Source organism: Coregonus clupeaformis, chromosome 26 (genome assembly GCF_020615455.1).
Source record: "Coregonus clupeaformis isolate EN_2021a chromosome 26, ASM2061545v1, whole genome shotgun sequence".
NCBI lineage: Eukaryota > Metazoa > Chordata > Actinopteri > Salmoniformes > Salmonidae > Coregonus > Coregonus clupeaformis.
In genome coordinates, this window is record NC_059217.1 from 23,499,126 (window position 1) to 23,561,314 (window position 62,189).

At 46.2% G+C, this 62,189-nt stretch overlaps 3 protein-coding genes across 7 annotated transcripts; 2 read left to right on the top strand and 1 right to left on the bottom strand.

Annotated features, from left to right (window-relative positions):
- Positions 1-44,263: 44,263 nt before the first annotated feature.
- Positions 44,264-45,779, top strand: LOC121539827 (DEP domain-containing protein 1A-like). The gene is made up of 5 exons (XM_041848489.1): positions 44,264-44,576; positions 44,804-44,976; positions 45,093-45,248; positions 45,351-45,563; positions 45,714-45,779. Exons 1-5 carry the CDS (start codon positions 44,264-44,266, stop codon positions 45,777-45,779), a joined length of 921 nt encoding a protein of 306 aa, XP_041704423.1.
- A 1,654-nt stretch (positions 45,780-47,433) lies between these two features.
- LOC121539895 (retinal Mueller cells isomerohydrolase) lies at positions 47,434-52,723 on the top strand. Of its 5 annotated transcripts, none has more exons than XM_041848539.2 (14): positions 47,434-47,555; positions 47,983-48,065; positions 48,201-48,351; positions 49,929-50,036; positions 50,169-50,310; positions 50,404-50,551; positions 50,663-50,744; positions 50,837-50,969; positions 51,122-51,261; positions 51,346-51,475; positions 51,593-51,707; positions 51,863-51,957; positions 52,079-52,190; positions 52,416-52,723. In XM_041848539.2, the coding sequence occupies exons 1-14, from the start codon at positions 47,545-47,547 to the stop codon at positions 52,562-52,564; spliced, it is 1,599 nt and encodes a 532-aa protein (XP_041704473.1). In that variant the 5' UTR covers positions 47,434-47,544; the 3' UTR covers positions 52,565-52,723. The 5 variants fall into 5 exon arrangements, with proteins under 5 accessions (XP_041704473.1, XP_041704475.1, XP_041704474.1 ...); XM_041848540.2 differs by having other exon boundaries at positions 47,440-47,547; XM_041848542.1 differs by having other exon boundaries at positions 47,441-47,547; positions 47,983-48,069.
- Positions 52,724-53,977: 1,254 nt separating this feature from the next.
- Positions 53,978-60,732, bottom strand: LOC121539825 (probable methylcrotonoyl-CoA carboxylase beta chain, mitochondrial; the record flags this gene model as incomplete). Its single annotated transcript, XM_041848488.2, is given in 8 exon segments — positions 53,978-54,801; positions 55,109-55,190; positions 58,164-58,288; positions 58,419-58,486; positions 58,489-58,528; positions 58,910-59,066; positions 60,181-60,355; positions 60,558-60,732. Coding segments are annotated over 8 exon segments (900 nt in total), but the record flags the coding sequence as incomplete, so codon positions are not given.
- Between the last annotated feature and the right edge of the window lie 1,457 nt (positions 60,733-62,189).

Sequence of the window (62,189 nt, forward strand, 5' to 3'; positions counted from 1 at the left end):
CCCCCTTTAGCAGGGAGGTGATGGGAGCTGCTACCTGTCCAAAGCCCCGGATAAACCTCCGGTAGTAATTGGCAAAAACCCAAAAACCGCTGCACCTCCTTCACCGTGGTAGGAGTCTGCCAATTACGCACGGCTGAAACGCGGTCAATCTCCATCTCCACCCCTGACGCGGACAACCGATGTCCCAGGAAGGAGATGGGACTCCTGGAAAAACAGACATTTCTCCGCCTTCACATACAGGTCATGCTCCAACAGTCTACCCAGCACCCGACGCACCAGGGACACAAGCTCGGCTCGTGTAGCCGAGTATATTAGAATGTCATCAATATACACCACTACACCCTGTCCATGCAAATCCCGGAAAATCTCATCCACAAATGATTGGAAGACTGAAGGAGCATTCATTAAACCGTATGGCATGACGAGGTACTCATAGTGACCCGAGGTGGTACTGAATGCTGTCTTCCACTCATCTCCCTCCCTAATGTGTACCAGGTTGTACGCACTCCTGAGATCCAATTTTGTGAAGAATCGCGCCCCGTGTAATGACTCCGTCATACTAGCAATCAGAGGGAGAGGATAGCTGTATTTGATTGTAATCTGATTGAGACCACGGTAATCAATACACGGGCGTAAAGCCCCATCCTTCTTCTCCTCACAAAAAATAATCTTGAGGACACAGGGGAAGTGGACGGCCGTATGTATCCCTGTCTCAGAGATTTGGTGACGTATGTCTCCATAGCTGCCGTCTCCTCCTGAGACAGAGGATACACATGACTATGAGGAAGCGCAGCGCCTACCTGGAGGTCTATCGCACAATCCCCCTGTCGATGAGGTGGTAATTGTGTCGCCTTCTTTTTACAGAAGGCGAGTGCCAAATCGGCATACTCAGGAGGAATGTGCATGGTGGGAATTTGGTTCGGACTTTCCACCGTCGTTGCCCCTACAGAAACACCTACACACCGCCCGACACACTGATCAGACCATCCCTTGAGAGCCCTCTGTTGCCATGAAATGTTGGGGTCATGAGATGTTAACCAGGGAAGCCCCAACACCACGGGAAATGCAGGAGAGTCAATCAAATACAACTGTATAATCTCCTCATGGCCCTCCTGCGTCTTCATCTTAAGTGGCGCTGTGACCTCCCTAATCAATCCCGACCCCAAAGGGCGGCTATCTAGGGCATGGATGGGGAAGGGCACATCAACTGGTACAATAGGAATCCCTAACTTATACGTGAACCGGCGATCGATAAAATTCCCAGCTGCGCCTGAATCTACTAGCACCTTATGCTGGGAGTGAGAAGAAACCTCGGGAAACACAACTTTAATACACATATGCACAACAGAGAGCTCTGGGTGAGTTGGGTGCTTACTCACCTGGAATGACTCATCAGTGCGTTGCCTACTGCCTCGATTCCTAGGAGACCCTCCCCAGCACCGAACCGCAGTGTGTCCTCTGCGGCCACAGTTGGTGCAGGGGACGGCCTCTCTCCTGGTCTCTCTCCTCGTCTCCCTAGCACCAGCACCCCCGAGCTCCATAGGGCTCGGCTCGGAAGTGCTGGGGGATGGAATGGACGGCCCCAACTCCGGACGTCCGCGGGTAGCCAACAGGGTATCTAGGCGAATCGACATGTCCACCAGCTGATCGAAGCTTAGGTTGGTGTCCCTGCAGGCCAACTCCCGACGAACGTCCTCCCTTAGGCTGCACCTGTAGTGGTCGATGAGGGCCCTCTCATTCCATCCCGCATTGGCAGCCAGAGTCCGGAAGTCCAGTGCGAACTCCTGCACGCTCCTCTTCCCCTGTCTGAGGTGGAACAGACGCTCACCCGCCGCCTTCCCCTCTGGGGGATGATCGAACACCGCCCTGAAGCGGCGGGTGAACTCTGCATAGTTGACTGTAGCGGCTTCTATTCCCCCCCACTCGGCGTTCGCCCACTCCAGTGCCTTGCAGGACAGACAGGAGATGAGGGCGGACACGCTCTCGTATCCCGAGGGCACCGGGTGGATGGTTACCAGGTAGAGTTCCACTTGGAGCAGGAAACCCTGACACCCGGCCGCGGTGCCATCATAAGCCCTCGGGAGCGAGAGCCGAATCCCACTGGACTGGAGGTGAAGCGATGGGTATAGCTGATGGTGGTGGTATCGTTGGAGGAGGTGTGGGCAAACCTCCTCTTTCCCATCGCCTCAAGGTATTCATCACCCCTTCCGGCACCGCCGCTCCTGCTGACTCCATGGTGGTGTGTTATTCTGTCATGCGACGTGTATGCGGTAGCGAAGTCAAAAGCAGGACACAGAGCGGCTGGCAACGTTTTTTACTGAACACAGTAAAATCAACGTACAAACAACAAACCTCCAAACAGGGAGGAAAGCACAAAGACCCGTACATACAGAACTGCCGGAATGACAACAAACAATAACACACAAAGTACCAATGAGAGACAGGGGTTAATATAGGGAATACAATCCAACATAATGGGAAACAGGTGTAAACAATAAAGACCAAACAAGACAAACACCGAAACATCAATCGGCAGCAGCTAGTACTCCGGGGACGACGAACGCCGAAGCCTGCCCGAGCAAGGAGGAGGAGCAGCCTCGGCTGAATCCGTGACAGTGTGCTATTCAAAGGCAATACATTATACTACTGTATCATATGCTTGTATTACACATGCCACTTCATTCATCACAGCCAAAAATATAGTTTATTTTTTTATTTTATTTAACCTTTATTTAACCAGGTAAGCCAGTTGAGAACAAGTTCTCATTTACAACTGTGACCTGGCCAAGATAAAGCAAAACAGTGCGATAAAAACAACAACAACACAGAGTTACATATGGGGTAAAACAAAACATAAAGTCAAAAATACAGCAGAAATAATATATACAGTGTGTGCAAATGTGGCAAGTTATGGAGGTAAGGCAATAAATAGGCCATAGTGCAAAATAATTACAATTAGTATTAACACTGGAATGATAGATGTGCAGAAGATTATGTGCAAATAGAGATACTGGGGTGCAAATTAGCAAAATAAATAACAATATGGGGATGAGGTAGTTGGGTGGGCTTTCAGATGGGCTGTGTACAGGTGCAGTGATCGGTAAGGTGCTCTGACAACTGATGCTTAAAGTTAGTGAGGGAGATAATAATAATATAATATGCCATTTAGCAGACGTTTTTATTACAGTCATGTGTGCATACATTTTTATGTATGGGTGGTCCTGCTCTACCAATTGACCTACAGAGGACCAGCTTCAGATAAGAGTCTCCAGCTTCAGAGATTTTTGCAGTTCGTTCCAGTCATTGGCAGCAGAGAACTGGAAGGAATGGCGGCCAAAGGAGGTGTTGACTTTGGGGATGACCAGTGAGATATACCTGCTGGAGTGCATTTTACGGGTGGGTGTTGCTATGGTGACCACTGAGCTAAGATAAGGCGATAAATAATAATAATAATAATAATAATAATAAGATAAAGCTCTCATTCCAACACAATTTATTGGCCACACTTGAGGCTGAAAAGATTTGTCATCCACTCTCAGATCCTCAAAAAGTTATATAGCTGCACCATTGAGAGCATTTTGACTGGCTGCATCACCGCTTGGTATAGCACTGCTTGGCATCCGACCTCAAGACGCTACAGAGGGTAGCGCGTACGGCCCAACACATCACTGGGGCCGAGCTCCCTGCCATCCAGGACCTCTATACCAGGTGGTGTCACAGGAAAGCCCTAGAAATGTTCAAAGAATACAGCCACCCAAGTCATAGACTGTTCTCTCTGCTACAACATGGCAAGCGGTACCGATGCACCAAGTCTGGAACCAACAGGGCCCTGAACAGCTTCTACCCCCAAGCCATAAGACTGCTAAATACAGTGGGGAAAAAATTTATTTAGTCAGCCACCAATTGTGCATGTTCTCCCACTTAAAAAGATGAGAGAGGCCTGTAATTTTCATCATAGGTACACGTCAACTATGACAGACAAAGTGAGAGAAGAAAATCCAGAAAATCACATTGTAGGATTTTTTATGAATTTATTTGCAAATTATGGTGGAATATAAGTATTTGGTCAATAACAAAAGTTTCTCAATACTTTGTTATATACCCTTTGTTGGCAATGACACAGGTCAAACGTTTTCTGTAAGTCTTCACAAGGTTTTCACACACTGTTGCTGGTATTTTGGCCCATTCCTCCATGCAGATCTCCTCTAGAGCAGTGATGTTTTGGGGCTGTTGCTGGGCAACACGAACTTTCAACTCCCTCCAAAGATTTTCTATGGGGTTGAGATCTGGAGACTGGCTAGGCCACTCCAGGACCTTGAAATGCTTCTTACGAAGCCACTCCTTCGTTGCCCGGGCGGTGTGTTTGGGATCATTGTCATGCTGAAAGACCCAGCCACGTTTCATCTTCAATGCCCTTGCTGATGGAAGGAGGTTTTCACTCAAAATCTCACGATACATGGCCCCATTCATTCTTTCCTTTACACGGATCAGTCGTCCTGGTCCCTTTGCAGAAAAACAGCCCCAAAGCATGATGTTTCCTTCCACCCCCATGCTTCACAGTAGGTATGGTGTTCTTTGGATGCAACTCAGCATTCTTTGTCCTCCAAACACGACGAGTTGAGTTTTTACCAAAAAGTTCTATTTTGGTTTCATCTGACCATATGACATTCTCCCAATGCTCTTCTGGGTCATCCAAATGCACTCCAGCAAACTTCAGACGGGCCTGGACATGTACTGGCTTAAGCAGGGGGACACGTCTGGCACTGCAGGATTTGAGTTCCTGGCGGCGTAGTGTGTTACTATGGTAGGCTTTGTTACTTTGGTCCCAGCTCTCTGCAGGTCATTCACTAGGTCCCCCCGTGTGGTTCTGGGATTTTTGCTCACCGTTCTTGTGATCATTTTGACCCCACGGGGTGAGATCTTGCGTGGAGCCCCAGATCGAGGGAGATTATCAGTGGTCTTGTATGTCTTCCATTTCCTAATAATTGCTCCCACAGTTGATTTCTTCAAACCAAGCTGCTTACCTATTGCAGATTCAGTCTTCCCAGCCTGGTGCAGGTCTACAATTTTGTTTCTGGTGTCCTTTGACAGCTCTTTGGTCTTGGCCATAGTGGAGTTTGGAGTGTGACTGTTTGAGGTTGTGGACAGGTGTCTTTTATACTAATAACAAGTTCAAACAGGTGCCATTAATACAGGTAACGAGTGGAGGACAGAGGAGCCTCTTAAAGAATAAGTTACAGGTCTGTGAGAGGCAGAAATCTTGCTTGTTTGTAGGTGACCAAATACTTATTTTCCACCATAATTTGCAAATAAATTCATAAAAAATCCTACAATGTGATTTTCTGGATTTTTTTCTTCTCAATTTGTCTGTCATAGTTGACGTGTACCTATGATGAAAATTACAGGCCTCTCTCATCTTTTTAAGTGGGAGAACTTGCACAATTGGTGGCTGACTAAATACTTTTTTCCCCCACTGTAGTTAGTTAAATAGTTAACCAAATAGATACCCGGACTATCTGTATTGACCCTTTTTGCACTAACTTTTTTTGACTCATCACACGCTTCTCCTACTGTTTATTATCTACCCTGTTGCCTAGTCACTTTATTCCTAGTTCCCCTGCTATTACTATTCTATAATTTCTAATGTTTTATTTCTCTCTACATTGTTGGGAAGGGCCCGTAAGGATTTCACTGTTAGTCTACACTTGTTGTTTACAAAACATATGACAATTTTTTAAAATTTCATTTAATATGAGACCGAAATCGCCCACTGCTGTCGAACAGTGATCCTCAATTAAATGATCGGTATCACAGACTCATGCCCTTTCTCCTCTGCCTTTACATCACATTCACTCAGTGGCGGACTTATCATTAGGTAACTAAAGCAATTGCCTGGGGCCTCACACCATCAGGGGGCCTCCTGAACTAATAATTAGTTGAATAATACATTGTTTATGTTATCCTACCTTCCTCCTCTGCTTGAGGCCCTCCTCCGCTCTTGAGTAAACTCTGATGTGCGCTATTTAGCAAAATGATCGGTTTCTGTTTTCTACTTCTGAATTTGGCTCTAGCTTTTGAATGGTTGGGGCTATTAGCTATTTACGACCCCATGCCTGAAAGCTATGACTCTCAGGAAAACGTACATGTCTTATGTACTATTTCCTTTTACAATGCTCACAAACCGCACAGGACACGCTAGAAGGGACTGTGACAAAACCGCAATTGTTCTACACACATAATTATTACCTGATGATCTTCCCTGATGATTTCCAAAACTTTCCAATACCTTTTTGATTCATTTCACTTTCCCATTATCAAGTAATTTAACATTATTTTCTTATTAGCTTTATGAACATAGAAACTTGGTTGCAGTTTGTATTTGTGCTAGAAAAATAAGTATATAAAATGGGGCCTACCGAGTGGCGCAGCGGTCTAAGGCACTGCATCACAATGCTTGAGGCGTCACTACAGACCCGGGTTCAATCCCGGGCTGTGTCGCAGCCGGCCGCGACTGGGAGACCCATGAGGCGGCGCACAGTTGGTCGTCCGCGTTAGGGGAGGGTTTGGCCGGCCGCGATGTCCTTGTCCCATCGCCAGTTGTATAGTGTTTCCTCTGACACATTGGTGCGGCTGGCTTCCAGGTTAAGTGAGCTGTGTAGCAGTGCGGCTTGGCAGGGCTGTGTTTCGGAGGATGCATGGCTCTTGACCTTCGCCTCTCCCAAGTCCGTACGGGAGTTGTAGCGATGGGACAAGACTGTAACTACCAATTGGGAAGAAAAAGGGGTAAAAAAATGACGAAAACTATTGACCGGTATTGAAAATATCAGATATTGGTATTGGCTTGGAATTTACACATCATGAATCCCTAACTTGAAAGTGTTATAAACAGAGAGAATATGTAGAAATGATAATGGACCCACAGTGCCTAGTGAAAGTCTGAAAAGGGATTACATTCTATATTTTTCCTTTAGATATACACAACCTATACTCTGTATTTTCAAAGTGAAAGAAAATTATAGAAACATTTCCAAATTAATTGTATTCCTTTGTTCCATGGTCTACCAAAACACAGCAGGCGTAGACACGGGAGATGAGGTGGAGTCCTGGTGAAATTGAGGCAAAGAGAAAACCGAGCGCTCCCCTCCATTCTATAGGCAAATGCCCAGTCACTCGAGAATAAGATGGATGGGCTTCGTTTGAGAGTCTCCTATCGAGAGACTTGAAAAGCTGCAATATATATATCTTCCTGAAACGTGGGTGGATGATGATGCTATGCATGTAGTACTCGGCGGATACTCCATGCAGTGGCAGGATCATACAGCGGCTTTGGGGAAGTCAAAAGGAGGTGGAGTGTCTTTTTTCATAAGTAACAACTGGTGTGCTGCTTCAAGTGTGAAGGAAATGTCTATCTTTTACTCACCTGATATAGAATATTAATGGTAAGCTGCAGACCCTTTTATCTACCAAGAGAGTTCTCATCCGTAACCATCACGGCTGTCTACATCCCTCCACAAGCCAACACCACTCTGGCAGTCAACGAACTGTATGGGGCCATAAACAAACAAGAAACCACTTACCTAGAAGGAATACCAGGGTGTGTTCTCAAAACATGCGCAGACCAGCTGGCAAGTGTCTTCACAGACATTTTCAATCTCTCCTTGTCCCAGTCTGTAATCCCAACATATTTCAAGCTGACCACCATTGTCCCTGTTATCAAGATCTCCAAGGTAACCTGCCTAAATGACTATCGCCCTGTAGCACTCACATCTGTAATTATGAAGTGCTTTGAAAGGCTGGTCATGACACCCTAGACCCACTCCAACCCACTCCAATTTGAATACAGATCCAAGATGACGCAATCGCAATTGTACTTCACACTGCCCTCTCCCACCTGTGAGAATGCTGTTCATAGACTACAGCTCAGCGTTCAACACCATAGTCCCCTCCAAGCTCAACACCAAGCTAGGGACCCTGGGACTGAACCCCTCCCTCTGCAACTGTATCCTGAACTTCCTGATGGGTCGGCCCCAGGTGAGGGTAGGCAATAACACCTCTGCCATGCTGACCCTCAACATGGGGGTCCCTCAGGGGTGTGTGCTTAGTCCCCTCCTGTACTCCCTGTTCATCCACAACTACGTGGCCATGCACGACTCCAACACCATCATCAAGTTTGCTGACGACATGACGGTGGTAGGCCTGATCACCGACAGCGATGAGTCAGCCTACAGGGAGGAGGTCAAAGACTTAGCAGTGTGGTGCCAGGACAACAACCTCTCCCTCAACGTCACTAAGACCAAGGAGCTGATTGTGGACTATAGGAGAAAGAGGGGAGAGCACACCCCCATCCACATCGACAGGGCTGTTGTTGAGCGGGTCGAGAGCTTCAAGTTCCTTGGCGTCCACATCACTAAGGACTTAACATGGTCCACACACACCCGCACAGTCATGCAGAGGGCACGGCAGCACCTCTTCCCCCTCAGGAGGCTGAAAAGATTTGGCATGGGCCCTCGGATCTTCAAAAGGTTTGACAGCTGCACCATCCAGAGTATGTTGACTGGCTGCATCACCGCTTGGTATGGCAAATGCACCGCCCTTGACCACAAAGCGCTTGAGAGGGTGGTGCGGACAGCCCAGTACATCACTGGGACCGAGCTCCCTGCCATCCAGGACCTCTATGTCAGGCGGTGTCAGAGGAAGGCCCAAAAATTGCCAAAGACATCCAAGCCATAGACTGTTCACTCTGCTATCGTCCGGCAAATATCGTACCAGAGCATCGGCTCTCGGACCAAAATGCTCCTAGACAGCTTCTACCCCCAAGACATAAGACTGATATGTAGCAAGACTGCTAAATAGTCAATTAATGGTACCCAAACTATCTGCACTGACTCTATCTTGCACTCCCGAACTATCTGCACTGACTCTATCTTGCACTGACCCTATGCACACTCACTAGACTATACAGTTGAAGTCGGAAGTTTACATACACTTAGGTTGGAGTCATTAAAACTTGTTTTTCAACCACTCCACAAATTTCTTGTTAACAAACTATAGTTTTGGCAAGTCGGTTAGGACATCTACTTTGTGCATGACACAAGTAATTTTTCCAACAATTGTTTACAGACAGATTATTCCACTTATAATTCACTGTATCACAATTCCAGTGGGTCAGAAGTTTACATACACTAAGTTGACTGTGCCTTTAAACAGCTTGGAAAATTCAAGAAAATGATGTCATGGCTTTAGAAGCTTCTGATAAGCTAATTGACATCAATTGGAGGTGTACCTGTGGATGTATTTCAAGGCCTTCCTTTCAAACTCACTGCCTCTTTGCTTGACATCATGGGAAAATCAAAAAATTGTAAACCTCCACAAGTCTGGTTCATCCTTGGGAGCAATTTCAAAACGCCTGAAGGTACCACGTTCATCTGTACAAACAATAGCACGCAAGTATAAACACCATGGGACCACGCAGCCGTCATACCGCTCAGGAAGGAGCCGCGTTCTGTCTCCTAGAGATGAATGTACTTTGGTGCAAATCAATCCCAGAACAACAGCAAAGGACCTTGTGAAGATGCTGGAGGAAACAGGTACAAAAGTATCTATATCCACAGTAAAACGAGTCCTATATCAACATAACCTGAAAGGCCGTTCAGCAAGGAAGAAGCCACTGCTCCAAAATCGCCATAATAAAGCCAGACTACGGTTTGCAACTGCACATGGGGACATAGATCATACTTTTTGGAGAAATGTTGAATTGTTTAATGAAACAAAAATAGAACTGTTTGGCCATAATGACCATCGTTATGTTTGGAGGAAAAAGGGGGTTGCTTGCAAGCCGAAGAACACCATCCCAACCGTGAAGCACGGGGGTGGCAGCATCATGCTGTGGGGGTGATTTGCTGCAGGAGGGACTGGTGCACTTCACAAAATAGATGGCATCATGAGGAAGGAAAATTATGTGGATATATTGAAGCAACATCTCAAGACATCAGTCAGGAAGTTAAAGCTTGGTCGCAAATGGGTCTTCCTGTCACGGTATACTACGCCAGAACCCAGAAGCAGACCAGGACAAGGTACTTAGAGGAAAAGGTGAGTGTTTATTAATTGACTCCCGAGTGAGGCTGAATAATCCAGGGACAGAGCGGGTGGCGTGGATGGGTTGTTGAGGGTGCAGTGGTAGGTCCAGACATGGCTCGGCAGCCGCCGACCATCAGGCAGAGGTTGGGTGAAGGTTCCGGGTGAGAGACTGCAGACAGAACAAAACGGAGGTGAGTACACAGCAATTCAACAAGGTGCAAAACAACAAAAACTAACGCTAGAACTCAAGGCTGATACGCTGACAAACATACTGTTCATGGCTAACGATCCGGCAGGAACTGGATGTTTGGCCAGAGCCTAAGAAGGGTGATGATCAGGACCAGGTGTGCAGATTGCTGATGGGATGCAGGTGCGGAAAACAAGAGAGCTCCCCGGAGCGTTCCCGAACCCTCGGGAAACTGGAGATCACGAACAGGAAAAACTAGTCACCAGACAGGACCCGACTCAGACTGCCGGGATCGTTACAGTACCCCCCCTCCGCCGAAACGCCACCGGGCGGACCTCCCGGAGCGCCAGGATGGAGGCGGTAGAAATCACTGATGAGGTCAGCATCTAGGACCTGTCGCCGCGGAATCCAACTCCTCTCTTCAGGACCATACCCCTCCCAGTCCACGAGATACTGGAAACCCCGGCCCCGCCGTCTGGAATCCATGATGCGACGCACCGTGTAGGCAGGACCACCTCCGATCATCCGAGGAGGAGGAGGAGGAGGCGGAGGAGGCAACAGAGGACTGAGGAAGACAGGCTTGAGGCAGGAGACATGAAAGGTGGGATGGACTCTGAGCGTCCTCGGTAGTTTGAGTCGAACTGCCACTGGATTGATCACCTTCTCCACCACAAACGGACCAATGAACTTCGGTAACAACTTCCTAGACTCAGTCCGTAAAGGAAGATCCCGTGTGGCCAACCAGACCCTATCTCCGATGGTGTAGGTGGGAGCGGGGATCCGGCGACGATTCGCCTGGAGCTGATACCGGTCCGAAACTCTAAGGAGTGCCTTTCTGGCCCGATGCCAGGTCCGGTGGCAACGCGAATATGGGCCTGAACAGAAGGCACTGAGAGCTCCTTCTCCTGAGAAGGGAACAAGGGAGGTTGGTAGCCATACAGGCACTGGAAGGGAGACATCCCAGTGGCAGATGTAGGGAGAGTATTGTGGGCATACTCAACCCAAGGCAACTGAGAGACCCAGGAGGTGGGGTTGGAAGAGACCAGACAGCGTAGCGTGGATTCCATCTTCTGGTTGGCTCTCTCCGCCTGACCATTGGATTGGGGGTGAAAACCAGATGTGAGACTGACTGTAGCTCCAATGGCCAAACAGAAGGACTTCCAGACAGCAGAGGTAAACTGAGGGCCACGGTCGGAAACGATATCACTGGGCAACCCGTGGACCCTGAAAACCTCCCCTAACCAGGATCTCGGACGTCTCCGAGGCAGAGGGAAGCTTGGCAATAGGCACAAAGTGGGCGAACTTGCTGAATCTGTCCACGATCGTCAGAACGACCGTGTTCCCCTCAGAAGCGGGCAACCCAGTGACGAAGTCCAGGGCCAGATGCGACCATGGTCGCCGGGGAATAGGAAGGGGGTGAAGTAGTCCAGAGCTGGGCCGATTGGTACTCTTATTCTGCGCACACACTGGACAGGCAGCAACAAAACCCCGAGTATCCTCGGCCATGGCAGGCCACCAAAAACGTCTGCGAAGAAACGCCATTGTCCGAGCCACGCCAGGGTGACAAGCCATCTTGCTGGCGTGGGACCATTTGAGGACAGCAGGACGAACCGACTCAGGCACAAACAACCGACCCGGGTGGACCGTTACCGGGACCGGGCTGAGTCCGAAGGGCCGCCAGCACCTCCTCCTCAATCTTCCACATAACTGCTCCCACGACGCAGTTCCGGGGGAGGATTGTCTCGGTCTTGGACCCACTCTCCTCCGTCTTGGAGAACATCCGGGACAAGGCGTCCGCCTTGCCGTTCTTAGATCCAGGTCGGAACGTCAGGGCAAACTTGAATCGTCCGAAAAACAACGCCCACCTGGCCTGGACGGGAGTTGAGACGTTTAGCCGATTGCACGTAAGCAAGATTCTTGTGGTCAGTCCAGACAATAAACGGTTGCTCCGCCCCCTCCAACCAGTGGCGCCACTCCTCCAAGGCAAGTTTCACCGCGAGAAGCTCCCGGTTACCCACATCGTAATTCCTCTCCGCAGGCGAAAGGCGACGAGAGTAGTAGGCGCAGGGATGGAGTTTACTGTCCGTGGAGCATCGCTGCGACAGGATGGCGCCAACTCCCACATCAGACGCGTCCACTTCAACGACGAACTGACGGGCCGTGTCCGGTTGAGAGAGAATCGGTGCGTTGGTGAATCGCCTCTTCAAATCCAGAAACGCTCGATCCGCCTCCGGATTCCACTTGAAGGTCCTGATACTGGAAGTCAAGGCAGTTAACGGAGCGGCCACACGGCTGTAATCCCGGATGAATCTGCGGTAGAAATTCGCAAACCCCAAAAATCTCTGGAGCTGCAATCTCGTACCGGGCTGGACCCATTCCAGAACCGCTCTAACCTTCTCCTGGTCCATCCTAATCTCTCCCCTGGAGATGATGTACCCGAGAAAGGATGTCGTGTGGGCGTGAAACTCGCACTTCTCGGCCTTCACGAACAGGCGATTCTCCAACAATCGCTGCAGCACCTGCCGGACATGCTGGACGTGGTCGGAAGGTTCCTTCGAGAAGATCAGAATGTCATCCAGGTAAACAAACACAAAGAGACCGATCATATCTCTCAGGACGTCGTTCACCATACTCTGGAATACCGCTGGAGCATTGGTCAGTCCAAACGGCATCACCTGATACTCGAAGTGACCCATCGGTGTATTGAAACCCGTCAACCACTCGTCCCCCTCTCTGATCCGGACCAGGTGATACGCATTGCGTAGGTCTAGCTTGGTGAACACCGTAGCACCCTGTAAGGAGTCGAAGGCAGAACTCATCAAGGGCAGGGGATACTTGTTCTTGATCGTGATGTCATTCAACCCCCGATAATCAATACACGGTCGAAGAGAGCCATCCTTCTTACCCACAAAGAAGAATCCTGCCCCCAGGGGTGATGACGAGGGCGAACGAGACCAGCAGCTAGGGACTCCTTGATGTAGGTCTCCAACGCCTCACGTTCAGGTCGGGAGATACTGTATAACCTTCCCTTGGGGTAGACAGCTCCAGGGACCAGGTTGATGGCACAATCATATGGTCGGTGGGGAGGGAGTGACAGAGCCTTCTGCTTACTGAAAACTTCCCCCAAATCGTGATATGTCTCGGGAACCAGGGACAAATCTGGGGGTTTAGCCTCAATCACCTGACTGGGAACCGAATGGGGGCAGGCAGTCTTGAGACAGTTAGCATGACAATCAAGGCTCCAACTCGTTACCTTGCCCGTCACCCAATCGAACGTGGGATTGTGTTCCTTCAGCCAGGGGTATCCAAGGACCAGAGGAACATGGGAAGACGGCAGAATGAAGAATGAAATCATCTCAGAATGATTCCCCGACAACCGCATCTTAACCGGTTCAGTCCTCATCGTGATACGTGCCAGACTACTGCCGTTCAGAGTGGTCGCTTCAATGGCTTCCGGCAATTGCTCCTTGGAAAGCCCCAGCTGTTCCACCAACTCGGCATCAAGAAAGCTTCCATCGGCACCTGAATCGATAAAAGCGTTAAGCGCTAAGCTCTGATTCCTGTTCACAAGGGTAGCCGGGAAACGGGGTCTGACAGAGGTACTGAGAGGTTGAAACTGGCTCGCTAAAAGTCCTCCCAACTTTAGCGAGCCGGGCAGTTTGACGACCGCCGGGAACAGGTGGAGATGTAATGTCCCGAGCTACCACAGTAGAGGCAGCAGTTGGTCTGACGTCTATGTTGACGCTCCTCCTTGGTTAACCCGTGCCGCCCCACTTGCATGGGTTCAGAATCGGGAGAGAGGACCTCTCCACTAATCCATTGTGGAGGAGAATGATCGACGTGTTCTGGTCCACCACCCGACCCGACTGGGAACTGAGAAGCTGATCGATTGGACGGACCCCATTGCTTCTCCCTCCTTCGCTCTCTGACTCGATTATCCACCCGAATAGACAAGGCTACCAAGCTGTCCAGGTCACTAGGCTCCGGATAGGAGATCAACTCATCCTTGAGCTGCTCCGACAGACCCTGGTAAAAGGCCGCTTGCAGAGACTCCTCGTTCCACCCACTCTCCACAGCCAACGTCTTGAACTCGATCACGAAGTCGGCCACGCTGCGAGTTCCTTGGTGAAGCGAAAACAGGCGCCTAGCTGCGTCCCTCCCTCGGACGGAATGGTCGAAGAGCTTCCTCATCTCGGCCGTGAACCCCTGGTATGAAGCCATGCAGGGGTCTTGTCGTTCCCAAACGGCTGAAGCCCACTCAGCGCTCGACCACGCAGCAACGCAATCACAAAGGCTATCCTAGCCTTGTCTGTGGCATAAGAGTAGGGCTGTAGATCGAACACTAATCCACACTGCATAAGGAAGGAACGGCATCTTCCCAGCTCCCCCTCATATCTATCCGGCGTCGGAACCTCGGGCTCACGGAAGGACACAGCTCCCGAAGCGGCAGGCGAGATGGGGGAAACCGGTAGTGGATCCTCCACCGGAAACTTGCGTTGGTTCTGGACCTCCGTCAGACCGGTAGAAAGGTTCCGAACTGACAACGCGATCTCCTGTAGTACCGTGCTATGATGGCCCAACATCTTCTCCTGATGGGTAATGGCATGGCGAACAGAGTCCAGGTCCGCTGGGTTCATTACGGGCCGGATCGTTCTGTCACGGTATACTACGCCAGAACCCAGAAGCAGACCAGGACAAGGTACTTAGAGGAAAAGGTGAGTGTTTATTAATTGACTCCCGAGTGAGGCTGAATAATCCAGGGACAGAGCGGGTGGCGTGGATGGGTTGTTGAGGGTGCAGTGGTAGGTCCAGACATGGCTCGGCAGCCGCCGACCATCAGGCAGAGGTTGGGTGAAGGTTCCGGGTGAGAGACTGCAGACAGAACAAAACGGAGGTGAGTACACAGCAATTCAACAAGGTGCAAAACAACAAAAACTAACGCTAGAACTCAAGGCTGATACGCTGACAAACATACTGTTCATGGCTAACGATCCGGCAGGAACTGGATGTTTGGCCAGAGCCTAAGAAGGGTGATGATCAGGACCAGGTGTGCAGATTGCTGATGGGATGCAGGTGCGGAAAACAAGAGAGCTCCCCGGAGCGTTCCCGAACCCTCGGGAAACTGGAGATCACGAACAGGAAAAACTAGTCACCAGACAGGACCCGACTCAGACTGCCGGGATCGTTACACTTCCAAATGGACAATGACCCCAAGAATACTTCCAAAGTTGTGGCAAAATGGCTTAAGGACAACAAAGTCAAGGTATTGTAGTGGCCATCACAAAGCCCTGACCTCAATCCTATAGAATATTTGTGGGCAGAACTGAAAAAGTGTGTGCGAGCAAGGAGGCCTACAAACCTGACTCAGTTACACCAGCTCTGTTAGAAGGAATGGGCCAAAATTCACCCAACTTATTGTGGGAAGCTTGTGGAAGGCTACCCGAAATGTTTGACCCAAGTTAAACAATTTAAAGGCAATGCTACCAAATACTAATTGAGTGTATGTAAACTTCTGACCCCCTGGGAATGTGATAAATAAATGTGATAATAAATCATTCTATCTACTATTATTCTGACATTTCCCATTCTTAAAATAAAGTGGTGATCCTAACTGACCTAAGACAGGGAATACACACTGTCGTGACGTGCCTTTCAGTGTTGTGATGACTATTATTTATCGAATAATTACCTACTATGTTGAATTGTTACTAAATTAAATGAATCATGTAACAATTAACTCATTAGCAATTTGGGACACCACGGGAAAAGTTGTTTAACGAGTTACCATTTCCCAAATTAACTCTGAAGATATCTAGATATCTCTTATAATTTAACAGTCATTTATTAATCATTTACCTCATATCAGTCTCATTCTGAAAATCGTAGGCTCTTTAAGTCTGCACGAACCCGGGTCTTACTGATCATTCCGTACCACACAAATTGATTTAATTATTTATTTACTAACTAATTAAAAATGTAAACACAAGATACAAACACATACACGGTATAGGTAGGGATTAGAAACTTAATACAATGAAAATGGGTCCCTAGCGGACCAACACAATATGACACTTGTTACAAAAGATGGCGAGTTAAGGAGAGAGAGAGAGAGAAAAAAACTTGGATACACATGGACCTAAGCTCATAGTAATCCTAATACTTTGCCAGAATTGCCGCCCGTTTGGTAAGAAGTAATGCATGTATTTACGTGTTTGTCTTCGTCGTCTCTGTTGGACACAGGCCTTCGTGGGAAGGGTCGATTTGGCCTTATCTTTTCGATTGGCCTTTTAGATGTAAGGTTCATATGTAAGGCTCAGATTGTCCACAAGAGGTCACAATGTCCTTCTTCTTAGTTGTCTGTTTACTTTCACTCGTTCTGGAAGTGGTCTTCTGAGGATGGCTAATCAGCCGTGTCGATGATCCCCTGTGGGGTGATGAGAGCAGTGTAGTAGACGATGGTTTGAAGAGAGTAACAGGATGGTCCCACTTAAATTCACCTTATTAGATACAGTACTTACAACAGCTACTCAGCCGTAACATTGATTGTTAGTGAAGGCAACTTTGTATCTTCACCTCGTGTTGATTGACAGGGTCGGGACCAATATGGACAACAGCTGCAGCTTAAGGTTAGTCTAATCTGATCTGATAATTCTTATCTCAGTCTTTTATGCACTCTGGTAAAGAGGGGCATTTCCGTCATACTGACACGCTCTCTGAGCTCCCTCGGGCGTGGCTAGTTACGAGGTAAAAGTATTATTATCACTATGATTTTGTTAGAGAGCTAAAATCACATTCCGATCTTCACGGAAACATTGTCTTCCTCCTTGATATTTTCTACACAAGGTAAAGGATGTAAGCCTGATATCCACAGTGTAAAAGCTCTTCACGTCACAATGTTTTCATTATAACGCCTTTACACGATTTTTAATGACATCACAAAATAGACATTCATTTTCCATATTCCATTTCTCATCATGTTCATTGTTGGATGTTGAAGATTTTGGGCGGCAAAAGTCTGTCAGGATGTCAGTGTGATGCGGTAGGACGAAGTCAGGCGCAGGACACAGAGCTAATCGAAAACGTACTTTACTCGTAGGTAACGTAAATAACATAACCTCCACGCAGGGAGGAACAAACCCGCTCACCAGATGACAACCAAACATGAACAAACACGCAAAACATACAGTGGGAGCCAGAGGGTTAAATAGGGAAGTGATCAATACTAATGGGAACCAGGTGGGAACAATCAAGACAAGACAAGTAGAACACAGAAACATAGATCGGTAGCAGCTAGTACTCCGTTGACGACGAACGCCGAAGCCTGCCCGAACAAGGAGGAGGAGCAGCCTCGGCTGAATCCGTGACAGTACCCCCCCGCTCCCCACCTTGACGTGTGGCTCCAGCCGTGCGCCGACACCGGCCTCGGGGACAGCCAGGAGGACGCGGCACAGGGCGAGTCGGATGATGACGGTGGAAATCCCTCAACATGGAGGGATCGAGGATGTCCCTCCTAGGGACCCAGCACCGTTCCTCCGGACCATACCCCTCCCACTCCACGAGATACTGCAGGCCCCCCACCCGACGCCTCAAATCCAGGATGGAACGGACCGAGTACGCCGGTGCCCCCTCGATGTCCAGTGGGAGCGGAGGAGCCTCCCGTACCTCAGACTCCTGGAGTGGACCAGCTACCACCGGCCTGAGGAGAGACACATGTAACGAGGGGTTAATACGGTAATTCAGAGGAAGCTGTAACCTATAACAAACCTCGTTCAATCTCCTCAGGACTTTAAATGGCCCCACAAACCGCCGACTCAGCTTCTGGCAGGGCAGGCGAAGAGGCAGGTTTCGGGTCGAGAGCCAGACCAGGTCCCCCAGTGCATACACCGGAGCTCACTGCGGTGGTGGTCGGCGCTCGCCTTTTGTCGCCTGATGGCCCGCTGCAGGCGTACATGGGCAGCGTTCCAGGTCTCTTCCGAGCGCCGAAACCACTCATCCACCGCAGGAGCCTCGATCTGGCTCTGATGCCAAGGTGCCAGGACCGGCTGATAACCTAACACACACTGAAGGGGAGAAAGGTTAGTGGAAGAGTGGCGGAGTGAGTTTTGGGCCATTTCTGCCCAGGGGATAAAACCCGACCACTCCCCCGGCCGGTCCTGGCAATAGGACCGCAGAAACCTACCCACATCCTGGTTAACTCTCTCCACCTGCCCATTACTCTCGGGGTGAAAACCTGAGGTCAGGATGATCGATACTCCCAGACATTCCATGAACGCCCTCCAGACCCTTGAGGTGAACTGGGGACCTCGATCCGATACAATATCCTCAGGCACCCCGTAGTGCCGGAAGACGTGTGTAAATAGGGCCTCAGCAGTTTGTAGGGCCGTAGGGAGACCTGGCATAGGAATGAGACGGCAGGACTTAGAATACCGATCAGGATCGTGGTGTTCCCTTGTGAGGGGGGAAGGTCCGTAACAAAATCAACCGAAAGATGGGACCACGGCCGTTGTGGAACGGGTAGGGGTTGTAATTTCCCTCTGGGTGTGACAGGTTAAAGGAAAAATATTCATAGCCTGTTATACACTAAAATGTATTAGTAAGTTCATGGTATGTGAGGATCTTAAAATATCTAAGGTTAAAAAGATCATGCATTCAGTACTAGTCATAGAGATTGATAAAATTCATAATTGTGTTAAAAGGTTAAAATCCGTCAAGTGTACAAAGGGTAAAAATTGTAAGAGGAATGTGTAAACGTTATATTGACTACTTTATTTTGTGGTGTCTAATTTAAGGGTAAAGGTGTTAATCTGTGATCTACTAAATGTTCTTAATCTATGAGCCTGAGATCGATTGCTCTGGTCTCCACCCAAGTTCCCGGGGAAGTCGCGGTCTTTTTCCTCATTATACTAAAGTTTTCATTAAGGAAACATAACTGCATCACTCTCGTGATTATTTTTCCCCTTTTTCAGGTACGTTATTGATATAAAGCGAGTTAATTTGAATGTAATAACTTGCTAACATGTCAAGAGTGTTTAAGGTGTGTTTTAGTAACATCTTGAGTAAGTTAGAGTTAAGTTGCAGAGAGTAATATGTGCGTGTGTGAGTGAAACCCTGCTCGGTTGCAGCGAAGAATAGCTTCGTACTGAGAGTAGCTGCCATTTTATGTTAATTGTGAATGAACATGTGCGTTGTTAATAATATATTTTGGGGTTATTTGTATAATGTGTTTCTAATACTTTGTTGACATGGTTGTTAAATGTAGTTATGGGTTACTGAGCTAAAGCTACTTTGTGTTTGACAGTTATATTGAAACATTTGTACAGTGGGGAAAAAAAGTATTTAGTCAGCCACCAATTGTGCATGTTCTCCCACTTAAAAAGATGAGAGAGGCCTGTAATTTTCATCATAGGTACACGTCAACTATGACAGACAAATTGAGAAAAAAAAATCCAGAAAATCCCATTGTAGGATTTTTAATGAATTTATTTGCAAATTATGGTGGAAAATAAGTATTTGGTCACCTACAAACAAGCAAGATTTCTGGCTCTCACAGACCTGTAACTTCTTCTTTAAGAGGCTCCTCTGTCCTCCACTCGTTACCTGTATTAATGGCACCTGTTTGAACTTGTTATCAGTATAAAAGACACCTGTCCACAACCTCAAACAGTCACACTCCAAACTTCACAATGGCCAAGACCAAAGAGCTGTCAAAGGACACCAAAAACAAAATTGTAGACCTGCACCAGGCTGGGAAGACTGAATCTGCAATAGGTAAGCAGCTTGGTTTGAAGAAATCAACTGTGGGAGCAATTATTAGGAAATGGAAGACATACAAGACCACTGATAATCTCCCTCGATCTGGGGCTCCACGCAAGATCTCACCCCGTGGGGTCAAAATGATCACAAGAACGGTGAGCAAAAATCCCAGAACCACACGGGGGGACCTAGTGAATGACCTGCAGAGAGCTGGGACCAAAGTAACAAAGCCAACCATCAGTAACACACTACGCCGCCAGGGACTCAAATCCTGCAGTGCAAGACGTGTCCCCCTGCTTAAGCCAGTACATGTCCAGGCCCGTCTGAAGTGCATTTGGATGATCCAGAAGAGGATTGGGAGAATGTCATATGGTCAGATGAAACCAAAATATAACTTTTTGGTAAAAACTCAACTCGTCATGTTTGGAGGACAAAGAATGCTGAGTTGCATCCAAAGAACACCATACCTACTGTGAAGCATGGGGTTGGAAACATCATGCTTTGGGGCTGTTTTTCTGCAAAGGGACCAGGACGACTGATCCGTGTAAAGGAAAGAATGAATGGGGCCATGTATCGTGAGATTTTGAGTGAAACCCTCCTTCCATCAGCAAGGGCATTGAAGATGAAACGTGGCTGGGTCTTTCAGCATGACAATGATCCCAAACACACCGCCCGGGCAACGAAGGAGTGGCTTCGTAAAAAGCATTTCAAGGTCCTGGAGTGGCCTAGCCAGTCTCCAGATCTCAACCCCATAGAAAATCTTTGGAGGGAGTTGAAAGTCCGTGTTGCCCAGCGACAGCCCCAAAACATCACTGCTCTAGAGGAGATCTGCATGGAGGAATGGGCCAAAATACCAGCAACAATGTGTGAAAACCTTGTGAAGACTTACAGAAAACGTTTGACCTGTGTCATTGCCAACAAAGGGTTTATAACAAAGTATTGAGAAACTTTTGTTATTGGCCAAATACTTATTTTCCACCATCATATGCCAATAAATTCATAACAAATCCTACAATGTGATTTTCTGGATTTTTTTTCCTCATTTTGTCTGTCATAGTTGACGTGTACATATGATGAAAATTACAGGCCTCTCTCATCTTTTTAAGTGGGAGAACTTGCACAATTGGTGGCTGACTAAATACTTTTTTCCCCCACTGTATATGTTTTAGTGAATTACAGTTTATGCTGTTGTGACTTGAATAAGCTTTGTACCCTACAAAACTATCTAGTTCCCGTAGATCTGTTGTTCTGTAAAATGTGGTATTTTTGTAAAAGGATTATACTAAAGTTTTCATTGAGGAAACATAACTGCATCAATCTCGTGATTATTTCTCCCCCTTTTCAGGGGCGTAACATGGACAGGTGTCTAGGTGCCTTACACTGGGCACACAGAGCAGGAAGAAACGTAAACCCTCACGTCCTTGGCTAAAGTGGGACACCAGTACTTCCCACTAAGACAGTGCACTGTCCGACCGATGTCAGGATGACCAGAGGAGGGTGACGTGTGAGCCCAATAGATTGATCGATCGCAAACCTCGAGCGGCACGTACACACGACCCTCTGGACACTGGGGGGGGAGTGGGCTCGGTACGTAAAGCCCGCTCGATGTCCGAGTCAACTTCCCACACCACCGGTGTCACCAAACACGACGCCGGAAGTATGGGAGTGGGCTCAATGGACCTGGTCTGTAAGTAAGCGTAAACACAAAACGAGTAAAGAACATGGCCCACCTTGCCTGGCGAGGGTTCAATCTCCTCGCCGCCCGGATGTACTCCAGATTGCGACGGTCAGTCAAAATGAGAAAAGGGTGTTTAGCCACCTCAAGCCAATGCCTCCACACTTTCAGGGCCTTAACCACAGCTAACAGCTTCCGGTCCCCCACATCATAGTTGCGCTCTGCCGGACTGAGCTTCTTAGAAAAGAAAAGCACAGGGGCGGGAGCTTTGGTGGCGTACCCAAGCTCTGAGACAGTACAGCTCCTATCCCAGCCTCGGACGCGTCCACCTCAACCTGGAATGTTAAGGAGGGATCCGGATGAGCCAGCACTGGAGCCGAGGTAAACAGGTCCTTCAGTTGACCAAAAGCCCTGTTCGCCTCAGCTGACCATTGCAGTCGCACCGGTCCCCCCTTCAGCAAGGAGGTAATGGGAGCCGCCACCTGATCAAAGCCCCGGATAAACCTCCGGTAGTAGTTGGCAAAACCCCCAAAACGCTGCGCCTCCTTCACCGAGTCGGCCAATTACGCACGGTCGAAATGTGGTAAATCTCCATCTCCACCCCTTACGCGGACAGGCGTTGCCCTAAGAAGGAGATGGACTCTTGGAAGAACAGACATTTCTCTGCCTTTACATACAGATCATGCTCCAACAGTCGACCAAGCACTTGACGCACCAGGGACACATGCCCGTGTAGCGGAGTATATGAGAATGTCATCAATATACACCACTACACCCTGTCCGTGCAGGTCCCTAAAAATCTCATCAACAAAGGATTGGAAGACTGATGGAGCATTCATCAACCCGTATGGCATGACGAGGTACTCATAGTGCCCCGAGGTGGTACTGAATGCTGTCTTCCACTCATCTCCCTCCCGGATACGCACCAGGTTGTACGCGCTCCTGAGATCCAATTTTGTGAAGAAGCGCGCCCCGTGCAATGACTCCGTCATACTAGCAATGAGCGGTAGTGGATAACTGTACTTGATAGTAATCTGATTGAGACCCCGGTAGTCAATGTACGGGCGTAAACCTCCATCCTTCTTCTTCACAAAAAAGAAACTCGAGGAGACAGGTGAAGTGGATGGCCGAATGTATCCCTGCCCCAGAGATTCGGACACATGTCTCCATAGCCGCCGTCTCTTCCTGTGACAGGGGATACACGTGACTCCTGGGAAGTGCAGCGCCTACTTGGAGGTTTATCGCACAATCCCCCTGTCGATGGGATGGTAATTGAGCCGCCTTCTTTTTACAGAAGGCGAGAGACAGATCGGCATATTCGGGGGGAATGTGCATGGTGGAGACCTGGTTTGGACTTTCCACCGTAGTTGCCCCTATGGAAACACCTACACACCTCCCCGAGCACTGACTTGACCATCCCTTGAGAGCCCTCTGTTGCCATGAAATAGTGGGGTCATGAGAAGTTAACCAGGGAAGCCCCAACACCACTGGAAACGCAGGAGAATCAATCAGATAGAGACTAATTTTCTCCTCATGACCCCCCTGCATTTTCATCCAGATTGGAGCTGTGATCTCCCTAATCAGGCCTGACCCTAAAGGGCGACTATCTAAGGCGTGTACAGGGAAGGGCACATCTACAGGAACAATAGGAATCCCTAAACTACGGGAAAACTGACGATCAATAAAGTTCCCAGCTGCGCCTGACTCTACGAGCGCCTTATGCTGGGAATGAGGGGAAAACTCTGGAAATACAATATCAATACACATATGCGCAACAGGGAGCTCTGGGTGAGTCGGGGGTCTACTCACCTGAGACGGTCCACCAGTGCTCTGCCTACCGCCTCGACTCCTGAAGGACCCTCCCCAGCACCGACCAGCAGTATGTCCTCCGAGGCCACAGTTGGTGCAGGAGATGGCCCTCCTTCCGTTCTCCCTAAGTGCAGCACCTCTGAGCTCCATAGGGGTAGGGTCGGAGGTGCTGGGGGATGGAATGGACGGCCCCTGATCCGGATGTCCGCGGGTTGCCAACAGGTTATCCAGCCTGATCGACATGTCCACCAGTTGGTCCAGGTTAAGGGTGGTGTCCCTGCAGGCCAGTTCCTGACGAACGTCCTACCGGAGGCTGCATCGGTAGTGATCGATCAGGGCCCTCTCATTCCATCCTGCGCTGGCAGCCAGATTCCTGAAGTCCAGGTTAAAGTCCTGTGCGCTCCTCCTCCCCTGTCTGAGGTGGAATAGACGTTCCCCCGCCACTCTCCCCTCCGGTGGATGATCTAATACCGCCCGAAAGCATCGGGTGAAATCCTCATAGCGTACTGACTCTGTGTCTATTCCTCCCCACTCTGCATTGGCCCACTCGAGCGCTCTTCCAGACAGACAGGAGATGAGGGCGGACACGCTCTCGTATCCCGAGGGAGCCGGGTGGATGGTAGCCAGGTAGAGCTCTACCTGGAGCAGAAAACCCTGGCACCCGGCAGCTGTACCATCGTACACCCTCGGGAGCGAGAGCCGAATCCCACTGGACCCAGGTGACGAAGGGGTGGATAGCGGTGTGGGTGGTTGTGCAGTTGAAGGAGGTGTAGGACCACCACCTCTCTCCCATCGTTCCATAGTGTTCAACACGCGCTCCATAGCGGTACCGAGAGTCTGGATCATGGTCGCCTGCTGTTGGACACGTTCCTCCATTGATCCGGACTAAATGAATGCACCTGCTGACTCCATATTTTGGTGCGTGTTTCTGTCAGGATGTCAGTGTGATGTGGTAGGACGAAGTCAGGCGCAGGACACAGAGCTAATCGAAAACGTACTTTACTCGTAGGTAACGTAAATAACATAACCTCCACGCATGGAGGAACAAACCCGCTCACCAGACGACAACCAAACATGAACAAACACGCACAACATACAGTGGGAGCCAGAGGGTTAAATAGGGAAGTGATCAATATTAATGGGAACCAGGTGGGAACAATCAAGACAAGACAAGTAGAACACAGAAACATAGATCGGTAGCAGCTAGTACTCCGGTGACGACGAACGCCGAAGCCTTCCCAAACAAGGAGGAGGAGCAGCCTCGGCTGAATCCGTGACAAAGTCTCTGAAACAAAGGACATTCCTTTCACCATATTACAGGGCCAAAGATATATTCTCCTATCTCTAATTTATGGCAGTATTGAGGTGTCAAGACCGGCACACCCCATGGGTAAGAGGGTCTGGTTGTTGTCGGCCATTGTCTTGGCTGATATGAGGCCTTTGATCCTCACAGAGGGAGAGTAATGACAACACCATATACACACTCACTCACACACACTACATTGATACTCCCACACAAAACCCACACATATAACACACACACACGCATATCGACACAACACAAACACACATGCATACACATTACACACACACACACTTTTACACTCATCATTTGCTGCTGCTACTCTGTTCTTTATTGCACTCTTATTATTATCTATCCTGATGTCTAGTCACTTTACCCTGCCTTAATGTACATATCTTCCTCAAATACCTCGTACCTCTGCACATTGATCTGGTTGTCACAACCTCCGCCCCCCCTCCTGGTTCGGGCAGGCTTCGGCGTTCGTCGTCACCGGAGTACTAGCTACTGTCGATCCCATTCTCATCACTCCACTTGTCATGGCTTGTCAATCACACACACCTGGTGCTCATTCCCCTAATTAGTATGTGTATAAGTGTTCCCTCTGTTCCCCTTGTCTTTGTGAGTGATTGTTTTGTTGTGAGAGCGTGTAGCTCGGTTGAGCTACATTTCACTGTGTTATTGCCAAGGTGGATGTTTTCCCTTGTACAGTTTCGTTTTGACGCTTGGGGCGTTGGATTTATGCAAACAGATTAAACTCTGGACTTCGGTATTTTACCTGCTGCGCCTGACTCCTTCATTCACACCTTGTCACACTGATACTGGTACTCCCTGTATATAGCTCCATTCTTGTGTAGTTTATTTTATTCCTCTTGTGTTACTATTTTAAACACTGCATTGTTGGGAAGGGCTCGTAAGCAAGCATTTCACAGCAAAGTCTTAACCAGTTGTATTCGTCGCATGTGACAAATAAAATGTCCTGACATCAGCAAATCTAAAGTACTACCCTAACCTTTTTTGACCATGTGTATCTAATCTCCTTCCACTTTACTTTTCATATTTTGTGTCACAGCAACGCCTAACTGGATAACATACAGCAGGAGGTGGTTGTTAAAAGCCTAGAGAAAACCATTTATATAATATCACTGTTTTCTCTGTGCTACTTTGCAAAAAATACGGAAAATAAAAAACAAGTAATAATTGCTATATGCATTGGTTTATTAGTTAATTAGAAAATGTAAGAAGCAAAGTGCAGAAACATTCTTAAAGAGACAAAAGGAGAGGGCCTCATTAGATGATTTACACAGTGTTGCTATCCAGCTGTGTCCCACTGTAATTCAACTCACCCAGGCCTTTTATTATACAAAGTAGAGCCACTTGCTTTATTCTCCTACCCATCTGTCAAACTCTCCCCACCTTCAACATGAGCCCTCATCATATTGTTTTTCAAAGGTTTTACAAAGATCTATGCAACAACAAATTTTTACCATAATACCCAAATAACATATTGGTATACTGATATTACACAGGGGTAAGGACATTCTATGGTTATATACACACGATTACAGCTGTTATTCCCACACGACAGTTCTCTGCTGTGTTACTACCTTTCACATGTCCTGAGGAAAGGTGCACCAATAATTCAATAATGCAGAATATGATTAGAATCCAGAGTTAAGTTACGGAATAATATTACTATTTTTTTTAAATAAGGGAGGACTTGTCTACGGGAACCAGGCAGTAACCCTGGATAGTGGAGGCCCTTGGTGATGAGATGATAGTATTGGAGCTTCATGTCCTGCACAACTCAGGAGGAGGGACTGTGTGTAGTACTGAAGCTGCCTCCTCCGAAGATCAGAGAGAACCACACTAGTTTGCTTTCAGCTCAGCAGATCTGTTCCCCAAAACCCATTTCTTAAAGTTCCAATACAGCCGATTTTATCTCTATATCAAATCATTTCTGGGTAACAATTAAGTACCTTACTGGGATTGTTTTCAATTAAAATTTCTCAAGCAAGAATTTTGCTAGCACTGTCTGGGAGTGGTCTAAGTGAGGGGACTAATTGGTCGAGCCTAATGGGAGGGATATGTAACCTGAAAACTAACTGTTATTGGCATAGAGGTTTGAAACTCTCTTTGTTATTGGTCTATTAACTTATACTGCCTGGTGAACTCTATCCCACGAAAACAGGCTGAAATTTCAGGTGGTCTTTTCCAACAGCTTTAACACTAAAAGGTTATTATCAACATTTTCACAATTTCACATGAATTATTCCAACCAGACCTGGGTTAAAATACTATTTCAAATATCTCAATTACCTTCACATATATTTCGAAGTAAGTATTCAGATACATTTTATTTGAAAAGACGAAAAAAGTAGAAAATGTTCATGTACACTACCGGTCAAAAGTTTTAGAACACCTACTCATTCAAAGGTTTTTCTTTATTTCTACTATTTTCTACATTGTAGAATAATAGTGAAGACATCAACATTATGAAATAACACATATGGAATCATGTAGTAACCAAAAAAGTGTTAAACAAATCCAAATATATTTTATATTTGAGATTCTTCCAATAGCCACCCTTTGCCTTGATGACAGCTTTGCACACTCTTGGCATTCTCTCAACCAGCTTCATGAGGTAGTCACCTGGAATGCATTTCAATTAACAGGTGTGCCTTCTTAAAAGTTAATTTGTGGAATTTCTTTCCTTCTTAATGCGTTTGAGCCAATCAGTTGAGTTGTGACAAGGTGGGGGGATAGCCCTATTTGGTAAAAGACCAAGAACATATTATGGCAAGAACAGCTCAAATAAGCAAAGAGAAATAACAGTCCATCATTACTTTAAGACATGGTCAGTCAATCCGGACAATTCCAAGAACTTTGAAAGTTTCTTCAATTGCAGTTGCAAAAACCATCAAGTGCTATGATGAAACTGGCTCTCATGAATGCTTCACCTGGAATGCTTTTCAAACAGTCTTGAAGGAGTTCCCACATATGCTGAGCACTTGTTGGCTGCTTTTCCTTCACTCTGCCGTCCGACTCTACCCAAACCATCTCAATTGGGTTGAGGTCGGGGAATTGTGGCCAGGTAATCTGATGCAGCACGCCATCACTCTCCTTCTTGGTCAAATAGCCCTTATACAGCCTGGAGGTGTGTTGGGTCATTGTCCTGTTGAAAAACAAATGATAGTGGGACTAAGCCCAAACAAGATGGGATGGCGTATCGCTGCAGAATGCTGTGGTAGCCATGCTGGTTAAGTATGCCTTGAATTCTACGTAAATCACAGACTGTGTCACCAGCAAAGCACCCCCACACCACAACACCTCCTCCTCCATGCTTTACGGTGGGAAGTACACATCCGGAGTTCATCCATTCACCCACACCACAGTTGAAACCAAAAATCTCCAATTTGGTCTAATGTCCATTGATTGTGTTTCTTGGCACAAGCAGGTCTCTTCTTTTTATTGGTGTCCATTAGTAGTGGTTTATTTGCAGCAATTCGACCATGAAGGCCTGATTCACACAGTCCCCTTTGAATGGTAGAGCATGGTGTTTGCAACGCCAGGGTTGTGGGTTCGATAAAATAATGTATGCGCTAACTGTAAGTCGCTCTGGATAAGAGCGTCTGCTAAATGACTAAAATGTAAATGTAAACAATTGATGTTGAGATGTGTATGTGACTTGAAATCTGTGAAGCATTTATTTGGGCTGCAATTTCTGAGGCTGGTAACTCTAATGAACTTATCCTCTGCAGCAGAGGTAACTCTGGGTCTTCCATTCCTGTGGTGGTCCTCATGAGAGCCAGTTTCATCATAGCGCTTGATGGTTTTTGCAACTGCACTTGAAGAAACTTTCAAAGTTCTTGAAATGTTCCGTATTGACTGACCTTCATGTCTTAAAGTAATGATGGACTGTCGTTTCTTTTTGCTTATTTAAGCTGTTCTTGCCATAATATGGACTTGGTCTTTTACCAAATAGGGCTATCTCCAAGATTTGACGGTACATGGCACCGTCCATCGTCCCTTTGATGCGGTGAAGTTGTCCTGTCCCCTTAGCAGAAAAACACCCCCAAAGCATAATGTTTCCACCTCCATGTTTGACGGTGGGGATGGTGTTCTTGGGGTCATAGGCAGCATTCCTCCTCCTCCAAACACGGAGAGTTGAGTTGATGCCAAAGAGCTCGATTTTGGTCTCATCTGACCACAACACTTTCACCCAGTTCTCCTCTGAATCATTTAGATGTTCATTGGCAAACGTCAGACGGGCCTGTATATGTGCTTTCTTGAGCAGGGGGACCTTGCGGGCGCTGCAGGATTTCAGTCCTTCACGGCGTAGTGTGTTACCAATTGTTTTCTTGGTGACTATGGTCCCAGCTGCCTTGAGATCATTGACAAGATCCTACCGTGTAGTTCTGGGCTGATTCCTCACCGTTCTCATGATCATTGCAACTCCACGAGGTGAGATCTTGCATGGAGCCCCAGGCCGAGGGAGATTGACAGTTATTTTGTGTTTCTTCCATTTGCGAATAATCACACCAACTGTTGTCACCTTCTCACCAAGCTGCTTGGCGATGGTCTTGTAGCCCATTCCAGCCTTGTGTAGGTCTACAATCTTGTCCCTGACATCCTTGGAGAGCTCTTTGGTCTTGGCCATGGTGGAGAGTTTGGAATCTGATTGATTGATTGCTTCTATGGACAGGTGTCTTTTGTACAGGTAAGAAGCTGAGATTAGCAGCACTCCCTTCAAGAGTGTGCTCCTAATCTCAGCTCGTTACCTGTATAAAAGACACCTGGGAGCCAGAAATCTTTCTGATTGAGAGGGGGTCAAATACTTATTTCCATCATTAAAATGCAAATCAATTTATAACATTTTTGACATGCGTTCTTCTGGATTTTTGTTGTTGTTATTCTGTCTCTCACTGTTCAAATAAACCTACCATTAAAATTATAGACTATCATTTCTTTGTCAGTGGGCAAATGTACAAAATCAGCAGGGGATCAAATACTTTTTTCCCTCACTGTATATATATTAATATTTTTTTTTACACTAGGAGGTTGGAATAATACTGTGAACATGCTAATGCCATTTTAGTGTAAGAGCTGTTTGAAAATACTGACATTTCAGCCTGTTTTGGTGGGATATGGAGTTTTGGCCTGGCTGGTGACATCATACATTAGTTAATAGCCCAATAAGAAAGACAGTTCCAAAACTCTGCCTATAGGACTCCAAAAGGCCATGCCCCTCTTTCCACGGTTATGTTTCCGGAACTGACACACCCACACATTTTTTGCATACAAATTTCAAAATGCTGGTCGCGTGGTTCCAAAAGTTGAATGGGTACAAAAATCTCTGGGGTGAAACATTAAGAAAAAGCGTTACAAAAACTGATATATGAAAGAAAAGTAAAGGGTACAAGACTGTGTACATACCAGAGTTAGTTGGCAAACAAACTACTCATCCCATACAGCATTGTGGTCTGAATCATCCAATCACAGAGTAGATAAAGTAATGTGGTATGTCAGCGAACACATGATCAAATCAAATTGTATTTGTCACATGAGCTGAATACAACAGGTTAATACATATACCTTACATATACCATATACCTTACAGTGAAACGCTTACTTACAAGCCCTTAACCAACAATGCAGTTTAAAAAAAATAAGTGTTATGTAAAAAATAGATAACTAAAAAATAAAAATAATTAAAGAGCAGCAGTAAAATAACAGTGGCGAGGCTATAAACAGGGGGTACCGGTACAGAGTCAATGTGCGGGGGCACAGGTTAGTCGACGTAATATGTACATGTAGGTAGAGTGCCACATGATGGCACTAGATAGCTGCTGTATTGTCCAATCACAGCAGATACAAGTCACGTGACCTGTTAGCTAAAAAAATTTAACCTCTACGTTGCACAGTAATCTCGCTAATATTTGATATCACCACGGGTTGAGGATTGAGAATCCATGTCCTTGTTGCAGCCCTATAACAGCTAGTTTTCCGTTATCCCCTCCCCACTCAGACCACTCCAAGACAGTAATAGCAAAATCCTTACTGGAGAAATTGGTCTTTGCTAAGAAGCCATTTCTTTATTGTTGACCATTTTAATTGAAAACAAATCACAGTAAGGTAATCAATGTTACCCAGAAATGATTTGATATCGAGATAAAAACTGCTACATTAGACCTTTAAGCTACAGTAGAAGTCAGAAGTTTACATACACCTCAGCCAAATACATTTAAACTCAGTTTTTCACAATTCCTGACATTTAATCCTAGCCATATCTACATGTAAATTACCTATTTGTGTTTATCATTTGAAGAACTATAGCTGCAGATACAATGTAACTTATCTGTAAACAGGCAATATCAAAACAAACAACTTGATATTTGTCTGGTGACTGTATTCCTTACTGTGTATATGATTGACAATACATTTTGGTTTTCATAATTTATTTAAATGATTACACCTTGAATGTCCTAGGTTTTCTTTAACATCTCCTTTGAAGCGAATTTCCCATCGCCCACCTGCTTTGGGGTCTGCATCAGTAAAGAAGAGTTTCTCAATGAGGGAAAGGGAAGGCTTCTTCAAATTTAGGAGTTCCAAGAAACCTGACAGACTCTAGTAAGTACTCTTGATGTTGTTGAAAATGTACCGCTATTATTGTCACGGATTCAGCCTAGGCTGCTCCTCCTCCTTGTTCAGGCAGGCTTCGGCGTTCGTCATCACAAGAGTACTAGCTGCTACCGATCTATGTTTCTGTGTTCTACTTGTCTTGTCTTGATTGTTCACACCTGGTTCCCATTAGTATTGATCACTTCCCTATTTAACCCTCTGGCTCCCAATGTATGTTGTGCGTGTTTATTCATGTTTGGTTGCCGTCTGGTGAGCGGGTTTGTTTCCTCCCTGCGTGGAGGTTATGTTATTTTACGTTACCTACGAGTAAAGTATGTTTTCGATTAGCTCTGTGTCCTGCGCCTGACTTCGTCCTACCGCATCACACTGACATCCTGACAGAAACACGCACCAAAATATGGAGTCAGCAGGTACATTCATTTTGTCCGGATCAATGGAGGAACATGTCCAACAGCAGGCGACCATGATCCAGACTCTCGGTACCGCTATGGAGCGCGTGTTGAACACTATGGAACGATGGGAAAGAGGTGGTGGTCCTACACCTCCTCCAACTACACAACCACCCATACCGCTGTCCACCCCTCCGTCACCTGGGTCCAGTGGGATTCGGCTCTCGCTCCCGAGGGCGTACGATGGTACAGCTGCCGGGTGCCAGGGTTTTCTGCTCCATGTAGAGCTCTACCTGGCTACCATCCACCCGGCTCCCTCGGGATACGAGAGCGTGTCTGCCCTCATCTCCTGTCTGTCTGGAAGAGCGCTCGAGTGGGCCAATGCCGAGTGGGGAGGAATAGATGCAGCGTCAGTACGCTATGAGGATTTCATCCCGCCGCTTTCGGGCGGTATTCGATCATCCACTGGAGGGGAGAGCGGCGGGGGAACGTCTATTCCACCTCAGACAGGGGAGGAGGAGCGCACAGGACTTGCCCCAGAGACATTGACCTGGACTTCAGGAATCTGGCTGCCAGCGCAGGATGGAATGAGAGGGCCCTGATCGATCACTACCGATGCAGCCTCCGGGAGGACGTTCGTCGGGAACTGGCCTGCAGGGACACCACCCTTAACCTGGACCAACTGGTGGACATGTCGATCAGGCTGGATAACCTGTTGGCAACCCGTGGACGTCCGGATCAGGGGCCGTCCATTCCATCCCCCAGCACCTCCGACCCTACCCCTATGGAGCTCGGAGGTGCTGCACTTAGGGAGACCGGAAGGAGGGCCATCTCCTGCACCAACTGTGGCCGTGGAGGACACACTGCTGGTCGGTGCTGGGGAGGGTCCTTCAGGAGTCAAGGCTGTAGGCAGAGCACTGGTGGACCGTCTCAGGTGAGTAGGCCCCCGACTCACCCAGAGCTCCCTGTTGCGCATATGTGTATTGATATTGTATTTCCAGAGTTTTCCCCTAATTCCCAGCATAAGGCGCTCATAGATTCAGGCGCAGCTGGGAACTTTATTGATCATCAGTTTTCCCGTAGTTTAGGGATTCCTATTGTTCCTGTAGATGTGCCCTTCCCTGTACACACCTTAGATAGTCGCCCTTTAGGGTCAGGCCTGATTAGGGAGGTCACAGCTCCAATCTGGATGAAAACGCAGGGGGGTCATGAGGAGAAAATTAGTCTCTATCTGATTGATTCTCCTGCGTTTCCAGTGGTGTTGGGGCTTCCCTGGTTAACTTCTCATGACCCCACTATTTCATGGCAACAGAGGGCTCTCAAGGGATGGTCAAGTCAGTGCTCGGGGAGGTGTGTAGATGTTTCCATAGGGGCAACTACGGTGGAAAGTCCAAACCAGGTCTCCACCATGCACATTCCCCCCGACTATGCCGATCTGTCTCTCGCCTTCTGAAGGCCACTCAATTACCATCCCATCGACAGGGGGATTGTGCGATAAATCTCCAGGTAGGCGCTGCACTTCCCAGGAGTCACGTGTATCCCCTGTCACAGGAAGAGACGGCGGCTATGGAGACATATGTGTCCGAATCTCTGGGGCAGGGATACATTCGGCCATCCACTTCACCTGTCTCCTCAAGTGTCTTTTTTGTGAAGAAGAAGGATGGAGGTTTACGCCCGTGCATTGACTACCGGGGTCTCAATCAGATTACTATCAAGTACAGTTATCCACTACCGCTCATTGCTAGTATGATAGAGTCATTGCACGGCGCGCGCTTCTTCACAAAATTGGATCTCAGGAGCGCGTACAACCTGGTGCGTATCCGGGAGGGAGATGAGTGGAAGACAGCATTCAGTACCACCTCGGGGCACTATGAGTACCTCGTCATGCCATACGGGTTGATGAATGCTCCATCAGTCTTCCAATCCTTTGTTGATGTGATTTTTAGGGACCTGCACGGACAGGGTGTAGTGGTGTATATTGATGACATTCTCATATACTCCGCTACACGGGCCGAGCATGTGTCCCTGGTGCGTCAAGTGCTTGGTCGACTGTTGGAGCATAATCTGTATGTAAAGGCAGAGGAATGTCTGTTCTTCCAAGAGTCCATCTCCTTCCTAGGGCACCGCCTGTCCGCGTCAGGGGTGGAGATGGAGATTGACCACATTTCGGCCTTCGCGTAATTGGCCGACTCCAACCACGGTGAAGGAGGCGCAGCGCTTTTTGGGTTTTGCCAACTACTACCGGAGGTTTATCCGGGGCTTTGGTCAGGTGGCGGCTCCCATTACCTCCTTGCTAAAGGGGGTCCGGTGCGACTGCAATGGTCAGCTGAGGCGGACAGGGCTTTTGGTCATCTGAAGGACCTGTTTACCTTGCCTCCAGTGCTGGCTCATCCGGATCCCTCCTTAGCATTCCAGGTTGAGGTGGACGCGTCCGAGGCTGGGATAGGAGCTGTACTGTCTCAGAGCTCGGGTACGCCACCAAAGCTCCGCCCCTGTGCTTTCTTTTCTAAGAAGCTTAGTCCGGCTATGATGTGTGGGACCGGGAGCTGTTAGCTGTGGTTAAGGCCTTGAAAGTGTGGAGGCATTGGCTTGAGGGGGCTAAACACCCTTTTCTCATTTTGACTGACCATCGCAATCTGGAGTACATCCGGGCGGCGAGGAGATTGAACCCTCGCCAGGCAAGGTGGGCCATGTTCTTTACTCGTTTTGTGTTTACGCTTACTTACAGACCAGGTTCCCAGAACGCTAAGGCAGACGCCCTGTCCCGACTGTATGACACAGAGGAGAGGTCAATTGAGCCCACTCCCATACTTCCGCCGTCGTGTTTGGTGGCACCGGTGGTGTGGGAGGTTGACGCGGACATCGAGCGGGCATTACGTACCGAGCACACTCCCTCCCAGTGTCCAGAGGGTCATGTGTACGTGCCGCTCGAGGTTTGCGATCGATTAATCTATTGGGCTCACACGTCACCCTCCTCTGGTCATCCTGGCATCGGTCGGACAGTGCACTGTGTGGGAAGTACTGGTGGCCCACTTTAGCCAAGGACGTGAGGGTTTACGTTTCCTCCTGCTCGGTGTGCGCCCAGTGTAAGGCACCTAGACACCTGCCCAGAGGGAAATTACAACCCCTACCCGTTCCACAACGGCCCGTGGTCCTATCTTTCGGTAGATTTTGTTACGGACCTTCCCCCCTCACAAGGGAACACTACGATCCTGGTCGTTGTGGATCGGTTTTCTAAGTCCTGCCGTCTCATTCTTATGCCAGGTCTCCCTACGGCCCTACAAACTGCTGAGGGCCTATTTAAACACGTCTTCCGGCACTACGGTGCCTGAGGATATTGTATCGGATCGAGGTCCCCAGTTCACCTCAAGTGTCTGGAGGGCGTTCATGGAACGTCTGGGGGTCTCGATCAGGCTGACCTCAGGTTTTCACCCCGAGAGTAATGGGCAGGTGGAGAGAGTTAACTAGGATGTGGGTAGGTTTCTGCGGGCCTATTGCCAGGACCGGCCGGGGGAGTGGTCGGGTTTTATCCCCTGGGCAGAAATGGCCCAAAACTCACTCCGCCACTCTTCCACTAACCTTTCTCCCTTTCAGTGTGTGTTAGGTTATCAGCCGGTCCTGGCACCTTGGCATCAGAGCCAGATCGAGGCTCCTGCAGTGGATGAGTGGTTTCGGCACTCGGGAAGAGACCTGGAACGCTGCCCATGTACGCCTGCAGCGGGCCATCAGGCAACAAAAGGCGAGCGCCGACCGCCACCGCAGTGAGGCTCCGGTGTATGCACCGGGGGACCGGGTCTGGCTCTCGACCCGAAACTTGCCCCTTCACCTGCCCTGCCGGAAGCTGGGTTGGCGGTTTGTGGGGCCATTTCAAGTCCTGAGGAGATTTAACGAGGTTTGTTATAGGTTACAGCTTCCTCTGAATTAACGTATTAACCTCTCGTTCCATGTGTCTCTCCTCAGTCCGGTGGTAGCTGCTCCACTCCAGGAGTCTGAGGTACGGGAGGTTCCTCCGCCCCCACTGGACATCGAGGGGGCACCGGCGTACTCGGTCCGTTCCATCCTGGATTCGAGGCGTCGGGTGGGGGGCCTGCAGTATCTCGTGGAGTGGGAGGGGTACGGTCCGGAAGAATGGTGCTGGGTCCCTAGGAGGGACATCCTCGATCCCTCCATGTTGAGGGATTTCCACCGTCGTCATCCGACTCGCCCTGCGCTGCGTCCTCCTGGCCGTCCCCAAGGCCGGTGTCAGCGAGGGTACTGTCACGGATTCAGCAGAGGCTGCTCCTCCTCCTTGTTCGGGCAGGCTTCGGCGTTCGTCGTCACCGGAGTACTAGCTGCTACCGATCTATGTGTCTGTGTTCTACTTGTCTTGTCTTGATTGTTCACACCTGGTTCCCATTAGTATTGATCACTTCCCTATTTAACCCTCTGGCTCCCACTGTATGTTTTGCGTGTTTATTCATGTTTGGTTGCGATCTGGTGAGCGGGTTTGTTTCCTCCCTGCGTGGAGGTTATGTTATTTTACGTTACCTACAAGTAAAGTACGTTTTCGATTAGCTCTGTGTCCTGCGCCTGACTTCATCCTACCGCATCACACTGACATCCTGACAATTATTGCCTGACTCATCCGGAATTTTAATTCTCTCTCTCTCTCTCTCTCTCTCTCTCTCTCTCTCTCTCTCTCTCTCTCTCTCTCTCTCTCTCTCTCTCTCTCTCTCTCTCTCTCTCTCTCTCTCTCTCTCTCTCTCTCTCTCTCTCTCTCTCTCTCTCTCTCTCTCTCTCTCTCTCTCTCTCTCTCTCTCTCTCTCTCTCTCTCTCTCTCTCTCTCTCTCTCTCTCTCTCTCTCTCTCTCTCTCTCTCTCTCTCTATATATATATATATACTGCTCAAAAAAATAAAGGGAACACTTAAACAACACATCCTAGATCTGAATGAATGAAATAATCTAATTAAATACTTTTTTCTTTACATAGTTGAATGTGCTGACAACAAAATCACACAAAAATTATCAATGGAAATCAAATTTATCAACCCATGGAGGTCTGGATTTGGAGTCACCCTCAAAATTAAAGTGGAAAATAACACTACAGGCTGATCCAACTTTGATGTAATGTCCTTAAAACAAGTCAAAATGAGGCTCAGTAGTGTGTGTGGCCTCCACGTGCCTGTATGACCTCCCTACAATGCCTGGGCATGCTCCTGATGAGGTGGCGGATGGTCTCCTGAGGGATCTCCTCCCAGACCTGGACTAAAGCATCCGCCAACTCCTGGACAGTCTGTGGTGCAACGTGGCGTTGGTGGATGGAGCGAGACATGATGTCCCATATGTGCTCAATTGGATTCAGGTCTGGGGAACGGGCGGGCCAGTCCATAGCATCAATACCTTCCTCTTGCAGGAACTGCTGACACACTCCAGCCACATGAGGTCTAGCATTGTCTTGCATTAGGAGGAACCCAGGGCCAACCGCACCAGCATATGGTCTCACAAGGGGTCTGAGGATCTCATCTCGGTACCTAATGGCAGTCAGGCTACCTCTGGCGAGCACATGGAGGGCTGTGCGGCCCCCCAAAGAAATGCCACCCCACACCATGACTTACCCACCGCCAAACCGGTCATGCTGGAGGATGTTGCAGGCAGCAGAACGTTCTCCACGGCGTCTCCAGACTCTGTCACGTCTGTCACGTGCTCAGTGTGAACCTGCTTTCATCTGTGAAGAGCACAGGGCGCCAGTGGCGAATTTGCCAATCTTGGTGTTCTCTGGCAAATGCCAAACGTCCTGCACGATGTTGGGCTGTAAGCACAACCCCCACCTGTGGACGTCGGGCCCTCATACCACCCTCATGGAGTCTGTTTCTGACCGTTTGAGCAGACACATGCACATTTGTGGCCTGCTGGAGGTCATTTTGCAGGGCTCTGGCAGTGCTCCTCCTGCTCCTCCTTGCACAAAGGCGGAGGTAGCGGTCCTGCTGCTGGGTTGTTGCCCTCCTACGGCCTCCTCCACGTCTCCTGATGTACTGGCCTGTCTCCTGGTAGCGCCTCCATGCTCTGGACACTACGCTGACAGACACAGCAAACCTTCTTGCCACAGCTCGCATTGATGTGACATCCTGGATGAGCTGCACTACCTGAGCCACTTGTGTGGGTTGTAGACTCCGTCTCATGCTACCACTAGAGTGAAAGCACCGCCAGCATTCAAAAGTGACCAAAACATCAGCCAGGAAGCATAGGATCTGAGAAGTGGTCTGTGGTCACCACCTGCAGAACCACTTCTTTATTGGGGGTGTCTTGCTAATTGCCTATAATTTCCACCTGTTGTCTATTCCATTTGCACAACAGCATGTGACATTTATTGTCAATCAGTGTTGCTTCCTAAGTGGACAGTTTGATTTCACAGAAGTGTGATTGACTTGGAGTTACATTGTGTTGTTTAAGTGTTCCCTTTATTTTTTTGAGCAGTGTATATACAAAAGTGCACAACCCTTCAAATTAGTGGATTTGGCTATTTCAGCCACACCTGTTGCTGACGTGTGTCTTAAATCGAGCACACAGCCATGCAATCTCCATAGACAAACATTGGCAGTACAATGGCCTTACTGAAGCGCTCAGTGACTTTCAACGTGGCACTGTCATAGGATGCCACCTTTCCAACAAGTCAGTTCATAAAATGTCTGCCCTGCTAGAGCTGCCCTGGTCAACTGTAAGTGCTGTTATTGTGAAGTGGAAACGTCTAGGAGCAACAACGGCTCAGCCGCAAAGTGGTAGGCCATATAAGCTCACAGAACGGGACCGCTGAGTGCTGAAGCGCGTAAAAATCGTCTGTCCTCGGTTGCAACACTCACTACAGTTCCAAACTGCCTCTGTAAGCAACGTCAGCACAATAACTGTTTGTCGAGAGCTTCATGAAATTGGTTTCCATGGCCGAGCAGCCGAACAAGCCAAAGATCACCATGCGCAATGCCAAGCATCGGCTGGAGTGGCGTAAAGCTCGCCGCCATTGGAGTCTGGAGCAGTGGAAACGCGTTCTCTGGAGTGACTAATCACGCTTCACCATCTGGCAGTCCGACGGACGAATCTGGGTTTGGCGGATGCCAGGAGAACGCTACCTGCCCCAATGCATAGTGCCAACTGTAAAGTTTGGTGGAGGAGGAATAATTGTCTGGGGCTATTTTTCATGGTTCGGGCTAGGCCTCTTAGTTCCAGTGAAGGGAAATCTTAACGCTACAGCATACAATGACATTCTAGACGATTCTGTGCTTCCAACCTTGTGGCAACAGTTTGGGGAAGGCCCTTTCCTGTTTCAGCATGACCATGCACAAAGCAAGGTCCATACAGAAATGGTTTGTCGATCGATGAGGAAGAACTTGACTGGCCTGCACAGTGCCCTAACCTCAACCCCATCGAATACCTTTGGGACGAATTGGAACGCCGACTGCGAGCCAGGCCTAATCGCCCAACATCAGTGCCCGACATCACTAATGCTCTTGTGGCTGAATAGAAGCAAGTCCCCACAGCAATGTTCCAACATCTAGTGGAAAGCCTTCCCAGAAGTGTGGAGGCTGTTATAGCAGCAAAGGGGGACCAACTCCATATTAATGCCCATGATTTTGGAATGATATGTTCGACAAGCAGGTGTCCATATACTTTTGGTAATGTACATGCAGTCACTCTCCATCCTAGAAGTCGTTTGTGTGAAGTCAAAATGAGGGCCGTTGTAGAAAACTAATTAGCTATTGGATCATCTCTAACATCTGCATATGAGTATCAAAGTTGATAATGTCATCATGTAGGCCAATTATGGCCCAACCCATCGGTTTCTGGGACCAATCAGAACGGTCACGTGTTCGCATTCCAGAAGTTGTCGGGGAGGGAGGCAAATCCAGACCATTGAGAATGATAATGACTCTAAATTGTATCTGTCCCATTATGGAGTCTGTGAGCGCACGGGCAGCGCCATTGAGGCCATCTCCATTTTGCAGTTGTCCATTTTCTTCTACTACTTCTATGACTTGGTAAACAAACTGAAAGGGTGCATACTACCACCTGGAGTGTGGTTTGAACAGGTATAAAGCAAATGTTGGCAATTTACTGCCACCTGCAGATATGGACTGTTTTCTCATGAGTGTAATTCATTTGCTGATCCCTCCTGATGACCTGGATGGAATTGTCCGACGCATAGGAAGTCTCACCCAGTCGACTACTTTAAAATGGTTTTAGTCCTCAATGGTGCTTATCCTGCTAAAACACGCTTTTTAGCACTAGAGTCCTCTCTCTCTATGATCCATTTGGCTGGCGCGACGTGGATGGGTAGCCAGGCAATGTGTCGGATTAAACACCGTCTAGCTTGAGACTGAAGTCAGCTTGCTGGCGCCCGGTCTGCAACAAGGAGTCGCTAGAGCGCGATGGGACCAGGAAATCCCGGCCGGCCAAACCCTCCCTGCCTGCAGAAAACATTGGGATTGACCGCAGTTGAGGATGTTTTGGATCCAAGACACGTCAACCCTCAAAACATTGTGTACAATATGACCAATGTGAACAAGCATGGGGTTGTTACACTTGAGGATAAGACGGGTAGGTCTCTGATTTTATATCTGCACTCTGTGCCTTGGCCAGAACTGTCTTTTATTGATCGCGGTTATAATATCGTTTAGGACCTTGAGCGTGGCTGAGGTGCACCCATTACCAGCTCGGAAACCAGATTGCATAGCAGAGAAGGTACGGTGGGATTCGAAATGGTCGGTGATCTGTTTATTAACTTGGCTTTCAAATACTTTCGAAAGGCAGGGCAGGATGGATATAGGTCTGTAACAGTTTGGATCTAGAGTGTCACCCCCTTTGAAGAGGGGGATGACTGCAGTAGCTTTCCAATCACTGTGGATCTCAGATGACACGAAAGACAGGTTGAACAGGCTAGTAACAGGGGTTGCTACAATTTTGGCTGCTAATTTTTTAGAAAGAAAGGGTCCAGATTGTCTAGCCCAGCTGATTTGTAGGGGTCCAGATTTTGCAGCTCTTTCAGAACATCAGCTATCTGAATTTGGGTGAAGGAGAAGCGGGAGGGGGGAGCATGGGCAAGTTGCAGCGGAGGGTGCAGAGCTGGTGGCCGGGGTAGGGGTAGCCAGGTGGAAAGCATGGCCAGCCGTAGCAAAATGCTTATTGAAATTCACGATTATCGTAGATTTATCGGTGGTGACAGTGTTTCATAGCCTCAGTGCAGTGGGCAGCTGGGAGGAGATGCTCTTATTCTCCATGGACTTTACGGTGTCCCAAAACCTTTTGGAGTTAGTGCTACAGGATGCAAATTTCTGTTTGAAAAAGCTAGCCTCTGCTTTCCTAACTGATTGTGTATATTTGTTCCTGACTTCCCTGAAAAGTTGGATATCGCGGGGGCTGTTCGATGCTAATGCAATACGCCACAGGATGTTTTTGTGCTGGTCAAGGGCAGTGAAGTCTGCGGTGAACCGGGGCTATATCTGTTCTTAGTTCAGAATTTTTTGAATGGGGCATGCTTATTTAAGATGGAGAGGAAAGCACTTTTGAAGAACAACCAGGCATCCTCTACTGACGGAATGAGGTCAATATCCATCCAGGATACCCGGGCCAGGTCAATTAGAAAGGCCTGCTCGCTGAAGTGTTTTAGGTAGCGTTTGACAGTGATGAGGGGTGGTCATTTGACCGCAGACCCATTACGGACGCAGGCATTGAGGCAGTGATCGCTGAGATCCTGGTTGAAGACAGCGGAGGTGTATTTAGAGGGTAAATTAGTCAGGATGATATCTTATGAGGGTGCCCATGTTTACGGATTTAGGGTTGTACCTGGTAGGTTCCTTGATAATTTGTGTGAGATTGAGGGCATCTAGTTTAGATTGTAGGATGGCCGGTGTGTTAAGCATATCCCAGTTTAGGTCACCAAGCAACTATCCTCCAACTCTGAGGATAAATGGGGGGCAATCAATTCACATATGGTGTCCAGGGCACAGCTGGGGGCTGAGGGGGGTCTGTAGCAAGCAGCAACAGTGAGAGACTTATTTCTGGAAAGGTGGATTTTTAGAAGTAGACGCTCAAACTGTTTGGGCACAGACCTGGATAGTATGATAGCCTGCAGAGCTCTATCTCTACAGTAGATTGCAACTCCGCCCCCTTTGGCAGTTCTATCTAGACGGAAAATGTTGTAGTTGGGGATGGAAATTTCAGAGTTTTTGGTGGCCTTCCTAAGCCAGGATTCAGACACTGCTAGAACATCAGGGCTGGTGGAGTGTGCTAACGCAGTGAATAACTCAAAGTTAGGGAAGAGGCTTCTGATGTTAACATGCAAGAAACCAAGGCTTTTACGGTTACAGAAGTCAACAAATGATAGCGCCTGGGGAGTCGGAGTGATACTGGGGGCTACAGGGCCTGGGTTAACCTCTATATCACCAGAGGAACAGAGGAGGAGTAGAATAAGGATACGACTAAAGGCTTTAAGAACTGGTCTTCTAGTGCGTTGGGTACAGAGAATAAATGGGGCAGATTTCCGGGCGTTGTAGAATAGATTCAGGGCATTATGTACAGACAAGGATATGGAAGGATATGAGTACAGTGGAGGTAAACCTAAGCGTTGGGTAACGATGAAAGAGATAGCATCACAGGAGGCACCGGCTGAGCTGGTCTCCGGGACTGGGGGCTCTACAGTGAAATTGTATAATAAGAACTAACTGAAACAGCAATAGGCAAGGCATATTGACATGGGAGAGAGGCATAAAGCAATCACAGGTGTTATTCGAGAGAGCTAAGACAACAACTGGTAATGGCGACGAAAGTTTGGGCTGAGGCTAAACAGATAAACAGGATGGGTACCGTGTAAAGGAACAGTCCAGCAGGCATCAGCTGTGTAGCTGAGTGATCATAAGGTCCAGTGAACAGCAATAGCTGAGTCCGGGAGTAGTTTGATGGCTGCTACGGCACAGGCGAGCAGGAGGCACGGCTGTTGATTGCGTGTGCTAGCGGGCCGGGGCTAGCAGATGGATCTTCGTGGTCATCGCAACGGGAAGCCTGTTGAAACCACATCAGGCGATTACGTCAGCAGACCAGTTGTGATGGATCGGCGGGGCTCCGTGTCGACACTAGGAGGTCCCGTCCGGTTGACAGAGAGGTAGATAGCCGGGAGATGGGCCTGGCTCGAGGCTAGCTCAAGGCTAACTGGGCTCAAGGCTAAAAGTGACATTGAGAAATATATACGAAAAAGACAAAAATAAATAAAAAACTGGCTATTTACACGAGCACACTACAGAATACACGACCGCACTGCTACGCTATCTTGGATCTAACTAGCTAGAGCTCTCAAATCATATCCTGATGTTGACAGCAGATGGGAGTTGTATTCATGACATGGCTAACTTCGCTAGCTAACATGCATTTAGAGAACAAGTTATATGACGTGGCTAGCTAGCATTGGCAATGTTTGGTTGGTTTGGTGGCCAATGAGACTGGGCTAGCTATCCAGCTGAGCTAGCAAACAATGTAATGAAAGTATAATTTCAGAGTAGAAAAATACTCAACAGGCTCTGCATTTCAGGAATCACAGTAGCAAGTGCTCCTGGTGCACTCTTCAATGATTTAGCCATTTTAAACTACTGCCCTCACTGGTAATTGAAACATAAGCTTGTCCGAGGTGTCGTACTCGACAACAGTTGCTATCCATTGGAGCGCTGCGATTGGTTGCCCAATATTCTGGGGTGGGGCTTAGCAAAGGGTCAATTCACCTGTAATGTCATTGGCCCTCCATCTTTTGCAACTTGGCTTTTAACATTTGCAGTCATTTGTAAATTAGAGGACTCATCTCAGGTGTGGTTAATGTATTCAGTTTACATTACTCACATTTACACATTTTCAACCTTCTCTATGAAATGCCTCTGTAAATGGAGAACTTCTTTTGGATGATATTTTGTTTGATACATGTCTCCACTCCAGCTGAACAATAAGATTGACCAGATCTAATACAAGCAGCATGAAACTGCAACTGGCTTGTGTTATTTGCCTCATAACGGAGGATGTGACTCGACTGCTCAATATGTCTGACTTTTGTTATTACTAACTCATGTGTGTCCAATTTAGCTCCCCCCCCAACGTGCCCACTCTCTTGTTTATGTCCTGCCGGCTTCACAAGTTTTTTGTTTTTATCTGGTCCCTTGCTAGTTTTTTGTGGCTACATTGTGGCTCCTAAAACTCAGACAGGAAAGTGAAAAAACCAAGAGTAGCCAAGCTACCCCCAGCCTGCAAAAAACCCTCACATGAATGGTGCTGTTAACCAATTCATATCTACTGAATGGCTGCTGTTGAGCTTAATTCGGAAGGAGACTTTTGAAGAGGGCGACTCACCAATGAGAGAAGTGTTCAGCTCGAAGGCCCAGTCCACGTTTGCAGCTTTGAAGACGGCTGTGCCAGGACGGTCCGCCAGATGGGCCTGCCAGGCCGAAGGTCCAGTTCTGGGGATGTCCTGGGAGGCAGCAATGGAGCCTCGTCCGTTAGGCTCAGACCCAGGAGCTGCTCCCTGGAGAGAATCCTGGATGTATCGCCAGAGTCCGACTCATGCTCCCGACTCAAGTTGTACCAGTCTACCGAGAGTCTGGCGTCCTGCAAAAGTAACAATGGCAGCAAGTACAGCACCCCACCTCAGAATAAAACAGACTCTCAGCCAGACAGCTGCCCTAACTCTGAATCCCAAGGCTTTGTCACCATGGCAACTCCTCCCAGTTGTGACACCAGTTCAGGTGCGACGTCTTGTACAAGTAATTATTGCTGTAGTAGTGAGAAGCAATGGGTTTTCTGCCATTGAGATATAACATGGATTTCATCTTCCAGTTAAAATCACATCCAATGCTTCATTCACTTTAATGCATTTCATTAGCCTCAAGTCCTAGTGGTGTGTGTATGCGTCATTATCATCTGATGTATACAAAGGGCCAAGTACATACCCATCCTGTGTGTGTGTGTGAAGGTCTCCTCCAGCCTCAGTTGGAGCAGGTGGCCATTGAGGCTCTGCAGCTCTGCACCCTGTTGCTGCCCCCTGCCAGCTGGAGGAAGCTCCAGCTGCTGATGAGAATGATCTCCCGGATGAGTCAGAACGTGGACCTGCCTCGGCTCCATGATGCCATAGCAACACACACACTGGTGAGGAGAAACACAGGTTTTACAATTCTGCGTGATGATCTGGACTTAGTAAGTCTAAAAAGAGAATGAAATGAACATGTCCTCAACTCCATTATTCAATCCCATGGTGTTTCCAGATGGTGCATACGTTCTCTCACTGCATGCTGGGCTGTGAGGAAGAGATGGACCTGGATGAGCTGCTGGCCACCAGACTGGTCTCCTTCCTCATGGACCATCACCAGGAGATCCTCCAGGTGCCCGTCTATCTGCAGAACGCAGTCCAGGACCACATCGTCTACCTCAGGAAAGTACAGGTACAGTACTGCTGTCGCATGTTTTTTTTTCCATTATCAATTTTCTTTGATTTTCAACTGCTTTACATTGATGTGTATGAGAATTATGAGCCTGTTCTCTTTCCTCTCCTAGATAAAATACCAGGCAGTGTTGGTGCCCCAGTGCCCGTCTACTCCTTTTGTAGACGGATCAGCACCAAAGAGTTTGAGGAGCAGAAGCTGAGTGTCTCCCAGGCTGCCATCGCTGACCTGCTGGAGAGCCTGGTCAAAGACAAGAACATGTCTATGAAGGACAGGAAGAAGAATCTTAAGCAGGTAACAAGTTAGATGGAATGTTGTCTGAACGCTTTCATATTTTTCTCTAATCATCGCACTACAACTTTGTTTACAATTGATGATTTCGAAATTCTAACTGAAAAGTTGTAAAAAATAGAAATAAAGTCTAATACATTTTTCTATGATTAGTTTCAGAGGCAGTATCCAGACATTTACGCACGCAATTTTCCCACTACTGTTCTTGCAGCTAAATGAAGGTGGGAGGGCTATACAGGGGAGACCACCTCCCAATTTAGACTGCAACTATGTAACAATTGGCTTTAGGGTTGAATTATGCATATTTTATATTGAGTAATGTGTTTTTGTGTATGTTATTTTGAAATACTGCAGTAGGTATCTTTAGTGCACCAATTAAGTTACTTTGGGATCGATAATGACCTCTTATGGAGTATAATAAGAGACTAAAGAGAAACTAAAGCAAATCAAAACAATTTGTGAGTAAAATTTCTGATTTGGTGTTTTTCTGTCAATGTTGCAATTGATCTACATTCATACACCACCATTGATAAGAGTACAGTATTTAAACTTTCAAACGTTTGAGCATTTTTAGGGATTACATTTGTTATTAAGTGTGATTTGTCTACCTAGTTCATTAGGGTTGTCCGAAGTGCTCATAACATTTTGTCCATGTTTCACTTTTTTCTGTGTATGTTTTGGAATTGCACTTTTCTGTTGTTCTTTCATCTCATAATGTATTTTTTTTATTACATAACATTCTCTTAAAGTTAAGCTCAAACTGCTTTATTCTATATATTGGGCGTGGGATTTGTCTATTTTCTTCCCTGGCAAGTTATGTTCAGCCATTTGGGATACAGAAAAGTTTTGCACAATTTTCTGTCATTTTAAATGAATGGTAACTTTGATCAATCAATACAATTGTTAATATATACTTGCCATATTATGTATTGTTACTGCCATCGATGAAGTATTAATAAACCTTCTGTAGGGGGGACTTTTGGACTCCATTTGACGCATTTTTCGAATACCTCTGTGGCTGTATACTTACCTCAAAGAAAGAGCCAATGACAACAGTTATAACCTTTTGTGTATTATTTCCTTGCCAAAAATTATGTTTACTATGCAACATTCTTAGGAAAATGTCCAACTGTAAAACAAAATGTTTACTCTTGACTAATTATGCAAATGTATCCGGTTTATTAGTGTTCTATAAAGGATGTGGTTTATTTCATCATATTTGTTGTTTACCCTATAGTGTGGCACAGGAAGGGAGAGTAAATGTTGCTACTCACACAGAATAACTGCCTTGCATCACTAATTACTTTTAAAATGCACAAATTCCACATATCTCTGGTGGATGTGGCAGAGCAATCTATTGTTAGAATTCCAAGTGCATTGCAACCCAAGATGATGAATCACATGTCCCTCTGAGGCGGACCTCAACTGACAGCTTCATTCATCTAGATCCGTAGGAAGAAAAGGAAGACACCGTTAATCATACACGTCCATAACAAACACCCTCAGTGTGGGTGACTACAGAGAATATTGATTAAATAAACTTGTTTTAATCTGGAATCCATCAAATTAGTTAACTAGTGTGGGAACATCTTTCTCTGACATAACAACATGTAGAACAAACATTTTGAAACAAAGATATTGCATAATGAACTGCATTACTTTCCAAGTGTTTGTTGTGCAGACCCTTTTGTATCCTTTTGGGGCTCTCAGGTTAGCAAATGTGGTTCTGGTTCTGGTCTTAATTAGGCAGAGAAATTCCTTGAAGGGGTACAATTGTGTGGTGGCGGTGGGCTAAACGTCAATGGAAACTGAATGGTCTGGACACAAAGGAACTTTTGTTTCAGAGACCACTGGTTTGGGGGTAGGTTCTCAGACTCCCGGCGCTCTGTATGGGAATGGAACTGTGTCTATAAAGGCTACTTGATTACTCCGCAGTTCAGACTGGGCTTCCTGCACACAAACTGTGTTTATTCTCTAAAGGAAAATGGTTAGTCGGTGAGTAAATCCTTTTTGTACATTTTCCTTAGCTTCGCATAACATTTTCCCATACAAGAATATAGTAAGTTGGTGAGCAAACCAACATTTTGCAGACTTTCCGCATTGCATAACTTTGACAGGAGTATGTAAATTGTTGAGTAACTGTCTCCTTGTGCTAACTTTGCAAAGCTTTTTGATTTTTAGAATTTTTTTCTCCTCGCATTACTGTTTTACTGCACGCTATTGTCAAGCAGTTGAACATATTTTTCTGGTCTCAGATTGTAGTTTTTGGTTTTGATGAACAAGTAAAACTTTTAATTTAGGCCAGAATGAGGTACCTAATTTGGGTTTTTAGGTCAGGGCAGAAAACGTTTGTCAGTTCAGCAGCCTATTCTTTTTTGTAAATAGATGTTATATTTGATAACTTATTTGTTTTGATTTTCAGAATTCAGCATCCGGCTGGTGGGTACAAGAAAATCTTTGAGACGTGTGAAGAATTGAATGAGCCTATTCCTGCTATGGTTGTAGGTAGGTGAGGAAAAGGTCTCTTAGACTCCACTCCCCTTTGGTTTACAAGCGAGAAGGTTTGGTTTTTATCATGGTTGAGGTTGAGTGAGCATTGAGCACAACAGGGTAACATGGATCATTTCATGCTGTGTTCAGGTGTGATTCCAGAATGGCTGAGTGGCAGTCTATTGCGTCTGGGACCCGGCCTGTTCGAGGTGGGGGCTGAGCCTTTCTACCACCTCTTTGATGGCCAGGCCCTCATGCACAAGTTTGACCTAAAGAATGGCCATGTGACCTACTATCGGAAGTAAGCCCCTGTGTGTTGATGTTGACTTCAGTGATAATGCATAACACGTTTACACACTGAAGGTGGTGAAATATATATGAGGAGGGCTTGCAATTTTACAGTAACACACTGGTAGTAGTTGTGCAGTTATGTGAAATGTTCCCCTCTGCCTATAAATTTGACTGGAATGTTTTGGGGAACCTCAGTGTGGGCTGTTTCTAATTTAAAACAGTGAATACCAAAGCACAGAGACCTGCTACATCTGCTCTCAAAAGCTTCTGAAAGCTGAAACAAGTGGGCCTATCAATTCCCAATCTGTATGTTCCAAACTACATGTTGTTTAAATGATGGTTTTAATTGTTTTTAAAGGTCCAATGCAGCTGTTTTTATCTCAATATCAAATCATTTCTAGCTAACAATTAAGTACCTTACTGTGATTGTTTTCAATTAAAATGGTCAAAAAGAAACAAAGTAATTATTCAAGCAAGAATTTAGCTAGGACTGTCTGGGAGTGGTCTGAGTGAGGGACCTAATTGGAGGAGCCTAATGGGGGAGCGACAGTATGTATCCTGAAAATGAACTGTTATTGGCAGAGCAGTTTAAGTCTTTGTTATTGGTCAATTAACTTATACCACCTGGTGATGTCGCCAGGCAAGCCAAAACTACATCCCTCCAAAACAGGCTGAAATTCCAAGCATATATTTTTTGATTTTTTCAAACTGCTCTTACACTAAAAGGGTATTATCATAATTTTCACAATTTCACAGTATTTCAACTTCAGAGTGGAAATACCAAAGAGAACACAGGAAACTCTGGTTTTTGACTGCACTGCCCCTTGAACTATTTCCTTTAAAAAAAAACGTAGTCGATGTCCGCGCCCAGCGCAAATTGAATTAGCATAATAAAAAAATTCCCATTAAAATCAGTCCGTTTTAGCTAGAGCTATATATTGTTTTGCATTGGATGAGTCTCAATCCACCGCATCCGCCGATGTCCCACTTCCACATCTGCTGTAAAAGGTGACCGAGCTAGAGCGGTGTTTGTCAGACCATGAGACATCCCGAAAATCGGTGTTCTCACAAAATCGCCTGTAGCGTCTGAAGATGGGACTCTCACGAACACAATGGTGTTCTCTGTTTTGCTTTACGACCCCCACAAGCGTCTTGGGACTTGTCTGTAGTGGGTCCAGCTGATCTGCCAACTTCTGTCTGTAGCGTCCGAACAGTTTGGGCTACACACTAATATGACCCCTCTGTGGAACACGTACATGTCATACATGTTGTTTTGCTCTAGGACGCCCACAGGCCTCAAGACTTGTCTGAAGATCCCACAGTACCAGTTGAAAAAAAATTAATGAAAGTACAGTATATATGGAGACTGTTTAGTGCCAAAAATAAGGGCTTAAATACATGTCCAAAAAATATTTTTTTCCTGAACTAATATCTCTGATATAGGACGGACACTTCAGAACAAACTTTATTTAGATTTTTTTGGGGGACTATCTGTTCAATGTAGTGAATCTGTTATTCAATGCGTTTGTATGGGCTAATAATTAACAGGGCTTAGACTGTTATGGGTTAACTTATGTTCCTCTGTAGATTTGTCAAAACGGATGCCTATGTGCGAGCCATGACAGAGAAAAGAGTGGTCATCACTGAGTTTGGAACAGCAGCCTACCCAGACCCCTGCAAAAATATATTCTCAAGGTCTGATTTGCTCTAATGTTATGATAAAGTAAAACAAATGTCGTCATGATTCAGTTATTAGGCATTACATACAAATGATCCATGCTTTCCTCATTTCATGAACCCTTTTCTCCTTCTCTGTTGTCTTTGTAGGTTTTTCACCTACTTCAAAGGGATTGAGGTGACAGATAATTGCTTAGTGAACGTGTACCCTGTTGGTGAGGATTTCTATGCCTGCACAGAAACCAACTACATCACCAAAGTGGACCCAGACACACTGGAGACTCTGAAAAGGGTATGTGCTGCTCACCCTGGCTAACATCAGATTGATTGAACATAAGAACTGTCATACGCCACAAAGGAAAAGTCTCACAAACTGTTTCTCCAGGTGGACCTTTGTGATTACCTCTCGGTCAATGGGGTGACAGCTCATCCACACATTGAAAGTGATGGAACGGTGTACAACCTTGGGAACTGTTTTGGGAAGAACATGTCACTGGCCTACAACATTGTAAAAATTCCTCCCACACAGAAAGGTTAGTTCTGCATACAGCATTGAGACTATTTTCTTGAAGTGAGATGTCCCTAAATTAAATGCATTGGGTCTTACCGGTACTTGTCTGTCTTTTTCTGATGCTTGTTTTCAGACAAGTCAGATCCCATTGAAAAGTCCAAGGTTCTTGTGCAGCTCCCCAGCAGTGAGAGATTCAAGCCCTCATATGTTCACAGGTTAGTGACATCGTTGATTGAGTTCACATTCTATATTGAAACATTTGTGCTTATTACATTTATTTCAATGCTTTTTCTGTGTCCTCCATCAGCTTTGGAATGACAGAAAACTACTTTGTCTTTGTTGAGACTCCAATAAAGATCAACCTTCTAAAATTCTTGACTGCTTGGAGCATCTGGGGCACAAATTACATGGATTGCTTTGAGTCAAACGAAACCATGGGTGTAAGTAAAGGAACTTGTAGACCACTATTCTCTAATTGTATACAAAGCCTGTTAGCATTTCAATACTGATTATTGATATATTGGCACTAAATTAAGCACACTATTATAAATGTTTTCATCACCATATAATAGTATATTTTTTTCTTATCTAGACATGGTTCCATCTGGCTATGAAGGACCCAGCTAAATACATAGAGCATAAATTCAGGACCTCTGCCTTCAATCTCTTCCATCACATCAACAGCTATGAGGACGATGGCTTCATCGTTGTTGACCTGTGTACTTGGAAAGGGTGAATACTGACCGGTTGTTATAATGACGAGAATAACAGATGTACAAGACACTTATCCAGTGCCCCTTTCTCGTTTGGTTTCAGTCATGAGTTTGTCTACAACTACCTATATCTGGCCAACCTGAGGGAGAACTGGGAGGAAGTGAAGAAAGCTGCTATGATGGCACCTCAGCCGGAGGTCCGGCGATACGTTCTGCCCATGGACATTCACAGAGTAAGTTTTATGCCCTTAATCTTGTCATTTCTGGAATAAGGACTTATCACTGCTTTGATGCTATCCTCTCAGGATAGAGGACTACATCGGTGAAGTCTTTCCCTTTTTTACTTGCAGGAGAAACAGGGGAAGAATCTGATATCCCTTCCATACACCACAGCCACTGCAGTGATGCGCAGTGATGGAACCATCTGGCTGGAGCCTGAGGTTCTGTTTTCTGGACCACGACAAGGTAACCCACACACAGCTTGTTTCATTAAACCTTGATGGTTCCCCTATTCTTATAGCATTTAATGCCACTAAATATCTGTTCATTTGTCATATCATCAGTCGTAAGATTTTTCTCATTCGATTGAATCAGTCATCTGAATTCCTTTATCATTGCAGCATTCGAGTTCCCTCAGATCAACTACAGTAAGTTCTCTGGGAAGAACTACAGCTATGCCTATGGACTGGGTCTGAACCACTTCATCCCTGACAGGGTGAGTCTAGCACACAGACGAGAACTAGTGGTACATTATCCAAGTCTGATGATTAGGTTTATGATTAAACTAACCTGCTGATAGTCATTCAGGGAGTAAGTTTGATTGTGTCCTGCTCCAGATCTGCAAACTGAACGTGAAGACCAAGGAGACGTGGGTGTGGCAGGAGCCAGACTCTTACCCCTCAGAGCCCATCTTTGTGCAGACCCCAGACTCTGTGGAGGAAGATGACGGTAAACAGAAGGGTTTTAGGGGATTCTATAATATCACAATCTGTTGTCTAACATTTCAACTGGATCAGGTGGCATGAATTCCCATACCTAAGCCGGATTCACCTTACTGTGATATAAAATGCTGACATACCGGTAGTATACAACTTGAAATACAAATGTAGGTATGCCTCTCTCGCACACTTCTGGTTTTGTGATTGTGATACTGCTCTCTTTTCCTCCTGCTAGGGGTGTTGTTGAGTATCGTGGTGAACCCTGGAGCAGACCAGAGGCCAGGATACCTCCTCATCCTCAATGCCAGAGACCTGACAGAGATCGCACGGGCTGAGGTGGAGGTCATCATCCCTGTCACCTTCCATGGAATGTACAAGCCTTAGGACTACTTTCTCAACACATCTACAGGACAATCAATCATGATACTAAAACCTTTGTTGGATTATACTTTATATAAGACACCTACTTATAGTGCATTCGGAAGGTATTCAGACCTCTTCCCACATTTTGTTACATTACAGCCTTATTCTAAAATTGATTTAATCAAAAAAAGAATCTCAATCTACACACAATACCCCATAATGACAGTGAAAACAGGTTCAGACATTTAAAAAAAATGTATTAACAATAAAAAACATACCTTATTTACATAAGTATTCAGACCCTTTGCTATGAGACTCGAAATTGAGCTCAGGTGCATCCTGTTTACATTGATCATCCTTGAGATGTTTCTACAACATGATTGGAATCCACCTGTGGTAAATTCAGTTGATTGGACATGATCTGGAAAGGCACACACCTACCTGTCTATATAAGGTCCCACAGTTGACAGTGCATGTCAGAGCAAAAACCAAGCCATCAGGTCGAAGGAATTGTTCGTAGAGCTCCAAGACAGGATTGTGTCGAGGCACAGATCTGGAGAAGGGTACCAAAAAATGTCTGCAGCATTGAAGGTCCCCAAGAACACAGTGTCCTCCATCATTCTATAATGGAAGAAGTTTGGAACCACCAAAACTCTTCCTAGAGCTGGCCCCCGGCCAAACTGAGCAATCGGGGGAGAAGGGCCTTGGTCAGGGAGGTGACCAAGAACCCGATGGTCACTCTATGACAGAGCTCCAGAGTTCCTCTGTGGCGATGGGAGAACCTTCCAGAAGGACAACCATCTCTACAGCACTCCACCAATCAGGCCTTTATGGTAGAGCGGCCAGACGGAAGCCACTACTCAGTAAAAGGCACATGACAGCCCGCTTGGCGTTTGCCAAAAGGCACCTTGCCATGAGAAAAAATATGCTCTGGTCTGATGAAACCAAGATTGAACTCTTTGGCCTGAATGCCAAGCGTCACGTCTGGAGGAAACCTGGCACCATCCCTATGGTGAAGCATGGTGGTGGCAGCATCCTGCTCTGGGGATGTTTTTCAGCGGCAGGGACTGGGAGACTAGTCAGGAATGAGGGAAAGATGAACGGAGCAAAGTACAGAGAGAGATTATTGATGAAAACCTGCTCCAGAGCGCTCAGGACCTCAGACTGGGGCAAAGGTTCACCTTACAACAGGACAACGACCCTAAGCACACAGCCAAGACAACGCAGGTGTGGCTTTGGGACAAATCTCAATGACCTTGAGTGGCCCAGCCAGAGCCCAGACTTGAACCCGATCTAACATCTCTGGAGAGACCTGAAAATAGCTGTGCAGCGACACTCCCCATCCAACCTGACAGAGCTTGAGATTATCTGCAGAGAAGAATGGGAGAAACCTCCCAAATACACGTGTGCCAAGCTTGTAGCGTCATACCCAAGAAGACTCGAGGCTGTAATCGCTGCCAAAGGTGCTTCAACAAAATACTGAGTAAAGGGTCTGAATACTTATGTAAAACTGATTTTTCAGTTTATTTGTGCAAAAATGTATACATCTGTTTTTGCTTTGTCATTATGGGGTATTGTGTGTAGATTGATTGGGGGGGAAACAATTTAAAAATTGTAGAATAAGGCTGTATCATAACAAAATGTGGAAAAAGTCAAGGGGTCTGAATACTTTCAACAATACACTGTATATCATTTGAGTATCTATTTGTTGAGGCATCGCTGGTGTTGCCTATGGAATATGTATGTACTGTGTGATCATGTAGCCTGTTCATTTGCTTAGTTTCAAAGTCCACATAGTAATGAATGTCTTAACCGTGACCCTGAACTGTGTTGCACTCTCTGACCTAGAGGCCTAGTGCTCATTAGCTATAATGGAACCATGTAATGTATGCACAGCATAGTAAGAATTAAGACACACAACTTATTTGAGATTTCTATGGTACATGTTTCAAGTTGTATTTACAAATGTGTTCTGCTACTTTTATACAAATAAACAAATTTGCATTGATAGTGTTATTACATTACAAATCTCAAATGTTAATTTTTTCTCCTCTGATCAGTACATCAGTTATGGTAATTAGTTCCTCCTATAAAAGGTGTTTTGTCAAAAAGATTTAACATGATACTTTTTCTGATAAAGGCAATTGTTTAAAATAAAAACCAGTGAGGCAGTTTCACATTCAGAGTAATGGAGTCCTTAGTTTGTTTTTGGAGAGCTGGTATTCCTGTTGTTTGATTTTCAGACTATCACTCAAAACCTGAGGAGAAAGGGAAAAAAAAAAAAACATGTAATGGGCATGTGCAAACTGATTACGATTTCCACTACGAAATTATTTGCAACACTAGGTAGGTTATTAATGAAAAAATACTAAGTAGCATTCATTAATCCTGTATCTTTTAAAAGGCAAATCCTAACCAACATAACGTCTTGTGACGGCCAGAGCCAACTAAACTATGCCATTATGTAAGTGTTTTGGTATTTCCATGGAAAACCTCAACAGCTGCTTCCAGCCAGGACTCTGTGAACCTATATATAAGTGTCAGGTATGATTCTCAGAGATTTACCTTCCACGTGTCCTGGGGAAGAATCACTCCATCATCCCAGAGTCTGCCAGACGAGAAGAACGCAGAACTCTCCTTCTCCAACCTAAAAGGATAAATACTCCTGGTAGTCCTTTACACTCGTAACCGTTATACGGGTTGAAAATGGCAGATTTGGACACTGATTGGACCGCAGTGGCTGCACAGTAACATGCTATACATGACGTCAGAGCTCTGGCTCAGCGCTTCACAGCTCTAATTGGGTTTTGACTGACAGCCATTCTGAACTTGAGCGCCGCAAGAAGCTGCCCCCATCCCTCCCGCTAATTGGGAAACTTTAGCAAATGTTTTGTTGCATGGGGGAACTGCTGTAAATTACGAGGCCTATGTATTTTGAAAGGATGAAGATTATAATAAATACCGCTTTGTCATACAAGCAAGTCAAACCCCCGTGAGTCCAAATGCGCACTTCACATTTCCATATAATAAAACTAATGTTACATACAGTGTCAACATTTATGATCACTATGTTTGATGTACAGTTATAAAATGACATTGCGTTATACCCTGGGTTGTCCTAAACAGAATGAGCCTATCTTTGTTGTATTGTAAAGAAAATGTCCTGTGGACCACGCATCTGAATGCATGCATGACTCCATTCTATGCGTACCAAAATTATGATCTGTTTCTCTGAATTGCTTTGTGAAAGCCTAACACTAAGATCGTATTTTATAATTTAGCTAGTCATGTTGGCAATAGAACAACCTTTCAAATGATTCCCACCTGACCCAGATAGTGATATATAATGGACCGTTTTTTGATTGCATAAACAACAGGTAATTGTGTAAAGACAGGGATGCAGGTGCAAGTCTTTTTGTTCTAATTCCTCAATGGCACAGCTAGGAGAGCTCAAAAAAGCACCCTATAGTTGAAGACTCTTCTTTTGAGTCATAAAAGTGCCTTGAAATGACTTAGGAACTGTGTACATATTGGAAAGGTGTGTAGCCACTTGGAGACACCAGTTAGACCTCTCACTCAAACCCTTGTCATTTATTTGTTTTATTTTGTGACTACCCCATATTTTACAATAATATTATGATCATGTTACTGAATGTATCCAGAGTATTTTCAGATTTCGTTATCAACAAATGTGGTGAAAAGTACAGTAAATGTAAAATGCACATAAAATCAACAGTGTAATGTTTGGATTCCGTCTTGTGTCAGGTGAACTGTTGTGTCTTCACCTTTCATCTAATAATTTCCCCATAATCTCCAAACGGTTCCCTTTTAATTGCTACCATGGTTATGTGTATGCCTTCCAAATGTCTTCTGTAAGAAACATTTCAATGTAGCCCTAACTATATACAGTGAGGGAAAAAAGTATTTGATCCCCTGCTGATTTTGTACGTTTGTCCACTGACAAAGAAATTATCAGTCTATAATTTTAATGGTAGGTTTATTTGAACAGTGAGAGACAGAATAACAACAACAAAAATCCAGAAAAACGCATGTCAAAAATGTTATAAATTGATTTGCATTTTAATGAGGGAAATAAGTATTTGACCCCCTCTCAATCAGAAAGATTTCTGGCTCCCAGGTGTCTTTATACAGGTAACGAGCTGAGAATAGGAGCACACTCTTAAAGGGAGTGCTCCTAATCTCAGTTTGTTACCTGTATAAAAGACACCTGTCCACAGAAGCAATCAATCAATCAGATTCCAAACTCTCCACCATGCCCAAGACCAAAGAGCTCTCCAAGGATGTCAGGGACAAGATTGTAGACCTACACAAGGCTGGAATGGGCTACAAGACCATCGCCAAGCAGCTTGGTGAGAAGGTGACAACAGTTGGTGCGATTATTCGCAAATGGAAGAAACACAAAATAACTGTCAATCTCCCTCGGCCTGGGGCTCCATGCAAGATCTCACCTCGTGGTGTTGCAATAATCATGAGAACGGTGAGGAATCAGCCCAGAACTACACGGGAGGATCTTGTCAATGATCTCAAGGCAGCTGGGACCATAGTCACCAAGAAAACAATTGGTAACACACTACGGCGTGAAGGACTAAAATCCTGCAGCGCCCGCAAGGTCCCCCTGCTCAAGAAAGCACATATACAGGCCCGTCTGAAGTTTGCCAATGAACATCTGAATGATTCAGAGGAGAACTGGGTGAAAGTGTTGTGGTCAGATGAGACCAAAATCAAGCTGTTTGGCATCAATTCAACTCGCCATGTTTGGAGGAAGAGGAATGCTGTCTATGACCCCAAGAACACCATCCCCACCGTCAAACATGGAGGTGGAAACATTATGCTTTGGGGGTGTTTTTCTGCTAATGGGACAGGACAACTACACCGCATCTAAGGGATGATGGACGGGGCCATGTACCGTCAAATCTTGGGTGAGAACCTCCTTCCCTCAGCCAGGGCATTGAAAATGGGTCGTGGATGGGTATTCCAGCATCACAATGACCCAAAACACACAGCCAAGGCAACAAAGGAGTGGCTCAAGAAGAAGCACATTAAGGTCCTGGAGTGGCCTAGCCAGTCTCCAGACCTTAATCCCATAGAACATCTGTGGAGGTAGCTGAAGGTTCGAGTTGCCAAACGTCAGCCTCGAAACCTTAATGACTTGGAGAAGATCTGCAAAGAGGAGTGGGACAAAATCCCTCCTGAGATGTGTGCAAACCTGGTGGCCAACTACAAGAAATGTCTGACCTCTGTGATTGCCAACAAGGGTTTTGCCACCAAGTACTAAGTCATGTTTTGCAGAGGGGTCAAATACTTATTTCCCTCATTAAAATGCAAATCAATTGATAACATTTTTGACATGCGTTTTTCTGGATTTTTTTGTTGCTATTCTGTCTCTCACTGTTCAAATAAACCTACCATTAAAATTATAGACTGATCATGTCTTTGTCAGTGGGCAAACGTACAAAATCAGCAGGGGATCAAATACTTTTTTCCCTCACTGTAGGCCAATTTCCAGAAGTGTAATTAACAAACATTCAGACATTTACAACCACACAAATCAAATATTCATAATATTCCTGTATGAAATACAGTACTATGGGTGTCTTACCTCTTATTGATCTTCTCAATGTCCTCCTCCTCTTGTGCCAGAGCTGCAGATTGACCAGGGGTTAACAGGGATACTCTGGCATTAGGCCATGGGAATAGGAATTTTGGGTCAAAGGACCTGCCACACTAGATAAAGAAAACCACACACAAAAGAGAGGGACCAGTTCAGTTAGTATTTTAAATATATAAAGGAATTGATGTGTAGACACTAGGCAGATTTTAATACAGTGACTACTGCTGGCATTATTGTACAAACCATAGCATAACTGTCAGGGCCATGGTATCCCCCAATGACGACTGTGATTTTTGGAACAGAGACACAGCAGACATCATTGAACCCTGAGCCGTTAGTCTGTTGGTCTCTGCCTACAGGAGAGAGGATAAATACTCACAGATCTGTTCCATGAGTAACACCAGCATAACCTTTTTAAGACACTGACATGAAATTCCACAACCATGTTTAAGAACGAGTGTGAGAACTGAGCGCATAACAGTGTCTGCTAAATGACTAAAATGTTAAATAACAGCTAATGAAACATTCTGATGACATGGCTGTTTTGAATTCAAGACCGGATTCTAATCATAGTGCTATATAACAGAGCTGGCTGAGTTCCACAGGAGTGTCTGTGTGTTTACAAAGGCATGTTGAGATGCCTCTCTGTGCTCCTCTTCACCAGTTTTTGTGCTTCATAACAAAGTGCTGTTTTATTATGTGGTAAGTGCTCAGGGTTGCCTGCAGTGCCATACCTGGGTTAGGGAAAGGGTCAGCTCTGGCTTTGGGACGGTGTTCTGTAGAAATATCAGGGGAATGTCTCGCTGGTCACACAGCTGGACAGAGTGGCTGCCTTTCAATGTTGCGTTGTACGTTACCTCCCCATTGCTCGCCACATTGCCAACCTGATGCCTGAAGAAAAACATACAAGTCAGGCAATTACACTTGAATAAAACGTATTGCCTTCATAATAAAAAAAATATACTTTTAGTGGAGTTTTTAAGAATGCAAACAAAAGCAAACTTTTTGTCATGATTTATTAATTTTTTCATCAAGTAATTTCTGTTATCCTGATCAATTGTTTGAGCGCCAGCACCTGATCAAGATTGCAATACCCTCTGCATCTAGAATATTCAGCTGCCATGGCAACGAGCCGCTCTCAGAGAAGCTCTTTGTAAAAGCAGATGAAAGCTGGCTGAAGAGACTTATTTTCCTTCTTTTGCCTTGTGTTCTCCATTCTCATTAAAAAAGATTGCCCATCTTAATCTGGCTCTTGTTTTGGTAAGTAAAGATATGATTGGTCAGAACACACTAATCTGATTTGCAAATTAACAGGGTTAAACGTTAATCTGCTGACGCTCTTTCGTTCAATATTCTGCTTCAAAAATGTGTCATGTAATTCATATATTATCTGAACATAGAGGTTTTAAGAGGTTCGAATATGCATGTACTTTATGAAGCAAAGAAAGACTGCATGAAAATATAATGAAGTTAGTTGTAAAAGTCTGACCTTTAAGAAAAAGTCTAGACGGCATCTTGTAGGAGGATAGGTAAATGCTTCACACAATCAACAGCTCTTACCTGTGAATTGAGGCAAAACCAGTCACAAGGGTTGTTCCATATTGAGCCTTTAATTCCTGTGTGTGTGCGCATGTTGAGCTGACCAGTTTGACATCCAGCGTGGCCCCACCCAGACTGGGGACACATCTTCCCCTGTGGCCCCTTTCACCAAGGGAGATCTGCCCCCCAAAATATCATCCTGATCCGGTGTACCATCACTGTCTCTTCTGCCATAGTGGGGATGTATGCACCGCCAGCTGTACATGAACCACAAACCACTGACACCTAGAGGAATTGAGACATGGCAGACATGATGGCTTCACTGTAGAAAGTACGTCCTCCTTGGTTTTTATCAGGGAAGATCTGACTGTCAATGAAATAATTTAATCAGTAGTATTAGTGTTCTGTTGTATCTTGATATGAGTCATTCATTATTTGTATTGGTCTCAGTGATTCCAGTTCATACCTGAAGAGGGAATCACCTCCACTATCCACCAGGTATACACAGGGCAGCCGGTTCTGGATGGCCACATCCTGGGCTCTGAGCTGCTTCTTGACAGTGATGGGGTAGGCTGTACCACCACTCACAGTGACATCATTAGCAATAAACACACACCACAGCCCGTTGATTTGACCTATGCCTGCAACAGTGGAGAGTGCCCAATGAAGTGAAAAGTCATTATGACGAGTATAACACCTATTCTTACTTATACATATTTCATTATTACAATGCACTGCACCAAGACATTTCCCTTGCTGCCAAATTTGAGGTTGGACATTTACATGAGTGATAGGCATGCATTAATAGCATCCATCACTGACAGAGCAGAGCACCCTCTCTACCTGTTACACAGCCTGCTGAGGGGATGTCTCCATAGGGCAGGCCCATTCCAGCGAAGGGAGACAGCTCAAGGTAGTATCCGTCGTCTAACAGCATGCGAAGACGGGCCGTAACCAACATCTTCTTGTTTCTCTGGGTGTGCCTCTTTACTGCATTCTCTCCACTCACTTCTTTAAATATTCAATATACCTGCAAGGGCCACCATAGTCAGAAGGCTGTTGCTATACAGCTGAAATGGAAAACTAGTTGATACACTGAGATTGCTGAGTTGTATGGAGTTTCTACCTACCTTTGTTGTTTCGGCTGTTTGGTAGGTTAGCATGGAATCAGTAGAGGCTGGTGGGAGGAGCTATAGGAGGATGGACTCATTGTAATATAATAATAATAATATAATATGCCATTTAGCAGACGCTTTTATACAAAGCGACTTACAGTCATGTGCGCATACATTTTTACGTATGGGTGGTCCCGGGGATCGAACCCACTACCCTGGCGTTACAAGCGCCATGCTCTACCAATTGAGCTACAGACGACCACAGTAATGGATGGAATGGAATAAATGGAACAGAGTCAAACATGTGGTTTCCATATGTTTTCATTCCAGTCATTACAATGAGCATGTCCTCCTATAGCTCCTCCCACCAGCCTCCTCTGCCTTGAATACATCATTGTGAATTGGCTGGAGGGCGTCATCTAAAACTAGAAAGGCACTTGGCAATCGCCTTCTGCGCACACTGGTGCTCATCAAGTAGGCTGACACTGGCTGCTGCTTAGCTCGGCCTGAGAGAATGTGTGCCAAAGGTTACCATAGGTTGCCTGCTGATATCTTTGAGTGTGTTCTGGACACCTGGGCATGCTAGGATTGCATGGGTCAACGTTCCATGGAGTTGACTGAGATGAGCTATAAATAGGACGTAGTCTGCCTTTGATCCTCAAACCCCTGAAAAGCAATGAATGGATGACATGTTTGTTAGAGAATGTTTTAATGAGATATCTAGCTAATTGATTGACAACACTCCCCATTATTTCTGGTTTGTTGACAATTGTAGCAACAACAAAAAAAACATTGTAGCTAGCAGACTATTTTGTTACAATCTAACACACAGAGCTATGTATGTCACCTAAGTATGCCAAGGTCATCACTGTATTTTGGCTGTTGTGAACTAAGCTAGCTAGCTAGCCCTTGATCATGACTCTCAGTTCCATTACATTATAAATAAGAGTCATTGGACGAAGGTGTCTTCTGTAGGGGGGTGTTTTGTTAAGAGCCCCGACACTCAATCTGAACATTAACACGCATCGCTTGCAGTATGGTTATGGAAGCATAAGACCTTCCCTTTCATATCAGCAAGAAATAATAAAAATTTAAAAAAAAATTGGTTAAATTGATACACACCAGAGGAGGCTGGTGGGAGGCGCTATAGGAGGACAGGCTCATTGTAATGGCTGGAATGGAATTAACGGAATGGTATCAAACATTTAGAAATTACAATTACATGTATTCCATTCCAGCCATTACAATGAGCCCGTCCTCCTATAACTCCTCTGACCAGCTTCCTCTGATACACACCTTGTTTAGTGTTAGTGTTCTCAAATGGCCATATTTCCATGTTACAGCGCTTGTTTGGTTAAGA

Excerpts from the sequence above, each read along its gene's own strand:
- LOC121539827 (XM_041848489.1), top strand. The coding sequence starts at position 44,264 with ATGGGCCTGCCAGGCCGAAGGTCCAGTTCTGGGGATGTCCTGGGAGGC. Across the intron at positions 44,977-45,092 it reads CCATAGCAACACACACACTG|ATGGTGCATACGTTCTCTCA; the intron begins GTGAGGAGAAAC and ends TGGTGTTTCCAG. Across the intron at positions 45,249-45,350 it reads ACGCAGTCCAGGACCACATC|AATTATGAGCCTGTTCTCTT; the intron begins GTCTACCTCAGG and ends GATGTGTATGAG.
- LOC121539895 (XM_041848539.2), top strand. Across the intron at positions 48,066-48,200 it reads TATTCCTGCTATGGTTGTAG|GTGTGATTCCAGAATGGCTG; the intron begins GTAGGTGAGGAA and ends TGCTGTGTTCAG. Across the intron at positions 50,311-50,403 it reads CACTGGAGACTCTGAAAAGG|GTGGACCTTTGTGATTACCT; the intron begins GTATGTGCTGCT and ends CTGTTTCTCCAG.